The following is a 59,093-nucleotide window of genomic DNA, read 5'->3' on the forward strand; positions in this document are numbered from 1 at the left end:
GCATGGACATATATACACTACCAAATGTAAAATCGATAGCTAGTGGGAAGCAGCCGCATAGCACAGGGAGATCAGCTCAGTGGTTTGTGACCACCTAGAGGGGTGGGATAGGGAGGGTGGGAGGGAGGGAGACACAAGAGGGAAGAGATATGGGAACATATGTATATGTATAACTGATTCACTTTGTTATAAAGCAGAAACTAACACACCATTGTAAAGCAATTATACTCCAATAAAGATATTTAAAAAAAAAAAAAAAACACCCTTCCAAAGCTCAGTCTTTACCAACATAATCATATGTCATTCAAACAACCAAAATAATTCCTACACACCACACTGTATTAGCTATAGGCATCTTATAACATGAAAAATCACACAATAAAGTAAATTTTCTTGAAAATGATCACCTATTAATTTATTGCAACTAAAGTACACTACCATTAAAAGTATAATAATTGAGCAAATGCAGAAGCCAGCTTCTGGATCTTTAATATTCCCTTTAATATTAATGGTGGTGATTAATACTTATGTTACAGACTTACTAGTCTGAAAAATAATTCACGTCAGTATTTATTAGATAAAAATACCTGTACCAAAGGTTACTTCTAAATAACTTCAAAGAAGTTATTAACTTTTGTTGTTTAAACTTTCAGGTATCTTCCACATAAGTTCCACAATAAAATAATTTAAACATATGATTGACTCTGCAAGTTTTTAAAAATTACTTTAGAAGTTAAAAGAGGAATATTTTTCTTTGTCCTGTGCCACTTCTTTTTCCCTTCCTACTTCTGTCCTCCTCAATATATAATACTATGGATGCAAACTCAAGAATTCAAAGTGAAAGGGATAATTTTGCTTCAGACATCACGACCTACACTGTATCGCAAAAACAAGATAAAAATAGAATAGAACTGAAAAAAAATACAAATTAGGATATATAACAAGATTATCTTTGGAAAAATAGATATTTTCTCTCTACTAGAAATAGCAAAACATTCCACATTATTTTCTTTCCCAATTGCATGGTTAATTAGCATACATTCCAACAACGCACATGAAAAAATTTCTAAGCCAGAGGTACTTAAATGATTTCTTCATCAATGTTTTGGCTAATTCAGTGGCCAAGAAAACATGATGTTTAGTCTCTAATTAGATGGAATCAAGAAACAAAACAGAATTTCTGAGGTTTAAGCTGATATGACCCAGCAAAAAATCTGTCATTATATCAGCTACAAGTCTCCCTTCTCCCAAAAAGGAAAAAATTAAGAACTGCTTAAAAGTGTACAGGCTTCCAGGAAACTTCTAACAGCTCAGCTTCAGGTGACCTAGTAATGGAGTGAGTCATCTGTAAAGCCTGGAGTGGTCCAAATAACACAGATAACTTCAGTAACGGCTGGAAACAGATGCTGGCCCCAAATCAGGTAGAATACCCCATCTTCAGTCAAGGAAGGAAACAAAGTCCAAGCTTCTAAAACACGTAACGACAAGTCCAGGAACGTGGCCGGATATAATCCAGAAATGTGGGCTTCGAGGGGAAAAAAAAGAATGGAAGAGTAGTTTTATTTGTGTGCACTGTACGTATGAGAGATGGGGTAGATAGGGGGTGTTAATGTTACACATGGCACATCTCTAAAATGCCTCCCAGCATTTCAGTAACCTTTAAGCTATAAGCAGCTCACTAATTCAAAAGATGTTCATCATTTTTATCTATAGCACAGATTTACTTGATTTAGAAGCTTTACGTGAAGCTAAGTCCAGTAAACTCTACACAACTGCATGGACTCCTGACCAAATTCCAAATAGGCACTACCTTTTTTTCTGTATCTTGCATTTTGTTTTAGCACAGTCCTACTTTTAGTAGCCCAAAATCTAAATGGTGGTAGGTTAAGGATGATAATATACACAAATTACTATAATACAAAGCTTAAATTACTGAATTATCTAAATGAGGAACAGATGAAATACTATGAACGTTCAGAAATAGAAAAGAGACTAGAGCAGGAATTTTAAACAGCTTCATGGGGACTTCCCTCGTGGTGCAGTGGTTAAGACTCCATGCAGGGGGCCCAGGTTCGATCCCTGGTCAGGGAACTAGATCCCACATGCATGCCGCAACTAAGAGTTCGCATGCCTGAAGTAAGGAGCCCATGTGCCACAACTAAGGAGCCGGTGAGCCGCAACTAAGACCCAGCGCAACCAACCAACCAACCAACCAAATAAATAAATAAATAAATAAGCTTCATGGACGACATTGCATCCAAATCAGATCTTGATAAAATCTGACAGATGAAATCTGAGTGCAAAGAGCAGAGTGACCAGAGACACAGTCCAGAGTCCAGAGCAGTTAGTTCAAATGCACAAAGGGGACTCATAGGAAATAAGGAGGGGATGTGAGGGCAGCATAGCAAAATCAGGGTGGACAGTAGAAGCTTTGGGAGAGAAACTGATTAATTCGATTTTGAACATCTTCAGTTATAGGTATCTGTGAGAAATACCCAAGCAGATGTATCAAGAAGCCCCCCACCCCAAATATTTGGGAGTTTTCTATAAGCAGCCGAAAGCTAAAGCTCTAAGAATGAGACTCTTACAAAATTACAAACAAGAAAACAACAACAAAAAAAGGGAAATGGGCTCCTAGGCATATGAGTCTAGCTGGACATTTTTATAGAGTTTATTACTTCGGGAAGGAAGAGGTAAAAGATGTGTATTTGGGCGTGGGGGTGGATACACATGCCACCGGGAAAACCTTGGAGAAGACCTACATTTTCAGGGCACAGGAAGAAGATTAGAAGGAGCTAAAGAAAAATCAGATAAAGAGAAAAAAAAAGAGAGAGAGAACCAAGAACTAGGAGAGTTCAATGGGAAGAAAACCAAAGAAAAGAAAAAGTTCAAGGACAGTGCAGTAAGATAAGTTCCTGCTTTTACTCCACACTTCCCTCCCCTTAACATTCATTTATCACCATCTCCACTACTCCCTTCTCCTTAACACTGCCCACCAACCCTCACAATCAGGGGACAAATAGGTTACTTCACCACTCCAGCCTGATTGATGACTCACATTTTTCAAGGGGCAGTGTTGACGTGCATACCACTCTTGAGAATAAAAGCACAGGAGGACTCCATTGCCCGCGAAAAGGGAAGTCCACATCAGAACATTCCAAATTGGCCTTTTCCGACTATCATTGGCAATGAAGTTGAAAGCCACTAAAGTTAGGAAAACAACAAAAAATATATATAGTCATCAAAACAAAATCTACCAGGAGATGAGGGCCCTCAGATATCTGCTACAATCATTTAGTTATCATAAACAGCATCAACTGTGTATATACACGTTCTATTCTGCCCATTGGTCCCATAAGTAAAAATGAAGCTTCACTGTTGAAATTTATTAATCAGTGATTATTTGGAAATCAGTCAGTATTCAGAACAGGTGAAAACATATTTCATGGACGCATTCATATTCTAACTCGTCCCTCTCCACCCCACCCAAAAAAGGGTTAGTTTTTTTCAGAGGGTGAACACTGAACAGAGTTTAAGAATGGTGAGGTTGTTTATAGTTTTTATGAGCTACCAAGTCAGTGTTATCAATAGTCTTCAAGAGGTTATTTAGTTCATTTCTCTACATCAAAGTGTAAGCATCTTGCAACAGAGTTGTACATACTCAAAATTAATGTTCTTACCATCAGATAAACAACATTGCCTTGAAATGGTATTACTATTTACTATCTAGTTTTCTACATTGACTTTATATTTTATTTTCTAAATTTCTCTTTTAGCATGATACTCAGTACTCATGAGATGCCAAGATACTTACTTCCAAAGAACATGAAGAGCACAAAAAGCACTGGATAGAAAAAGTTCAAGCAAACAGCCAAGGCATATTCGTGCACTACAGCAGACACAGCAAAGACAGCTAACATGGCAGCTGACCTGAACTTCTTTGTGAAAAACTAGGGTAAAAGGAAAATATTAGAGGCAATTTTCAGAAAGTAAGTAATTAAAGATGAACTACATAAGACTTATAATTAACACATACTAAAGGCACCTATTTAATTATATTCATATTTGATTTTCTAAGTCTACTCGGAGTAATCCAATGTACTAAAATAATGACAAAAACATCTATGCTTAAAAATCCTTACTTTACTAAATGAGGCATTTTCAAAACCATTAATGTTGAAAGATCGAGCATATTTTCAAAAACATTAATAACTTATATTTGTAACTCACTATGGTTGACAAAACATAGTTTTCATTTATAAACGGACACATCAAATCTAGAGTAGCATTGTATGGTAGATTGGGCAGGTATCATTTTTACAGGTAACAAAACGAAGATTTAGAAACAAGGGACTTGCCTCATCCATAAGTCAAATTACATTTATAAATGAAAGAACATTAGAATACTGTGCTATTTGCAGCACAACACACTGTCATTTAGCCAAATAGTGCCCTTATTTAACAATTCAAACCTGCAATCCAGAGATACCAACGTTAATCAACCATGAGACTCAAGAGTACATTTCTTCTGTCTAAATAAGTTCTGCTCTAAAGAATGTCTCAAAGACATATATTAATAATCTATATCGGAGAGTTGTAAATCAGAACATAGGTGGTTTCTCCACTTCTAACAAAGGAAGAAAAACAAAAAAACAAATGGAAAAAGCTAGGGGAGATTATTTGTTGGCAATGAGACTCCAACAAAATGATCCATTACTGGTGTATCATTTCAACTTCTCCAAATGCCTGCACGCATTCTTACTTTGTAGTCATGTAAAATAAAAATCCAGAGCAAAAACATGGTCTTAGTCCTAGTAACTGTAGATACTGGTCTCAGTGCTATTCAAAGCAGAAGGTTTCTTAGACATTAATGGCTCACAAGAGAATTGAAGACAACTAAGTATAACTTCCTCCAGCTGCACAACAGTAATACTTTCTGGAAAAGAATCTCCATTTCTTAAACAACATTAACTAAATCTTGCTGCTTACCCAGAGAAAGTCCTTGTAAGCATAGTAATATAGCCAGTCATGGACCACCACATTCCAGGTCCTGTAATAGTTAGCGTATGATGTGGAGTTCCACCAATCCTAAGGAAAAAAAGCAAAGGTATACATATACACAGAACCAAAGCAAAACCTACTCCCAGAGAATATACACACATAATATAACACCTAGCGTGTGTTATGATAAATTGTTAGTCCATACGCTGATGTCAGAAAAATCTTCAAAGGCATTTTGAAGGCATTATTTGTGTTCAGTGTGACATTAATCCTAGTTCTATGGATGATTAAGTTCCCAGGTTCACTATCTCTTTATCACACAAGTTATGATGGAAGATACACAACATTATCATTAAATCTAATGTTCATCTAAATAACAATCAGTAAATCCCCCGTACCTTGCTAAAACACAATGAGAGATTCTAAGGTCACACAGACTTAGATAGTATGATAACCCTCAAGAGCAGTTTGCTGGTATCATAAACAGCAAAATTTAAGTTGTACCACGAGTGAGATGGTGGCTTCCTCCAAGTCCTGGTGCTCCTTTATAGATATCCTGTTTCTTACTCTAAGATCAGACCAATGGAATAAGACATATAAAATTTGCAACCCGCACTCGCTGCTTCTTTGAGAAAGGAGGGGTACGCTGGGAGTGTTGCCAAAACATGAACAGACAGACAAAATTCTAGAGGGCTTTAGGTGGGATTACAGAACACTGTGAACTACCCTGCCTCTACTCTACAACTTAATTCCAACTTTGGAAGTGTAAGAATACTATCTGAAGCAGAATTAATGCCTTTCAAAATAAAGGAGGGAGAAGTTATTTCCTTCATGAACTGTTCAACAATCTTAAATAGAATAATTTGCTGAGATCACTCCTACAGCACCAGACAGCCGATTTCAAATGAATAAAAAGTCAGCAAAAAAAAAAAAAAAAAAGTCAGCAAAGTCTCAGAATGCCCTCTGGACACCTGCTTTCCCACTGTAATCCCCAATACAGGATCCAGTAGGAACCAAATGCAGTACTAAGGGAGCAGATTTAGAGGTAGAAGAAAAGACAAGACTACGCCACTTAAATCAGTAATAAAATTTCAGACTTAATATTGGTAAAAACTGTGGAAGAAAATGATTTCACAACGTTTATGTTAAAAAGCTAGTAGCCAACAACGCTCAAATACTTAACAATGAGGACACAAATAAAATGTGAAAAGGAAGTCCAAGTACACATTACCTTATAAAACATCCTGTCACCAAAGCGTAACATCTCAGCAAAGGCATTGAGCCAGCAGTGCAAAAAGGCAAAAAAACTAAGGAACAGTATCAGCACAGCTAAAAATAAGATGAACAATATTAAGACTCTTTCCAAATAGCTCACATACCAATCAGTTAATTATATGTCATCATTTGCTTAGCTGGAATTATTTTGTAAAATTAAAGTTATTATTCCAGCTTACCCATTCTAGAAATGATACAGTGTATTTTGAAAGTTAATTATTTTAACCTAATAAAGAAATAACTTTCTTCCAAGTGGGTTTTATAGACAAAAATGACCCAGCCTGTTTTTAATGGAAATGCCTAGATGTACGGCTTAACTTGGTAGTAAAAGCCCTTTAAAATCTGGCCGTGTATTCCTCTAAACTAGCTGTTTAAAACTGGGGGAGATTTTGCCCCCAGGAGATGGCTGGCAATTCTGGAGACATTTTTGGTTATCACAATTCAAGAAGTGGGCCTTGTGCTATGATATCTAGTTGTTAGAGGCCAGGATGTGGCTAATATTCTACAATGCACATGACAGCCCCCCAAACAAAGAATTATCCAGCCCAAAATGTCAACAGTGACAAGGTTAACTTATCTCTGCCTCTACTCCCAATGTAGCAAACATCATCCGCAACTGGACTTCTGCCATTCCCAAATACTCCATACCTTTGAATCCATCCCACTACCTGGAAGCAACTTTCCACCACCTCTCTGCCCGGCAAACGACTATTTATTTTTCAATACCCAATGTTAAATGTCATCTCCACTATGAGACAAAGTTCAACAGCACCTTAGTATATTATATATTACACTATATTTTAAAATATCAATTTACATGCCCATCCTTTTCATTCACTTGTTTTTTCAAAAAATATTAGTCTACTATGTATAAGACAATGTAGGAGAGACTATGACTGGCTATAAGACACAATCCTTGAGCTTATGGAATTTGCAGCTTAGTGAGGAAGACACACATATGTAACACATATCCCATCAGAGGGACAGATAAAAGAATTTATTGGAGTAAATCTTGAGGGGCAATCATGGAGGATTACTAGCAGATGTCTGGGAGAGAGGGAGAGGAAGAAAGAACGTGATGGCAGAAAACAATACCAACATTTAATGGGTAGAGAAAAGAGAAAGAGTAAGTAAAGGAAACTAAATGTAATTAAACTGCAAGCTTCCAGAGGATAAAGAGTATGTATGTCTGGTTCACTGCTATGTATGGTATGGCCAGAAAGACAGGAGAATAAGAGAGTGGCAAGACAGACTTCAAAATGTGGTCAACTGCACCCAATGCTTCATGGAGATCAAACAGAATAAGGGCTAAGCCAACTACTGGAGGAGATTAGAGATCTTAATAAAGGCCATTTCAATGACCTGGTCTGATTAGGAGCAAGATTACAGTGACTGAAGAGTGAACGGGAAGATAAAGCATGAATACAGACTATCCACAGTCAGAGAAAGCAAAACTTGCGTGAAAGAAGACAAATGGAAAGACTGGCCAGGGACTGGAAGGATGCTTCATCTGGCAGATAGACGGAAAGAGGTTAAAGATGGGTACAGATGCAGTAGATGAGTTTATAGCAAAAAGCAGGTAAATCAAAGGTGCTCACACGCAATGGCTTTCTATTTTCCTTGCAACTTTATGAATAGCCAAATTAACCAGTACCCGTGTTACCTGGCAAGATGGAGTTAAATATACATAAGACCAGAACACGAGCGCTGAAGGGCTCCTGTTTGATATTCCGAAACAAGGGGGTGCAGAGCCTTTCAAAGACGTAGTACACATAAAAAAAGCAACCAAAAACCTGGAACATAACAAAGATAATTATAATAAAGAGAGCTTGATCAGGAAAGATGAAAAGTAATTTTTTTTTCCTTCAAAAGAACATATATATGTGACCTGTAAACTAACATTTACATATATATTCCATTTAACACTAGTATATAAGATTGCCGAACTGTAATCCTTCAGATTACAATCCTTCAGTACTCAAGCCTAATTTCTACCATACCTATTCCCAACCCTTTACCAAATGGCATTTTTGAAAGATCAGACTCTGGAATCTCTCTTTCCTGCTACATGAAACTCATAACAAAAGAACCTATTTCATAAATGGGTATTTGATTGACACAAGATTTTAAAATGGGATCTTCTGGGATTTATGATTCTGATAAGGGGTCGAGGGAGTGTCAGACCACCTCCACACAGATATACATCCAAAAATAAAATAAAAAACAGAAAGGGAGGGGGAAATTAATGTAGATGCATACTGAAGTAACCAAACGGAATTATTTTACTTAAATTTTTTTTTTTTTAATTGTAGAAAATTAGTTTTGATGTATTGGCAAAGCAAACACCATTTACTGAACTGGGAATAGTTTAAAGACTTCGGTAAGAGTTCTAGAGCTCCCAGGAGACATGAATTAAACAACACTTTAAATATATTAAATTATTATTATATTCAAATCCCCATCTCCCACCAGCCAACAAACCTTAGGCACTTAAAAAAAATTTACCTGTGCAAACTGCATAGCCACGTAACCCCATCTTACAATGGGAGTCCTAAAACGGAAGAAACAAAATTACTTTCTAAATAAAGTAAATAAATGAACTTTAAAAAAGGTCCTCACAGTATCTTCCCACACAGAACATCATTTTTGACATAGGAAAAACTTGTATAATTCTGTCAAGAATGACTGAAATCAAATCAGATTGCTAGAATCACGATCTGGGGTTTCCCATGCCAGCAAGAAAATTAAAACCCATTCTAACTGCTCTGTAGCACTACATGAACTGGTCTACCTACCCCACCTCCTTCCTGGCACACTCCTGGTGCTACCCCATTTCTGCTTCATAATGCCATTACCTGGGATAGTTGTCACGGTAGATGAGGGTAGGAGCAAATAAGAAGTACAAGTACTGGTTGACTGTGGGTACTGGAACAGTGCCTGGAAAAGGAAAACTATGCTTAGACTGGAGGCTCTTCAATTTCTTTCAGCAAAACTGAAAGAGGAAAATAAGCACAGAATAGGGAAGACAAAAAGCTACCTCTCCTTAGCTCATGTTGTTCCTTCCTGCTCTCCCAAAATGATGACTTCTTATTCCTAAATTAATTGAATATTACCAATCCCTCTAAACTAAGTTACTCCTGTGACTTAGACATAACTTCTAGAGTTTGAAGCAGCAATTCAAGGAAAGTAAGCACACGGGGTGTAATGACTCTATTAACATTCTATACAAATAACGCAAAAGTTGCAAGAGTCTAATGATCAATGTTTTAAATTTTGGGGACCAAAGGTAAAACAGAAACAATCAGGAAACAGTGAGAAGGTCTTCCAAATCAATACAGATCATATATATATATTTTTTTCCTCCTCTCCCAACAGTTTTTTTTTTTTTTTTTTGGATCCTTGTACTTAAAATGAAACATAATGTCTACAGAATGTAATATGCCATTCCAGTAAACACCAAAGGTTGAAATACCCTGTGAATAATCCTTTGACTTATGGAATTACATACTTGACTTCTCCTTGGCTGAATTGAGTACCCGAGGCACATTCTCTCTGACAAATGAGTGGGCCTTCATTATAAAACGAATCTACAAAGGAGGGAGGAAAAAAGATGAATTTTCTTTCATTGACTTGTCTCCTATAAGCAGCCACAGAACAGCACTAGATTATAAACACACAAAGAACTTAATTTTGTATATACCAACTCTAACTCACTTTTATGGATTAAAACAAATGAAAAACAAACTCTAAAGAGAGACATGTTATTACTCAAATTATTTTGCAACTAACAGCACCATCTGTTACAGGTATATTACAAATTAAGAAATTAAAAGCCTGTTCAAAGAAAGTCTCCTGAAAAGGTCCTTTCCATCAGTCAAACAGAGCATTACAGACAGCCAAACCGAACATTACAGATAGCCAATAAAAGTCAGAAAATTCTGAAGGGCGTACAAACAAAATAAATCTTTTAGATGGCTATATGACAAAACAATGAATCTGACACTTCAAAAGTAGAGTTTTTAATTACAAAAGTATTTTATACTTTAGATGGCTTCTACACAAAGTGTTCAAGAACAAAATTTGAATTCATCCAGAACAGTTCAATGTAATTTATTTCAATTATCAAGAATCAGAGAACACTGAAGCTAGAACGAATTTTAAAAGACAAGATGATGTAGTTTAACACTTTAATTTTATAGATAATAGCACAAAGAACCAGATATGAAAATTTATCCAACTAATACAACAAAAAATAACAATTATTATTGTTATTATTATTATTATTAACTAAGCATAGCATTGTATTGAGCAACACTCAAAACCTTACCTGTTCGAGTATAACAATGAATCGGGAAGCTGGTGGTAGTGTATACACTAATACAACATAAAGTGGTCCCAAACCTAGAACTCCAATCTGGAAGACCACAAAAAGGAAGCAATGCAAGACAGAATGGACTACTGGATGAGAACTCCTGTGATAGCCTCTGGCCCAGCGTTGAAACAGGAAATAGGGAACTGTAAGTGTACATAAGAACATGGTGCACCACGTCCACATAGCAACAGTAAGTTTGCCAAAAGCATAAGACATGAGATTGAACTCAAGCACTAGCCTGGGGAAAAAAAGCACAGAGAAAGAACTCAGAAGTGGATTTTTAATATGCACTGAGTTATAAAATTAAAAACTTTCAGACCCAAAACTTTCAACTTTAGGAGACACAACAACACTAATACACAGAAGTCATGGATGTAACACTTGTGCTCCTAAGCCTCAGCTTCATAACTTATTTATCTATTTTCTAAAAGCTCTAGGATAATATGGTCTTTGAACATAAGATACCTAAACTACTAACCTAAGATAACAAGACTCTGAACTTCTCAAAGATTAGATTCTGACATTAATACATTTTAAAGTCTAAAATATGCTATGGGAAATATTTAAATATTTAAAATATTTAAATGTTTAAATAGCAATCATTTATGTACAAAAGATGATTTTGCAGAATGAAATAGTACAATTCGAAAATCTAATATACTATTATGATTATCTCAAATTTTAATTTACTAATAAAGCACATAATTCAATGTATGATTATCACACTGTCATTTTTAGTTATAATTTGATTTTTATATTAAAAATATCATGTTTTTCAAATGTTAAATTCCAATAAACTACCTATTTTTAGAAACAACTTAAAATGCATACCCATAGCAGAAAAATTGGTAAGTCATATATACAATATTCTCTCATTTAGGAAAATTACCTAGAAACTACTAAGATGGTCTATTAAAATAGACCATTTTAAAAATAAAAGTCATAAAACTTCTAATATTCTTTTTAGTTGTACTTTTCAGGAGAGAGAACTCTCACCCTCAAATCAGCTGCTTTGGGATTTTCTGAAGCAATTTAACCAAATCATCTTTTTTCAAAATTTAAGTATAGTGAAAACTCCCAACACCCCATGCATCAACTAAGCAAACAGGTATACAATACTGTCTTACCTTCCTTCATCAATGTAATCTACTACAAGTGTGCTGAGAATGAAGAGAATGAGGAGGGCAATGAACATGTGATATATCGTTCTGATGTGGTCCACCTCAAACAGCTCACTGTAAATGTAGTTCAAAGAAAATTAATCGATATTTAACTTTAAAACACCATATATTAAAGACTTTACTTCAAAGCAGTTCAGAAGATGCTTAATCCACACTCCAAAAACATCTCAAACAGTAATCACAGAACATTACTCACGAATATCAGTATTCTAATGAAGAAATCAATGATAATCAACTCAGACAGCATTTCAAAAGAAATATTCATTACCTACTCAAAATGTACCTTTAATTTTCAGTTCACAAATGAAGTTGCCACAATTAATTTACATTGCCTATTTTTTTCCCATAAAATCTACACAATCGGGGTTCTAAAATAAGTAAATCTGAGAAAACCATCAAGTCTCAAAGTTGGCTAGCCAAAGAAGAGATGAAAAAAATTTATGTATCAAGAAGACAGCACCATCGAAACTCTCTTGAAGTGGTTTACCTAATTAGAAAATTTCTGTTCTAGCAGCACAACTTCAAGGAATTTATCAGAGGACCAATAACCATTCTTATCTCCAACTCCTCCTTTGAAACTAGATACAGAACCAAAAGATCAGAAAGGAGGAGCAAGAGATGGCAAATGTACAAAAACAAGTATCAAAACCAATGTATTACATGAATACAGAACAAACCTATTAAACATTCATAGAGTACTCAGTGATTCTAACCATCAGAATAGTTTGATTTTTAAAAATTCAAATAATTAACAAAAGCAACTAAAAATACTCACTCTAAGAGAGATCGCCTTATAACAAAAATCTTTCCATGTTCTGGAGGTGCTCTCAGATCTCTGGGAAGAGCAAAAAATTAAAATATGAGTACTTCAAGTATTACAAGAAATTTAAACCTATGGATAAGAAAAGCAATATTACCAACTACAGCTTATAATATTAACTGCCTTCTCACTATGATCCAGGTACTGTGTTAGGGTTTTATGCATGTTTTGTCATTTGCTCCTTCTGAACAATGCTGTGAGGTAGGTGCAGACATATCTGATTAGGAAGGAAGAGATGTTAGGTAAACCTAACTAGAGCAGCACTCAAAAAGACCCCACAGCCCAGCCCCTATGGAAATGCATTCCTGGAATCACAGGCTGACAACCACTCTTCCTTCTCCTAAACACCCCTAAGGACAAGCCTCCAGCCATACTTTACTCAGTTCGCATACTATTTTTGGTCTGTCCTCCAAAACTGCACTGATATGTATGATACCCTCCCCTAAGGTCTTCCAACAACCCCCAACAGCCTCCTGATCTAAAAGGTTACCTCCAGTTACTAAAACCTCACATTTTAACATCTAACATTATCACCTTCTTTAGGGCTTCTTGCAGTACCATTAGCACCTCTGCTATGGTTAGCTATTCTGGTCAAAACAGTTCTCCAGAACAGGAGACTGACAGAGACCAAAGAGGCATAAAACCAAGGAAAGCACAAAATGGCAAATTAGCACACACTGGCCTTGGATAGCCTTCCCTCTACTGCTCTGGATGACTGACCAATTAAAATAACGTATACTAATTGCACTGTACTTTATTACAAGTACTGTATAGAGTACAATAGAGAGGCAGTATAAGACACAGTGAAGAGCACGGACACTGGGTTCAAATCCCCACTGTGTAATCTTGGACAACATTTAACTGCTTCGTGCTTCAGTTTCCTAACCTGTAATATGCAGCTATATTATGTGCCTCACAGGGTCATTGTTTGGTTTAAATGTAAAGCATTCAACAAGTGTTGGCTATGTTATTTTATAAGTCAGCATGGTCTTAAATGAGGCATGCATGTTTGTTATAATCCACATATTAAGATGAAGAAACCCACCCTTCAAGTGTTTAAAATAGCAATACATGGCTAATAAAAGGTAGTGTGGTGTGAATCCAGGCTTTTTTAGTGCAATCCACATTGAGACCACTGAGCTGTGCTAGAGTAGACTTGTGCATTAAAAGAAACTATTACTCATACTTACTTAGCTCTGTGGCTGTTCTCTCCTTCAAGAACAGAAAAGGATGTGAGAGCACAACCACCATTGTCTAATGATGCAGATTTTTCTATGAGATTGGTCACAAAATCATCAAAGTGACTGCCAACTTCCTTCATAAAAAAGGGCTTCAATTCCTAGAATTTTAAGACAAATAAAGGAAAACATTAGGCGCTAACTAGCTTATGAGTTGTTGACATTTTTTAAAGGGTTCTCCTAAATAGAGCTGGATCAAAAGGAATCCATGATAAGTGAATTCACAGGAATAAAAACAGAAAAGTGATTTCTACAGCTGACCTGTAGTTTCAGAAACTGCTACTGAAAAAGCAACATGATGATTTGTCTTTTTAAGAATGTATACCCTTTGGACTTCCCTGGTGGCACAGTGGTTAAGAGTCCGCCTGCCAGGGCTTCCCTAGTGGCGCAGTGGTTGAGAATCTGCCTGCCGATGCAGGGGACACGGGTTCGAGCCCTGGTCTGGGAAGATCCCACATGCTGCGGAGCAACTAGGCCCGTGAGCCACAACTACTGAGCCTGCGCACCTGGAGCCTGTGCTCCGCAACAAGAGAGGCCACGATAGTGAGAGGCCCGTGCACTGCAATGAAGAGTGGCCCCCGCTTGCCTCAACTGGAGAAAACCCTCGCACAGAAACGAAGACCCAACACAACCAAAAATAATTAATTAATTAATGTAAAAAAGAAAAAAATGAATATCTGCTTAAAAAAAAAAAAAAAAGAATCCGCCTGCCAATACAGGGGACACGGGTTCAAGCCCTGGTCCGGGAAGATCCCACATGCTGCGGAGCAACTATGCCTGTGTGCCACAACTGCTGACCCTGCGCTCTAGAGCCCACGAGCCACAACTACTGAAGCCCATGCACCTGGAGCCCACACTCCGCAACAAGAGAAGCCACTGCAATGAGAAGCCCGCGCACCGCAACAAAGAGTAGCCCCGTTTGCCGCAAATAGAGAAAGCCCGCGCGCAGCAACGAAGACCCAACGCAGCCAAAAAAATTAAAATAAATAAAATAAAAATTTTAAAAAAGCATGTATACACTTTTAGGCATAAATCAAAGTAATCACCTATTAAATGAACTCCTACGAATGATATACAAAAACAGAATAACAGAAATGCTAAAAATGACATTATTTTTTTCTCTTCAAATTTTTATACGGAAAACAAAAATCAATATTATGTCACCATTATATAATTTTAAGTCCCCTTTCTTCTCAAGCAACCCCTTCAGCACCAAGTGTCCAGTGTTTATATTGAATATTTTAAGTCATGTCATTTCTCTGTGATACCAACATTTATACAATAATGTATATTCCTACCTCCACAGCTATATAGTTATCTAACTATAACACACACTTTTATAACACAGAATTGTTATACATTTTAACACTTTAAAACTTACAGTTTTTGAAAAGTATGAGGCAAAAAAAATTTTTTTCTTCAAATTATAATGGGCCACCTACTGTGGATGCTCAAATTGTAAATTGTGGTATTTTAAAATTGGCAGGACTCATCTACACAAAGGAAAACAAAGTGTTACTAATTTTTCAAGAAAAAAAAATGCTCTCTCCTCTAACTATATTATTTAGGTTGAACCTAAAATATCTGAAGTAGCCTTTTTTCTGGATTCTGTTTTTGTTTTTGTTTTTCTGGACTCTGTTTTAACAAGAGCTTGGCCAAGTCTTTTAAAAGTAAAGCCTGGGGCTTCCCTGGTGGCGCAGTGGTTAAGAATCTGCCTGCCAATGCAGGGGACACGGGTTCGAGCCCTGGTCTGGGAAGATCCCACATGCAGCGGAGCAACTAAGCCCGTGAGCCACAACTACTGAGCCTGTGCATCTGGAGCCTGTGCTCCGCAACGGGAGAGGCCGTGACAGTGAGAGACCCGCGCACCGCGATGAAGAGTGGCCCCAGCTCGCCACGGCTGGAGAAAGCCCTCGCACAGAAACGAAGACCCAACACAGCCAAAAATAAATAAATTAATTAATTAATTCAAAAAAAAAAAAAAGTAAAGCCTGAAAATATTAATGTATCTAATGGAACTGTATGAAGGTTTTTCAAACTACTTCCTTCTAGAGTTCCCAAATGTTTTTGGGGTCCCGGGCAGTGAGAACTGGGCACAAAAGCCTTTCTGTGTTCCCCATTTCTTGTTTGTAGGAAATAGGCTTCATTCAGCCTCCTTGACCTTCCCAGAGTTCCAAAGGGAAGGTTCAAACAGCTGTTTATCAGGGAAGGGAGGGGATGCAGAAACAAGGGCGGAGCAGTCAAGAAACAATAGTGCAAGCCTTGGGACAGGGTCCTGGCTCCTCCTCAAGGAATATACAATATCTTTGAGCTCTTCTGCACAACAAAGGCCCCCACCCAGATGGAGGATGGCAACTTTAGGCTGAGTGCAAGATTCCTGGAGCACTGCCCTGTTACCTCACCACCAACCAATCAGAAGGAAGCCATACACCCTACAGCCCTCACCCCAAATTTTGCCTATAAAAACTTCTACCCCCAAACTGTAACAAGGAAGAGCCAACTGTGACTCCAAGTTGGATCTGTTTCTTTTACTTTAACCTTTGCGTTTCGTTGCTTTTGTTATTATAATCACTGTCTATAGTTGTAAGCACACATAATGGCCTGCCACCGGGAACCCCCGTCCCTCTGTCTGTTAAACTAAAAGGCCTTTGTTCAGCTCACAGAGAAACATTCTGACCCTGCCCACCTGTGAATGGCTGCAGAAAAGACAAAATTAACACATCCCCTCCTCAAGATAAATGGCCTTTTCTTTACTTCCTCACCTCCTCCCCATCTCTTCTATAAAAGAAACTGGCATCCAGACCCTGAATAAGATGGTTTTGGTGGGGGGGGGGGGGGGGGCGGACCCTAGTCCGCCATCTTCTCGGTCTGCTGGCTTTCCGAATAAAGTCGCTATTCCTTGCCTCAACACCTCGTCTCCTTGATTTATTGCCCTGCTGTGCGGCGAGCAGAGTGAGCCTGGACTCGGTAACACAAACTCCGATGTTTCAGTTTATTTGGCCTCACTGTGTGTCAGGCACACAAACCTTGTTCAGTAACAATAGCTGATGGAGATGAAAAATACGAGATATACACATATGAACAATACACAGTAGACTACCTAAATGTCACCTGAGAAATAGAACCATTAATGAAAAGACTCAAAGAACATATAAAGGTTTAGCAAAGAAAGCAAACCGGAGATGACTGGAAATGCCTTTTTTGAGCTGGATGTCAAGCTGAAACCTTTAAGGATCTCAGTAAGTAGGACTTAAGATTAACTGAAAAGTGGGAGGAGGAGACAATATGATGAAAACCCAAGAGAGGAAAGTATTAGCCAAACAGAAAATGTGAATGATGCTGCCCGGTTTTAAGGACAAAAACATATAGAACCTATGTTCCCTGGAAGAAATAAAGAGTTTTATAAAATTATTTGTTCATATTAAGGTTATCAAATAGTATTTTATTTTAGTTCCTTTTGCTCGTTTCAATTATATGCCCATCTTCATTCTGAAATTTTTCAATAGGCATGATGCTGCTACCGAGTCCAAGCTCGCTCTGCTTACCGCACAACAGGCCAATAAATCGGGAGAGGAGGTGTTGAGGCAAAGAATACGACTTTATTCGGAAAGCTGGCAGACCAAGAAGATGGGAGGACTAGGGTTTCCAAAAAACCATCTTATCGGGGTCTGGATGCCAGTTTCTTTCATAGAAAAGTAAGGAGGAGGAGGTGAGGAAGTAAAGTAATAAGGCCATTTATCTTGCAAAAAAGGAGGGGATGTGTTAATTTCTTCTTTTCTGTAGCCATTTACAGGTGGGCAGGGTCAGATTGTCTCCCTAAGAGCTGAACAGAGGAACTTTAGTTTAACATTCAGGCAGAGGGGCAGGGTTCCCTGAGTCAGGCCATTATGTATAATAACAAAAGCAACGAAAAGCAAAGGTTAAAGTAAAAGAAACAGATCCAATGTGGAGTCAAAACTGGCTCTTCCCTGTTACAGTGCTTCCCTAACCAAAAACAAAACAAACACCCAAAAAAGTGACACTCAAACAAAAAAAGGAGCGGGGGGTGGGCTATTTTCTCATTAAGTTCTAGCATTGGACTGCTTAATAAATGAAGGTATTTTTCAGGTACAAAAACGCTGTCTCACGTAGAAATACACTAAAAGAGAAGAAGGGAAAGAATTCGTTCATTCCACTAAGTGCTAGGTGTAGTTCTGGGCACTGCTGCAGGCACTGGAGATCCAACAATGAACAAAACCTAGTGCCTGCCCTCATGGAACTTAAAACTCCAGTGGGGGTAAACAGGACATACAGTATGCCAGATGGTGTTAGGGAAAGAAAGGAAGAGAAGGGACTGGGGGAAAGAGGGTGCTATTTTTCATAGAGAGGTCAGAGAAAGCCTCAAAAATAAGATGACGTTTGATAAGATCTGAAGAATGTAAGAGGGCAAGTTAGTCAATACCTGTGGGAAAAGTACCAGAAGAAAGAAAGCGTTAAGGGTAAAAAGCCCTGAGGCAGGAACACCCTTGAAATGTTTGAGTAATAGCAAGGAAACAGGACATTATAGTTGAAGCAAGAGAGTGATAAGAGTTGAGGTCAGAAAAGAAGGGGAGGGTGGCAGGAGAGGGGTGAAACCATGTAAGGTCTTAACACTTTACCCACTATTCACATTAGTGCATTGAAATTTTATTCAACATTAAAAAAGAAGCCTGGAATCTTTTAACTAGGATTCCTCATACTCTGGAACTAGCACCCTTCCCAATTAAGTATCGGGTTAAGTAGACCAGAAGCATGGGAAAAAAACAAGCCATAATGAATGTTATAAAAATATCAGTAAAAGCTGATATTTATCTACCCAACTCAAATGAAAAATACTCAACTTCTCACGGCACAAGCTCGTGCCTTACTACTCGCCCACAGATGAGCCATTGCCGTACATGCCCCAAAACTTGCAATTTCCACAGCCTACAGCAACCTCCTTATCCTCACCCTCCTCATCAATCAAACCATTCTCTTTTCCCCTTCTTTTTCTCCCCATACTCCAAAACTCCTACTGTAAGCAAAGAATGTTGCCCACCATTCCAGTTCTACAAGGATCAAACCCCTGCCACTGCAGTCACCCACCCTTGAGGGGAATTCAGGATGGAGAAAACAAGGAAGCATTCCATGCTTTGGATATACTGACCCCTAGACAGTAAATTGCACATCTAAGGAAAATTTTCAAATGGCCCCAGATTCTTGTATCTTCCTGTACATAGAAAAGTACTAAAATCATTAATTTGAGATGTCTATTCTTTGTGATTAGCAGTAATCCTCCTATGCTTGACTACATGTTTTTCCCAGGCAAAAATCTCATATATATCCTGGCTCCTCTCCTGCCTCTTTTATTATTATTAATTAATTAATTAATTAATTTTTATTTATTTTTGGCTGTGTTGGGTCTTCGTTTCTGTGCGAGGGCTTTCTCTAGTTGCGGCGACCGGGGGCCACTCTTCATTGCGGTGCGCGGGCCTCTCACCATCGCGGCCTCTCTTGTTGCGGAGCACAGGCTCCAGACGCGCAGGCTCAGTAGTTGTGACGCACGGGCCTAGTTGCTCCGCGGCATGTGGGATCTTCCCAGACCAGGGCTCGAACCCGTGTCTCCTGCATCGGCAGGCAGACTTTCAACCACTGCGCCACCAGGGAAGCCCTCTCCTGCCTCTTTTGAACAGTCTCCTCAGAGCCACTAAGAGGCTATTTCTTGGGCTATGAGGTCCCTGAATAAGGTTCCTGAATAAAAACTTAACTCACAACTTTTACCTTTTGAGTTGTTCTTTCAGTGGACAGTGAAACTGAGCAGGAGCCTGCATGGCCCTTCCAGGTATAAAAGCCTTTCTGTGTTTCCTGTTTCTTGTTTGTAGGAAAAAAGCTTGAGCCTCCTAGACCTTCCCAGAGTTCTAAAGGGCAGATTCATGCAGTTACTAATTAGGGAATGCAGAAACAAAGGAAAAGCAGTCAAGAAAGATAGTTCAACAATAAAACAGAGTCCTAGTTCCTCCTCAAGGGATATACATAACAATCTGATACATATCTTCGAATTGTTCTACAGGAACAATTCCAGGTGGAAGATGGGAACTGCAGGCTCAGACCCCAGACTGGTCTCACCCAGAAGGTTGATTTGAGATTCCTGGAACAGCACACTGTTACCTCACCAGCAACCAATCAGAAGAAAGTCATACACCCTACAGCCGCCACCCCAAATGTTGCCTTTAAAAACTCTTCCCTGAAAACCACCCAGAGTTCATGTCTTCTGAGCATGAGCCACTCATTCTCCTTGTGTAAGCAAATAGGGTAGGGGGTCCCCAGAGAAAGAACACTAGGCATGGCTTTCTTGACATATGAGAAGCCATTTTTGGCCTAAGTAATACTGTGATCTAAGCCTGGTCACAATGCTTGCCCTTGAACAGATCTCATAATTAATGATCTTAAGGGAAGTAAGGGAATGCAGAACAAAGGAAAAGGAGTTAAGAAACAATAGTCCTAGTTCCTCCTCAAGGGATATACATAATACCTTTGAGTTCAGCAGGAACTAAGGCCCTCACACGGGTGGAGGAAAGCTTAGACTCTGTGGACTTTCGGCCCAATTCTATGTTTCTCAGCTCAAGCCCCTCCATGAATATGCATGTACCCTTGGCTTAAAACTTCCCCAATTTTGCTGTTGGGGAGACAATGCTTTGGGAAAGATCCCCAGTGTTCTCCAAGTAATAAATCCTTCTCCCACTCTTTGCCTTGGTTGTGTCTTTTGGCTTGACACCCACCAAGAAGTGAACCCAGTTTTTCGGGTAACACTTGCTTGGTCCTTGCAATAACTTTTCTCTGCTCCAAACTCTGATGTTTTGGTTGTTTGGTTTCACACTGCACCAGGCACACAAACTTGGGTTTGACAACAACAGCATGAAGGCATTTCTTAATGCTGATGATATAAAATTCACATTTTATGGCAAGACGAGAAAGATTTAAACATAATATTTTCCTTTGCCTGTTTGGACCTCCTCCCTCCCCCCTTTAGTGTGTATTGTGCATGTGCATTAACCAAACCTCCTTAGCAGATAACATTCTTTCTTAATCTCATCAAGGGTCACAACTCCTTAGGAGATAACCTTCCTTCTTAATCTTGTAAGGGGCCCCAAAGACCATGACCTACTACCTGCTTTGTACCTCTAGATCTGGATTGTGTCAACTGTCAATAATCTGTTATTTAATGTACAGCCCTCTATCTCAAAAACTTAATATAACTGTCTATGACCTCTCATAGGCAGAACAGTTCTTGGAAATTTCTGAGAGGCTGTTCCCAGGTTATAATCCTCAATTTGGCGTGAATAAGATTGTCCACTTCTTTCTTAGAAGGACTTACTAATTTTTTTCATCAACGATGCCTTTGTCCTCTTTCTCTGAGGAATTAAAGTTGATTGAAGCTGCTGCCACTGGGACACAAGGAAGAACTCTATTGTGGACACTATTAAGTTTCCTTAACCTCCTCCTTTCATGTATCCAAGTACTGATAGAAATAAAGAGTGACTGCTTATTACTGTCAATCCCTTTGTAAGAGGGAATATACGGAAGCACAGTACAAGAAGTGCTCCACTTCTGCCTTTTTCTGAGTTCTTCTATTTCATGAAACTTGTGTTAATTAGCACTTCAAAACGTGACCACAATAAATCTGTCTAAAAATGTCTATCAGTAACCTGAAAAGGAGACAAGCTTATAGGCTTTCTAATTTACTTATCTTCTCAATCTCATCTCTATTAACATTAACTTCACCCAGCCCATGGACTATATGATTGTCCCAGCACAACAGATGGACAGAAGGAAAACAGAAGGAAGGAGGCAGGCAGTTAACTAGAAACTAGAAAAGCAAGGTGCTTAGATAATCTATCAAAGAACCTCATTTTTAAAACAAGCAGTTAAAGGAGACAACCTCTAAGATTCTAAGAATGGGGAACAACCACCAAGAAGCAAAGATTCTACGGTTGGAACGCAGTGAAGGCACGCACGAGTGATCAGAGACGAGGCTGGAGAAACAAATAGGGTCTATAGTTCATGACAGATGTTTTAAGGTTTTTGTTTGTTTGTTTGTTTTTTGCCACGTCACTCGGCTTGTGGGATCTTAGTTCCCTAACCGGGGATTTATTTATTTATTTATTTATTTAGGCCGCGCTGTGTCTCAGTTGCGGCACACGGGATCTTCAGTTGCAGCATGCGGACTCCTTAGCTGTGGCATGCATGTGGGATCTAGTTCCCCGACCAGGGATTGAACCCGGGACCCCTGCATTGGGAGCATAGAGTCTTACCCACCTGACCACCAGGGAAGTTCCCCCAATCAGGGATTGAACCTGGGCCCTCAGCAGTGAAAGCAAGGAGGAGTCCTAACCACTGGACCACCAGGGAATTCCCCCATTTTAAGAATTTTTCATTTTATCCTAAGGGCAACTGAAAACCAATGTGTTTTAAGCGCAAGGTTTATAAACATATTCAGATTTGCACTTCAGAAAGAGAACGCTTCTAAAAAGCCTTCCAAACAGAGATTACTTTGGACTGAGTCTTAAAATGAGAAAAGAGCAGGGTCGTTTACGGATAAAGTAACCCTTACAGAGGCATGAAAAATTTTTAAAGTAGGTTGAGAGAAAGAAACACAAAATAAACATGTATACTCTGAGTAGAGAGTATAAAATATTATACTCTGGAACTTCCAGGTTGGTGAACCCATGGTGACGCAGGGAGAATGGCTCACTCAGAGAGCATGGAAGCTCCGCACCCTTTCCCCATACTTGCCCTGTGCACCTCTTCCACCTGGCTGTTCCTGAGCTATTATATCCTTTTATAATAAACTGGTGATCTAGTAAATAAAAAAAATTAAGAAATAAAAATTATACTCTGACTTCACAAGGTCATATCACTAGTTCATGAATTACTTGTTTCTCTGATTCACCACCTGGCTTTGCACAGAGAATCTTTTAACCTCACAGTGGCATGGAACCAGAAACCTGACCTTTTCGGGCAAAGCAAGTAACACAACAGAACAGGTAATACAGCGTTTAAATTGAATCCCCAAGAGAGGGCTCCCCTAACAATTCACTCTAACGTATATTGCATCTTATTCTTTTCCATCATTGCACTTAATCTAAAATGCTTAATATTTCTATTTTTTGGTGTCTTAATGTCCACCTCCCCCACCTGACTTTAAAACCATGTCTATTTGTTAACCACTCTACAGTCACCTCTCAGCAAAACAACTGCCAAGACTGTATGTGTTAAATATATTTCCAGACAGCTTTTGATATCAACTCCTGCCCCCGAAACCCCTACTCATACCACTGCTTGCTTTATTCGATATCTGTTATAAAGCAGAAAGTAGATATCTAAAACAAAACAAAACTACATAGCCCTGACTTCTTTGTGGAAACTATAAAGGGAAAGGAACTAAAAATCACTACTGTTGTTATTGTTGATAATGGCTGTTAATAACTGAATGACTGCTTTATGCTAGATACTCTCTTAGGGGCTTTTAAATATTATTTCTAGTCTTAAAACAGTCTTTGAAGTAGGCAATAGAATTCCTATTTTACATATGAGAGATCTAAGCGTGAACAAGTCAAGTGATGTGACTTACCCAAGGTCACCACTTGTAGGCTATAGAACTAGGATCAGAACTCCAGTCTATCTGACCTCAGAGTTCGCATTATATTATATTGCTTTCCACTGTACTTTATATAAAATAGCTTCTATATGATTAGCGCCATAAGCCAAAAGAGTAAAACCTAAAATGTCAATGATGTACATACATGTAGCCTGAAAATGGTAGGTAATCCAGTAAACAGGTGTTGTTTAGCTTAGTTCTGTTACAAACATTTCATCTGAAGGCATCCGTGTAGAAGAGGTTTAAAGTCCTAAATGGTGCATTGTAATAAATTCCTCCTACATAGTCAAAAAAAGTCTTGAGTGTAACTATTACATAATCCTTAATACAGGAAGCCAAAGGTTCAAGATAAACCAGAAACTAATCAAATTAGAGCTCTGAATTTTAATCCCTTTTTATTTAAAATAAAATTCATCCTGGGCTATTTCCCAATTTAAGTTAGACTACAATATTCTTGATATCATATTGTTATCAGTCTAAACTGAGCTGAAACACATTTATTTACCTTAATCTACTTAGGTAGCTCCTGCATCTTAACTATCCAAATGGTATATATTACAGTTTCTTATCATCACTGCCTACCTCCTTCACTTCATTAGCCATTATTAAATGCTAGAAAACAAGAAAGGAGTAAAAATATTACATTCCCAGTAGTTACCAAATGATGCATCCGTACAAATGACTATCATGAAATAATTTTTTAAAAATCACATTTTCAAAGAATATTTTAACACAAAAAAAGCCACAAAATGATGTTAAGAAAAATATACAACTGAATATATAAATGGATGCTGATTTTGCTAATGTATCTGACACAGATGCCTGCATGTGTCTACTTGGATCTGTGCATACAATATAAGAAGGAAAACAAATTACTGGAGAAAATAAACCAAAATATTATCTCCAAGTGGTGGGCATATGGGTGGTAAGTGTTTCCTTTTTATACTTTGTCTCATAAATTTTCTGCAATGAGCCTATATTACTTCTATAATCAGAAAAAAAAAAACTACACTAATTAAGAAAATATATTCCTCCTGTTCTTCAAACAATCCTCCTGTTGTGATATGGTATCAAAACATTAAAATAAAATCTTTTAAACCTTGCACTTTTTTTCTAAAAGAAGGTACCTTATCTAATCTGTCACTGATCTTTGGCACTATGGAAAAAAAAAGCTGCCAAGTGAATTACACTACACAGCACAGTGTTTTCTTGTTTCCAGAGACATTACAAAACAGAGAGTAACCATCACCTGTAAGATCTTCAATAGAGCTCTAAAATCATGTAGTTTCTTACCAAGAATACCAACGTACAGTGACATCACCTAAGAGCTTTCAATGAACAATTTAAAGGTATCTAACTCAATTGCTGTTCCTCTTGCTTATCCATTTTGTAGATAGTATTCTCGGCTAGCATGAGAACAGAAACGACGTCTTCAAAATCTCAGCACCTACTGTAGTGCCTGACAGACAAAGGAACCAAGTAAGTGTTGTTCATGGAACTAAATTACTGAACATTCCTAAGGGGGAATGCGGCAGGTACATTTCTTCATTTTGTAAATAAGTGATGAAATCATAAAGAACAATGAACTGACCTTCCCAAAGTTTATCAAAGCAGACTAGAGACTAATATATTTATTTATGTATTTAAGTAAAATGAGGAAAGGCAGAAAGGGAAACAGAAGAATGTAGTCACACTTACACAGCCAAAAGAAGGTAAGATTTGACCAGAAGATCAGGGGTAGTAAACTACAATGGATAATTGGATAGTTATTATAGTGACTGTTAATTGTCAACCTATCATTTCCCACCCCCTTCCTTAGTACTAGAACCCCTAATTTTTACCTGGGCACCTAAATGCCCAGAATAAATAAATTTCCCAGTCTCCCTTTGCACCTAGGTGTGGCCAGGTGACTAAGTTCTTGCCAATGAGATACAGGCAGAATCGGTTTGACAAAACCTCCAGAAAAACTTCCTTAACAGACAGCTGGCACCTGTTCCTTGCCGCCTTTCTTCCCCTACATCAATTCTGCTCTTTGAAACTCAGATGAAATGGCTGAAGCCACTTGGACAATGAGAAGACAAATCACAGCCTACAAATGGTGAGGCGGGGAGGCAGAAGGAGGAGTCGCTGAGGACCAGAGTCACCATACCAGCTGTGGACCTCTCACCTCTGGATCATTGACACAAGAGGAAAATGCACTTCTATCTTGTTTAAGCCACAATTATTTGTGTTCATCTTGCGTTGCTATTACGGCACAAGCTAATCTCAACTTATACAAATGATCAAAGAATTTCTGGGCAGAAAACACTTAGACTTGTCTTTCCAGCAGTCTGCCAACAAATCAAATAAGTTGGCACTATCCAAAAACTTCTTTAGTTTACTTGAACAAGTGATAAGCCATGAAGAGGAGGCCTCGTTTGCAGACATGCCATTTGAGTCGTACTCATTACACATCGCTCATTTAATGGTTAGGCAACTGCACTAGATACTGATATGAAAAACAACACTAGAAATGCTATATAAGAAGCAAGTGAAATATAAATATGTATTTTTAAGAAGCAGAAAGAGAAAGTAATTTTTCATCCCTTCAATTTTCACATTAGACCTAACATTTCCTCTATAAAATTGTGTACATTAATAAAAGTTCTACAAACATCGATAGTAAAGATATCCTCTTTTCTCTTCTCAACATACTCACTTTCCTCTGGAAACTGTCCTCAAAGGTGAGGACAGGCACCCCGTGTCCAGGTTAGGGCTGTACTATATGGCCCTGCCCTTCTGAACAAAATTCAATTCTCTCTCTCATAGACCTGAAACTCTGAGCTTAGAAAGCGTGACTGGAAACCTTATTAACTGAAAAATTCAGAAATAGCTGAACTCTTGCCATTAAAATAAATATCCTTTCCAAAGCCTGAGCGTGTTCAACTTCTCCTAGGATTCTATGAGATACATTAATCTTTCAAATACACTTCCTTTTATGCTTAAATAAGGCAAAGTAGGTTTCTGGTATCTGCAACCAATAGAAAAAATATAAAACAATGTTAAAGCTAATTTCTCTACTAATGTAGAGAATGTAGCTCTGATGTAGCTGGTTGGAACCTAATCATTTGAATCTCCCTTGGACTGTTCCAAGATCTTTAAAGGCTTGTTACAACACAATTCTAAGGATTTCAAAAGGTCATACATAGTGCTGTATGACCCCACTAGCACCATATTTTTTTTTTTAATTAAGTACTTCAAAGTTTTTTTATGACAGCATTTAGACCTAGAAGTGACCTTAAAAAATTCAATCAGTTCAACCCACTAATGTCATCACCTCTCTCATTTCTCTTCCCTTAGGACTAAAGAGCTTGCTCAGTACTTGACAACCTTCTTCACACCTTTCTCCTTAATAGGAGCTCCTCTATCTGTATATATAAATTTTCACTGAATTCTTTGTAAGTTGCCATATTTAGCAAATAAAAATATAGGAGACCCCCCCCCACTATATATATTTAGGACAGTTGGTTAAATTTGAATTTGATAAACAACTAACTTTTTTAGTCTAGGTATGTCCCGAATATTGCATGATGACCAACAAACTATCTGTGGTTTGCCTGAAATTCAAATTTATCTAGGCATACTGTATTTTATCTGACAACTCTAGTGCCATGGAGCCGAAAGAGTTGCCCAGTAAGAGCTATAGTCTATCTATTCCCTTTACAACAGGAAGTAGAGAATTAGGAGCAAAAGTTTAAGTTAGCTACACAATGATGACACAGACTGTTAGAGCTGAAGGGTACCCCGGAGATAACTAGTCCAGTGTTCTTACTTTAAACATTAGGGTAAGAGTGTCCAACTGGGTTGGAACATGACACCAAATTACCAATGATTAGAAAGATTGTTTATTTTCATTTGTCTCTAAAATTATTTCTAAAATCCCACAAGGGAAAAGAACAAGTAAATTTCATGGCTCTGAACAATATTCACATACCTGCCACCTCAATGGTCATTTCGTATTAGTAAATGTTATTAACAAAGCAAACAAAAACACATAACCAGTTAGACATCACTGTTATGAATGGGATAATTTAAGTAAATAAGATTGCATACATAAAGCACCTACCTAGTATAAGGCCTAGCCCATAACAGGACTTCTAAATGTAGTTCCCTTCTCCTCCCTGCCTCTATTTACTCAGTCTAGAACACTAAAATATTATAGTAGCTTCCAGTCTGGTCTCATTGTCTCCAAACTCTATATCATCAACTTTGATATCAGTACAGCATTCCTAATGTATCTCCCTCAAAAACACTGCAATTAATTAATAATGGCAAGATGTTCAATCTCTTCAGATACCAAATTGCCAATTAAAACACTCCTAAGTCAAATCGTCCATAAATTCACCAAAGGAATTTTGGTGATTCATTCAGAACAAGCAGTGTATAACAAAGAGAGTATATGCTAAGACCTTAGAAGTATAAAAGGGAGGACATCATTTCAAGCTGCGGTATTTAGAAAACTTTAGAAGCAGCAGCATTTGAGTGAGAATTTGAAGGATATACAATATTTTAATTGGTGAAGGTAGGAAGTTAAAGGAAATTTCAAGTAGAAAGAGCTTCATGAACAAGGGCATGAAGGTAGGAAAAAAATGCCTTACAATCTAGCCCAAATTTTATTTTTCTTTCTATCATGCTCCACCAGGGGCACAGATGCTAATCAAGTGTAATTTCCAAGACACAGTTTAAGTTTCTTTCCTCCATACCTCTGTTCAAGCCATGCCCTCCTTCAATAACCGGGAACAAGTCTTGCACAACACAGAGTAATAAATAATACTAGCTAAACCAACCTCCACCTTTCCCTCAGCTTCTATTCCCTTACTTCATCCATTTCTTTCTCTCTCCTTCAAATCTTTCCAACTGACCAAACTACAGAATATAATATTATTCACTGATTAATATATAAAGTAGAGAAGTAGAATACTCCCTTTAAAAACAAAGTTTCAACTTAAATCCTTGAAACATTCCCTCCATTCCCCCCCTCCCCTCCCCTTTTACTTCTCATTCCACATTCCCTTTCCTCTTTGGGTTACTGATGCTATATTTTTTTTAAATTCCCCTCCCACCTCAGATTTTTAAAATAAATAGCAATGACAGCAGGGATGGACTGCGCTTTCACAAATGTGAAACTTTCCCTCACAAGCAGAGCACAGTAAGGGCTTTGTGTTCTTTCTGGGAAGGGGACAAGGAGCAAAACAGGAACAGAAGGGGAATCTGAAAAGGAATGGAAGGTGTCCAGCCCGTCTAGAGGAATAAAGGTCAGGAATATTCTGGTAAGCCATAAAAACAAAATTTCTTTATTGTAATGACTAAATTTGCAAGAATGGGCCCTTAAAAGTAGCACATATGCCTACATACTAAATAGTTTTCTTTTGTTAGCCAAAATTATATATTATCTGTCAGAGAAGTCCAAGTTACCAAATAATCAAGTCTTCAATCTCTTATAATGGGATAACAAATTAGTAACTGGAAAAGACATTCACCAGAAATGGCCTGGATCATTGTAGTTTTAAAGGCTTACACAGGTAACCTAATGGAATCAGGAAAAATAAAATGTAACACACTATTAACTAGGAGTCTAGACTCTCAGTTTCAAGTATAGTCAATATACCTTTTGAATACCACTTTATAAAGCAATGTAAAGTGCTTATATTGTAGAAAATACATATATGCCTCCAGAATTGGGGGGGGGGGGGAAGGGGGGGAGATATCGCAATGTTAAGCAAATAGGTACTTGTAGTAAAATGTCTAGTGAGAGCACCATCCCTGGACTCAAAAAGTGCTGGATCTCCAACAAACGAAATGACAGTGAAAATACCCCAGGACTGGAAATAACTTAACAACTAGCTCTCATGTTTAAAAAAAAATAAAAAAACAACAAAAAACAAACAAACAAACAAACAAAAAACTAGCTCTCACAATTACAAAGACACTAATATCAAAGTGAATGCAAACAATCTTGCATATACTGTTTTATGAAACAGGATAAAAATATCTAAATTTAAAGTATTCCATATAAATGCATATATGCATGCATGCATACGTAACTAAATTAATAAAAACAGGGCTATTTCATCCACATCATTGGATGTTTATATATTCAAGTTGGCCAATAATTTTTTTTCTTTTGCTGAGCACTTATGTATTTTTGACCATATAAGTCATTTGCTTCTCAGGTTTATTATTTACTGACTAATCTCCTGTGTTAGAATGTGAGCTTCCTGAAGAAAAGGCCTTTTATTTTGATTAGTTATGTATCCCAGGGCTAGTAACAGAGCCTGACATGTAGAAGGTGTTCAAAACAGTATCAGTGAATGAATAAACTGATAAGCAAATAGCCTAAGTTCACAAGGTAGGTTATAGAGGTGGGTCTGTCTGACTCCAAAACCCAAGCATTTCCACTAAGCCTATGTTAATACAAGTTATTCATATGCTTGGAGGAAACCATTTACCGAAATAAATTTTTAAAACGAATAATAGACATGGTGTATTTCAAAGACTCTTAGAAACCTTAGAAATTTTGAAAGTGATCTTATTGGGAAAAAGAGAGGCTGGCTTGGATTTGAAGTCAACTTATATTCGGCACACAGAGTATTAGATTTTTTTTTTAATATAAAATTATTTATTTTCTTTATTTATTTTTGGCTGCGTTGGGTCCTCGTCACTGCGTGCGGGCTCTCTCTAGTTGCGGCACGTGGGGGTCACTCCTCACTGCAGTGTGCGGGCCTCTCACTGTGGTGGCCTCTCCCATTGCGGAGCACGGGCTCTAGGCGTGCAGGCTTCAGTAGTTGTGGCTCGTGGGCTGTAGAGCGCAGGCTCAGTAGCTGTGGCACACGGGGCTTAGTTGCTCCGCGACATGTGGGATCTTCCAGATCAGGGCAGGAACCTGTGTCCCCTGCATTGGCAGGAGAACTCCTAACCACTGTGCCACCAGGGAAGTCCCAGGTTTTTTTTGTTTTTTTTAAGTGTTCTTTGTCCTCCAGAATTTCCTGAGGGCACTGCTGAATTCTAACTTGTAGAACTGTTTGCCCTGCTTGAAATGTCTGCTATTTATTTATTTTTTGGCTGCGCCACACAGCTTGCAGGATCTTAGTTTCCCGACCAGGGACTGGACTCGGGCCACCGCAGTGAAAGCGTCGAGTCCTAACTGCTGGACCGCCAGGAATTCCCTGAAATGTCTTGATGTTGTTTGTGAGTTGATATTTCTATTTCTTCTACATCCGTAACAGGGAATCTACTTCTAAATTCAGATTCAATGTTTATTGAACGCCTATTATTTACTATGAAACATGACAGATACTTTCATAAAGCACCTACACAAGCACTTACACAAGCATTCAACTGTATCATGTTTGCTAAAATTGAGTTTTACCGGTAAAAGCCAGAAAATGAGAGTGATGGATGATAGTACAGAAAAAAAACAAAAAACAATCTGGTTCTTATGTAGGATGACGAGATGGCAGACCTTATTTTCCTGTTTCATTTCGACTGATAAGAAAGGTAAATAACTCTTTAAACAGTTTAGCATTAAAAATTGTACTGAATAAAACTCTTTACCCTAAAACTCTACATTTTTGTTTCTGGAAGAGGGAGTTACTTACCTCTGCCTCTGCTGTCAACTGTATCTTCTTTGCTATCAGCTGTTTTAAATCAATCCGACCTAAGGAAAGAAAAAAGTATAACTTTTAAGTTGATGGAGATAGTTACCTATCAGCATTATTTAAATCGTGAAGTTGAAAAACAAGCAAAAAATGACAACTATGTAAACTATGGTACAACCACAAAACATGACACAACTCTTAAAAATGAAGCACGGACAATATAAATAGAAGGAAATTTATACATAAAAATGCTAAGTTGAAAAAAAACAAAACTACTATATGTACACACAGTACTTACAACTATATTAATCATAGGATGCTGACAGTATAGGAAATTCTGACAGTACAGGAAATTAGTTTCTGTGAATGGATCCTGCAACTATGAGTAGTAAAATGTACAAGCAACAATAGAAAAATTAAATAAATCGGACTTCGTCAAAAATTGAAAAAAAAAAAAAAAAAAAAGTTTCTGCTCCAAAGAAGTAAAAAGACACAAAACGGGGAAAAAAACTTGCAAATCTGATCTGGAACCTGCATCCAGAATATGTAAAGAACTCTTACAACTCAATGGTAAAGATGAATAGTCCAACTTAAGCATCTGAAAAGACATGTCTCCAAAAAAGATATACAAATGGTCAATACCATCTGAAAAGATGCTCAATATCACTGGCCATCAGGGAAATGCAAATCAAAACCACAAAGAAATATCACTTCATACCCACGAGGATGGCTATAATCAAAAACACATAAGTGTTGGCCATTGTACACCTTAAGCTAATACAATGTTATGTGTCAATTATCTCAATAAAGCTAGAAAAAGAGTTGTACAAGCAGGAAATTTTGAGAAGAGCATTATTTCAGGGATTGGATGTGATAGCTTTTCTGTAATACAATTAGAGAGTGTTAATAAACACTTGTAACAATGATGTTTATAAGCTTGGTACAAATAAAACAGTTTATTATTTACTATTTTTTTAATTTTTAATTTTTTTGTTTGCGCTGGGTCTTTGTTGCTGCGTGTGGGCTTTCTCTAGTTGTGGTGAGCAGGAGCTACCCTTCGTTGTGGTGCACGGGGCTTCTCATTGCGGTGGCTTCTCTTGCTGCGGAGCACAGGCTCTAGGCGCACAGGCTTCAGTAGTTGCAGTGCCTGGGCTCAGTAGTTGTGACTCATGGGCTCTAGAGCACAGTCTCAGTAGTTGTGGCCCACGGGCTCAGTTGCTCCGGAGATCTGGGAGCAACTGAGAAGTTGTGGGATCTTCCCGCAGCAGGGATCGAACCCACATCCCCTGCATTGGCAGGGGGATTCTTAACCACTGCGCCACCAGGGAAGTCCCAAAACAGAGTTTTTTAAGTGAGGAGAAAAAAGCTTTGACCAGAACATGGAGAAATTAAAACCCTCCTACATTGCTGGTGAGAATGTAAAATGACACAATGCTTTTGAAAAAGTCTGGAAGTTCCTCAAAAGGTAAACACAGAGGTACCATATAACCCAGAAATTCCACCCTTAGGTAAATACACAAGAGAAATGAAAACAGACCCCCCCCTCCCATTTATAGAAAATTAAAGGGGCTTCCTTGGTGGCACAGTGGTTAAGAATCCGCCTGCCAATGCAGGGGACATGGGTTCGAGCCCTGGGCCGGGAAGATCCCACATGCCGTGGAGCAAATAAGACCGTGAGCCACAACTACTGAAGCCCGCGTGCCACAACTACTGAAGCCTGCGCACCAAGAGCCTGTGCTCCGCAACAAGAGAAGCCACTGCAATGAGAAGCCCGTGCACTGCAACGAACCCCCACTTGCCGCAACTAGAGAAAGCCTGTGCGCAGCAATGAAGACCCAATGCAGCCAAAAATAAAAATAAATAAATAAATTTACTTAAAAAAAAAAAAAGAAAATTAAAAATCCAAGCCCCCCAAAAAAGATCTAACAAGATCGCTCATTATCCTATGATGTTCAAGTAACTAATATTAACATTTTGGTAAATATTATTTGTCCTTTTACTTTGGCAAATATTAAATAATAATATTAAATATAATATTATAAATATACATACTATAAAAACAGAGTCATTATGAATACTGTTTGGTAACCTGTTTTCATTTAACATATTGTTAATATCTTTGCATATCATTACATATTCTTCCACATCATTTTTATGGGTCTACTATTCTATTTTTACGGCTGAAATAGAATTTATTTAATCCTCTATTGGACATTTTGATTCTTTATATCGTTTCACAATATTCCACTTGGAAAAAAGGCATGGAGAACGTGAAGGTCCAAAATGCACCTAATAAAAGCTCTATAAGGAGAGGAAAAATTTGAAGTAATAATGGCTGAGAACTTTCTGGGAGTGTTAAAAAAAAGCCAATCCTCAAAGGAAGATCAAAGAATCCCAAGCAGGGTAAAGATATATCATAGTGAAACTGTGTAACACAGAGGTTTATTTAAAAACGAAACACAAAACAAAAAGACTCTTAAAAGCACCCAGAAAGAAAACATCACCTTCAAGAGAACTGCCATTATGCTGTGTGACTCATCAACACCAACAACAGAAGCCAGCAAACAGTGAAATAATATCTTAAACTGTTGATAACAGTGAAGTTTATGACTGGGAAGGAGGCTAGAGGTCATATCATGGAGAGCCTGTGTATATCACAACAAGGGCTTTGAGGAAACTAAGAATTTTAAGCAGAAGAGTAACTGATCTGATATTGGAAAATCCCACTCTCTGGCAGGAGAGGAAGAAATGACCACATAAGAGAAATGCAATAAATCCTGACAAGAAATGATGTTGCCATAAGCCAAAACAATAGCGCTGAGAATGGATAGGAGAGGATAAATTTTGAGAATATTCCCAAATTGGTAACTTTATTAGGTAAGAAATATGAAGGTAAAACAAATATCCATTTGATTTTTCTATCAACTGTAAAAATACTTTTGTTTAGTTCTCTACTATCTATGATCAGACCATGGATTCATAAATAAGCTATTTACTTCATAAATAAATGAATACAGAAACTTCTTCCCTTCAACTAATTACCATAGGGGGATGGGGAAGAAGACGCCAAAGATTAATTCTCACTACTTGTGCATCATTTCCAAAAGGAATCTGTCTATCCATAAACAACCTAACCACCATTCAAACTGGCTTTGAGGAGGCAGGGACTGGAAAGCAGGGAAAGAGTTTTTTCTCACTTAGACTAGAATCTCTAAAGGCCCCGCTCCAAGTGACAGTAAAGTTATATAAAGTCGAAGAAAAATATATTAAAAATCCAATTCAATTCATTTTCTTTCACCTTAAAACTAACCTCACACAATATTCAAAATTACTTTCTTGCTACCCACCAAAACTTAAATGTCATAAAAATCAAAAGAATAATGCCCTAAAAGCTAACATCCAGTGATTTAAAGAACTATATACAGGGACTTCCCTGGTGGCACAATGGTTAAGAATCTGCCTGCCAATGCAGGGGACATGGGTTCCATCCCTGGTCTGGGAAGATCCCACAAGCCGCAGAGCAACTAAGCCCCTGCGCCACAACTACTGAGCCTGCATGCCACAAATACTGAAGCCCATGCACCTAGTGCCCATGCTCCACGACAAGAGAAGCCACTGCAATGAGAAGCCCACGCACAGCAACGAAGACCCAACACAGCCAAAAATAAATTAAAAAAATTTTTAAATATATAAAAATAAAATTAAAATTAAAAAATAAAGAACTATGTACAGACACCCAACCACATAAGTCAACTCAAGGCTTCTAAATTTCTAAAACATTGACCCTGAAATAGTGATAAGCCAGGACTGAGAGTCATGCAATTTCTGAAATACCTGCCTAGATCTATTAATATCACTAACTGATAACTGATCACTAACTGATAATACCTATTAGTAGACCCAAAGATAAATCCTTAAAGAAAACTACTCTAGATTTTGTTTTTTCCTAACCCTCTTATCTCTAAGAAGTCAGGCTTGCGACATTTATCTTCATGAACACTACCTCACACTTGTAAAGTCTACAACATTGAATTGAGTATTTAAAAATTTACTCCTGGGGCTTCCCTGGTGGCGCAGTGGTTGAGAATCTGCCTGCCTACGCAGGGGTCACGGGTTCGAGCCCTGGTCCGGGAAGATCCCACATGCCGCGGAGCAACTGGGCCCGTGAGCCACAATTACTGAGCCTGCGCGTCTGGAGCCTGTGCTCCGCAACAAGAGAGGCCGCGATAGTGAGAGGCCCGCGCACCGCGATGAAGAGTGGCCCCCACTTGCCGCAACTCGAGAAAGCCCTCGCACAGAAACGAAGACCCACCCAACACAGCCATAAATAAATAAATTTAAAAAAATAAAAAATAAAAAAATAAAAATAAAAATTTACTCCTTGAAGTATCAAAAATCTAATTTGAACCAGTTTTGATAAAGACCTTCCTAAAATTATTACATGCTTTACCACCTTAAAAAAAAAAAAAAGAGAGAGAGAGAGACTGTACATAATCTTTATGTCGAATAAAAGATCATTTATTGCACTGTGCTATTATAGTGACACCTTTAGTAGAACTGAAATGAGAGCAATGGAGCCCACATTAAACAGCTCCAGAAAGTTGTGCCTTTCTACTAGGGTTGCTTCTTCACGGCTCTTCACCAAATCTGATTCCTGTAACAATCCTATACTTACACTACTATGCCAAATTTACTGCCAATGTTACCCAGAAGGAAAAGATAAATGACCAAGCTTATTAAATTAGTAACGCACTTATTCATTCAATTATATACTCACTCACTAAATAAAAACCCTCTGAGAACCCAATTTATACGGGGTACTAGGCATGTATTCCAAACCCCTCCTTTAGGATCTCAATAGAAGTATGCAAACACTGATAACTACAATACACAAAAGGGCTGTGGGATCATCAGGGTGGAGAGAGCTTTTGCAGAGGAAGTCAATATTTGAGCTGTCTCAACTGATAAAATGCCTCTAGGTGCCAAGCTCTCTTTGCTTTACAATACTGTACTTAATATAGGCTTTTGCCTAAGGGCAGCTTTTAACTCCTTACTTTCTAGGTTACCAGTTACTTTCTAGATCAGTGCTGCCCAACAGAAACATAATGTCAACCACGTTATGTAATTTAAAATTTCCTGGGAGCCACATGAAAAAGTAAAAACAGGTGCAAAGTGAGTCTTAAAAACAGGTGCAAAGTGGTATGTATTTTACAACTTTGGTGTTATCTCAATTCAGACTAGCCACAGTTCAAGTGCTCAACCGGACCAGACTGAACAGTGTAGTTCTAAATCAGGGGTCAGCAATTTTTTTCTGCAATGGGCCAGAGAGTATGTATTTCAGGCTTTGGGGGCCATATGGTCCAAAAGCACTACAGCCATAACTGAATGGAAGTGGCTGTGTATGACAACTCCTGTTCTAGATGGCTGAATTTACTGTGAGTCTGGCTGACAAAACTGACAGGTATGCACAATTATTTTTTATAATCTCACGTGACTGTGGTGAACAACGCTGGTTGCTTCCGCCACAAGGGCATGTGTTTCATTCCCTTTGCCAGAGACTGATTTAAGAATGGGCATGAGCACCAGTCAGAGATGGCCCGCTCAGGTTTACTGAGAAGAAGAGTGTAAAGGGACTATTTTATAAATGTGTGGGCAAATTTAAGAAAAGCAACAAAGGATGGTGTAGCATTCTAGGGCTAGTAACAAGCAACAGGAAAGCTGTTACTATCCTGAAAGGGCAAAGGAGGGAAATGGTTTAGGAAACCCGAAGAGAACTCCCTGGAGAGAACTATTAGAAGAGATGGTTACCCAGCCCAGAGGGAACCTATGTTATAAACACACACCTTACTCTCTGCCCTTGGACCTCCTATCAATGCCACCCACCCCAACCATGACCGAACCCTACCAGAAACCAGAGGGTATGGAAGCCATTTGATTGTGCCCGGGGAGGCTGATGCTCTGGACTCTAAGTAGGGTAGAAAAGAGTAAAGAGGTAAAAGGAAGACAGCATAACTTGTAATCTAGCTCTGGCCAATGAGACATGAGAAGTCTGTTGGGCAATTTCTAGGAAAGATTTCACTGCTCTAAAGGGAGGCACAGGGAAACGGTGTTCCTTCTGATGGAAATTATTCTTTTGCTTTCCCAGTTTTCTTACCCAGCCTAGAGTCACTAACCCTTTGTCATTATTTCTATCCTTCCCTCATCAACGCCACCAATTTCCTGGACCCACCTAGCCACATCCCAATCCCAGATATTGCCTGCTATCTGCTTTCTCTGATTTCAAACTGCCATGCACTGCAGAAATATAATACAGAAAATGGGCCCACTATAAACTGGCTGTCTAGCGTTAACCAGGCCTGCAGTAAAAATGAAATCTTTGTCTCTGCCTCTTGATGAATTTCTATAACATTCCTCCCAAGTGTAGTTCCAAACATTTTCCACCTTCAAGTCCCAGCCTTACAAAGCAACCTTCAGTTGATCATTTTGGGGACCAACTCCTGAAATGTCTTCTATCTTAATTTTCGCTATCTTTAATCCTCTTCTCCACTGTTCCTTTGTCAGAGGAAGGGGTAGCCCATCTCTTTTTCAAGACTACCCCTTTAAACTATATTGCCTTGATCCTTTATATATCCTTTGAGAAACTGCTCAAATCATTCAACACACTGAGCCATTTATATTGTCCACATTACATTTAGCACCAACGTAGTCTTTAAAAATTTTCTGAAATTATGATATGGATGTCATAAGTGGTACTCAAAATTTGTCTGCGAAGTATTACATATTTACTTAACGTTTTGGAAACAAATATGTAACTGAAACAAACTATCATTTCATAGAATTTATTGCTTAGGATGAAGATTCTTCTTTTTAGTGAAATTTTCTTTAAATTACATAATAAAAAATATGGTACAGAGATAATGGCAAAATTATAAATAACTGAAATTTTGGAAACAATGTCCTTTGGAAACAAACAACAGCCCTTTCCAATGAACCTCTTATCTTTCAAGACCCAACTCATGCTGTTCTTTTCCTTTTAATATAAAATGTCCTAGAAAAGTGGTTTGTACTTCCTATCTTCACTTTCTCACTAGCAATTCATCCCCAACATGTTTCTGCAACTCTTCCTTTTCTGGAGTCACTATGGCCTCCAAATTTCTAAATCCTCATCCTCATTAAACTTGCTGCAAGGAGTTCCCTGGTGGCCTAGTGGTAAGGATTCCAGGCTTTCAATGACAGGCCCTGGGTTCAATCCCCGGTCAGTGAACTGAGATCCTGCAAGCTGTGCGGGATGATATCATATATCACTTATACGTAGAATCTAAAATGTGATACAAATGAACTTATTTACAAAACAGAAACAGACTCACAGACATAGAGAACAAACTTCTGGTTACCAAAGGGGAAAGGGGGTTAGGGAGGGATAAATCAGGAGTTTGGGATTAGCAGACACAAACAATTATATATAAAAAAGATAGGGAATTCCCTGGAGGTCCAGTGGTTAGGACTTGGGGCTTTCACTGGTGGAGGCCCAGGTTCAATCACTGGTTGGGGAACTAAGATCCTGCAAGCTGTGCAGTGCGGCCAAGAATTTTTTAAAAATAAGAAAAAAAAAAAAAAAGATAAACAAGGTCCTACTGTATACCAAAGGGAACTATATTCAATATCCTGTAATAAATCATAATAGAAAAGAATATGAAAAAGAATATACATATATATAATTGAACCACTTTGCTGTACACCAGAAACACACCATTGTAAATCAACTGTACTTCAATACAAAATTTAAAAATTAATTAATTAAAATTTTAAAAATCAAGGCCTACTTATAGTGACTAAATTCCTAAAGATGACTAAGAAGTACTAGGCAGTGATGAGTCACCATTTTTCAAGTTTCACTTCTTTTAACTAGCATTTTCTTTGTCTCCTTGTGGTAAGTACAGAATTAGCTAATGCGTAGGCACTGACTAGCAGGTTTTTACTGCCTAGAGAAGTTCAAACTCATTTTAAAATCCTGATTATTTTCTAAAAAACTCTCATTGACCATGTCTTAGAAGATCTTCATCCCAGCTTCACCTTGCTCTCCGTAGAGATATAAGTAATCCAAAAGAGTCATGTGAAAGCCACCTTTATGTCTAAGGATGGTTGGGTTTAGGAGTAGTCCTTGAAAGAATCAATCATTTATCAACCTTAGAAGCAAAAGGGGAGATAAAAAAAAAAAGTATAATCCATCTATAGGGACTTCCCTAGGGGTGCAGTAGTTAAGAATCCGCCTGCCAATGCAGGGGACACAGGTTCGATCCCTGGTCCAGGAAGACACCACGTGCCACGGAGCAACTAAGCCTGTGTGCCACAACTACTGAAGCCTGCGCGCCTAGAGCTCAGGCTCCGCAACAAGAGAAGCCACTGCGATGAGAAGCCTGTGCACAGCAACGAGGAGTAGCCCCCACTCGCCGCAACTAGAGAAAGCCCGTGCACAGCAACGGAGACCCAACACAGCCAAAAATAAATTTTTTAAAAAAAGGTATAATACATCTAAACCCTCTATTGCTCCATCGATCTCAAAAACCTTTCGAAATTGTCTACTAATCACATGTCTACACTGCTACAGAGAAAGGAATCTGAACTAGAAATGAGCGTCAGTATATAAATATCATACAGAAAAGGAGATTTAATAGATAATGTTGAAACAACTGGCTGGCCATTTTGAAAAACTGTCAAATTAGAGCCCTAGCTCACTTATTATTCAAAATAAATTTCAGATGGATCAAATATTTGAATCTTAAAAAACCCAGGGCTTCCCTGGTGGAGCAGTGGTTAAGAATCCACCTGCCAATGCAGGCGACATGGGTTCAATCCCTGGTCCAGGAAGATCCCACATGCCGCGGAGCAACTAAGCCCGTGTGCCACAACTACGCCCGTGCGCCACAACTACTGAGCCTGCGCTCTAGAGCCCGTGAGGCACAACTACTGAAGCCCGCACACCTAGTTCCCGTGCCCCACAACAAGAGAAGCCACTGCAATGAGAAGCACATGCACTGCAAGGAAGAGTAGCTCCCGCTCGCCACAACTAGAGGAAGCCCGCGTGCAGCAACAAAGACCCAACACAGCCAAAAATAAAATAAATAAATTAAAAAAAAATTTTTTTAAGTTATCAAAGAAAATTATCAGCTAGTAACTCCCATTTCTTTTAACTAATCTTCCTAAAATGAACCAAGATATCCAAACTCATTCTTTTGACCTTAAAAACTACAAAAGGGGGCTTCCCTGGTGGCGCAGTGGCTGGGAATCTGCCTGCCAATGCAGGGGACACGGGTTCGAGCCCTGGTCTGGGAAGATCCCACATGCCGCAGAGCGACTAAGCCCGTGAGCCACAAATACTGAGCCTGCGCGTCTGGAGCCTGTGCTCCGCAACGGGAGAGGTCGCGACCGTGAGAGGCCCGTGCACCGCGATGAAGAGTGGCCCCCGCTCACCGCAACTGGAGAAAGCCCTCGCACAGAAACGAAGACCCAACACAGCCAAAAATTAAAAATATATATAAATAAATTAATTTAAACAAAAAAAAAGTTAAAAAAAAAAACTACAAAAGGTACTAATTAATATTCAATAACTTTATTGCTGCTTTTAATTATGTCTCATTTTACAAAATCTTTTTCAAGTAAAGTGGAATCTGTCATCTCTCAAAATGCCATAGAGTTTATTCAAAAGGTCACATCATCCATGACTGAAGAAAGGTTGAAGAAACAGGCACTCTCATATGGCTACTGGGAGTGCAGTATTTCCAGAGGGCAATTTGGGAATACCTACCCAAAAAATCTTATGACCTAAAAACAATTTCTAGGAATGTAGCCAAGGAAAAATCATAAACACTTGAACTTTTGCTCACCTGCACTTTCTAAAACAAACATGTTTTGCTTTTATTCTAAGGGAAAAAAAAATGTGTTCTCAACCTACTCAGTGGATCAACGCTCTATGTGGACTGGCCAGTTTTATGATTAGATGCATAAATTGGATGAAGGGGCTAAATTACAGAATAACAATGATATTAACTTTTTTTCATATATTTTTGCCAAGGGACTCTCAATTTTTACAAAAGGCAAGTTGTTCTCTCTGTTCAAATACTTATGTACATATCTCAAAGAACACTGAAATTGAATAGAATTAGAAGTATATTAATCAAGTTAATATTTGTTAAACACTTAAAACAGTGCCTGGCACATGATAAACTGTTAGCGGTTATTATCATATTTACTCATTAATTAGCTATCAAATGAACAATGCAGCAAAATAAACGGTAGTCAAGAATAGGCACTACCTGTAAATTAAGAGAAAGGTAGAGAATGTCCCCAACCTGATAAAGGGCACCTACAAAAATCCACAGCTAACATAATTAACAGAGAAACTGAAAGTTTTCTCCCTAAGATCAGAAACAACACAAGAATGCCCAATGTCCACTCTTGCCAATTCTGTTCAACATTTTACTGGAAATTCTAGCAAGGGTAATTAGGCAAGAAAATGAAATAAAAGGCATGTTGATTGAAAATGAAGAAATAAAACGTTCTTATGTGCAGATGGCATGATCCTGTATATAGAAAAAACTACAAAACACACACACACAAAACTCTTAGAGCTAATAAAAGAGCTCAGCAAGGTTTCAGGATACAATATCAATATACAAAAACCAGCTGCATTTCTACACATTAGCCACAAATGATTGGAAAATGAAATTAAGAAAATTCCACTTACAACAGCAGCAAAAGGAACAAAATTATTTAGAAATAAATTTAACAAAAAAAGTGTAAAACTTATCAACTTAAAACTATAAAACATTGTTGAAAGAAATCAAAGAAGACCTAAATACAGGCATACCTCGTTTTATTGCACTTTGAAGATATTGCAGGATTTTTTTGTTTTTTGTTTTTACAAATTGAAGGTTTGTAGCAACAGTGCACTGAGCAAAGCTACCGACACCATTTTTCAAACAGCATCTGCTCACTTCATGTCTCTGTCATAGTTTGGTAATTCTCACAGTATTTCAAACTTTTCATTATTATATTTGTTATGGTGATCTGTGATCAGTGATCTCTGATGTTACTATTGCAAAAAGATTACAACTTGAGGAAGACTCAGGTGATGGTCAGCATTCTTTTAACAATAAAGTATTTTTTAATTAAGGTATGTACACTGTCTTTTTTTTAGACATAATGCACACTTAATAGTTTATAGTATAGCATAAACATAACTTTTATATGCACTGGGAAACCAAAAAATTCATGTGGACTCACTTTATCGTGATATTCATTTTATTGCGGTGGTCTCGAACCGAACCCGCAATATCTCCGAGGTATGTCTGTAAATAGAAAGACATCCCATGTTCATGGGCTGAAAGACTTAATATTGTTAAGATAGTGTATTAGTTTCTTGCACCTGCTGTAACAAATTACCACAAACTTGGTGGATTAAAACAACCGAAATTCTCTCTCAGTTCTGGAGGCCAAGCTGAAATCAAGGTGTCACAGCAGGGCTCCACTCCCTTTGGAGGCTCGAGATAGAATCCAGTCCTGGCTCTGCAGCTTCTGGTAGCTAGCAGCATTCCTTGGCTTTTAGCCATTGCACTCCAATCTTCAAAGCCAGTATCTACAAATCTCTCTCTGCTCCATCTTCAAATCACCTTCTCCTCTGTGTGTCATCAAATCTCCCTCTGCCTCCCACTTATAATATACAGGACTGCATTCAGGGCCCAGGTGGATATTCAAGATAATCTCATCTCAAGATTCCCAACTTAGGACTTCCCTGGTGGCACAGCGGTTAAGAATCCGCCTGCCAATGCAGGGGACACGGGTTCGAGCCCTGGTCCGGGAAGATCCCACATGCCACGGAGCAACTGGGCCCGTGCACTGCAACTACTGAGCCTGCGCTCTAGAGTCCGCGAGACACACTACTGAGCCCACGTGCCACAACTACTGAAGCCCGCGTGCCTAGAGTCTGTGCTCCGCAACAAGAGAAGCCACCACAATGAGAAGCCCATGCACCGCAACGAAGAGTAGCCCCCGCTCACCGCAACTAGAGAAAGCCCGCACGCAGCAAAGAAGACCCAATGCAGCCAAAAATAAATAAATAAAATAGATACATTTATTTAAAAAAAAAAAAAAAAAAGATTCCCAACTTAATTATATCAAAGACCCCTCTGCCCCCTTTTCCTGTCATGTAAAGCAGCATTCACAGGTTCCAGGTTTTAGGACGTTTTGGGGGAGGGGGCATTTTCCAGCCTACCACATATGGCAATACTCCCAAAACTGATGTGGATATCCACATGCCCAAGAAAGAAGTTGAACCCTTAACTTATACAATATAAAAAATAACTCGAAATGGATTATTGACCTAAATGTAAGACCCAAAACTCTAAAACTAGAAGAAAACGTAGGACAAAACCTTCATGACATTGGGCTTAGCAAAGATTCCAGGCAATAAACACAAAAATAGACAAATGGAATCATATCAAACTTAAAAACTTCTGTGCAAAGAACACTGTCAACAAAGTGAAAAAGCAACCTATGGAATGGCAGAAAACATCTGCAAGTCATATCTGATGAAGGGTTAATATCCAGAATATTATAAAATTCCTACAACTCAACAACAAAAAAGCATATAACCCAACAAAACAAAATGGCCAAAGGATATGAATAGATATTTCTCCAAGGAAGATATACAAATGGCCAACAGGTATGTGAAAAAGTGCTCAACACCACTAATCATTAGGGAAACGCAAATCAAAACCACAGTGAGGTATCACCCTACACCCATTAGGATGGCTACTATTAAAAAGACAAACCAACCACCAACAACAAAAACAGAAAATAACAAGCACTGGTGAGGATGTGGTTAAATTGGAACCCTTGTGTGCCACTGGTGAAACTGTAAAATGGTGCAGCTGCAAGCAAAAACAGTATGTCAGTTCCTCAAAAAATTAAAAATAGAACTACCACAGAATCCAGCAATCCTACTTCTGGGTATAGATCCAGAAGAATGGAAAGCAGAGCCTTGAAGAGCTATTTGAATACCTGTGTTCATAGCAGCAGCAGTATTCATAGTAGCCAAGAGGTGAAAGCCAAGGTACTCAGAAGTACGTGGGCCTCCAGCACATAAACAGTAAACTGTGGGACTTCTCGGTCTCCATCTGAGCCAACCCTTCATAATAAATCTTTTTCTATATCTATATATATCCTATTGGTTCTGCTTCTCTGGAGAATTCTGACTAATACACATCCCAATTGAGAACTGCCACTCTCAGAGCTGTGTCTCAAACTTTAACCTGCATATGAATCCCCTGAGAACTTATTAAAATGAAATTTTTATTCAATTAAGTGTGAGGTGGGGCATTTCTAACAGGCCCCCAGGTGGTGCAGATGCCCCTGGGCCTGGCTGGTAGGCCACGATGACTGGCATGGCGTGGTGTCCTTTAAGCCCTCACTACTCAAAGGTCACATTTTACCCATCTGCTTACTCCCCCAAAGTGAACCAATGTTAAAGTAAGTGGAGAAACACATGCAATTTTCAGATCAGCGTTACTTACATCAAACCAAGGAGGAGGTCAGACTTCTTGTTTTAGGCTAAACAATTCAATTTTTATTATCTGCATTAAAACCTGGAATGATTAAAACTTAACGAACTGAGGCCATAAGGAGTACTGAAAACATGTAGAAATCAGAATAGTCTAAAAGCTTTTCTTTAAAAAATGGGACAGAGTGAGAAAATCATATCTGGTAACAGAAAGTTTCAATAAAAAGACAATGTGAATTAGCACCCAGTCCCTAAATCATGGAAGGGGAAAGTTTCTACCCAATGCTGGCTTACCCTTTTGCACAAATTTCACATTTTATATCACACTAAAACTAGTCCATATGCCAATATAAATATTTCATAAATAGCTACGAGTCCAACAATCAATAAACTACATTATGCAAACTTAACCAGCAACATTTATATTCCTGGATCCAGCTGCTGTATTTAATTTACAATTAAATTTAAGTAGGAAAAGCAAAAGCTTTTCTTTATGAAAGAAGTCTCAAAAAGTTCCACACCTATTTGTTAACCAAACAAGCCTCAAATTTCAAATCCTCATTGAAATCAAACCTATACAAATGTCACTGCAAAAATAAATAGCCTGATGCAATAGATGACATCAGTTGGAGTTGTGTTTACAGGTCTATCAATCTTAAGCACAAACCTTGACCTTAACAAGTACTGTGTCATAGTCTTCTTTGTATTCATGTTAAGCAAACTTGGACATGAGAACTAACAAAACTCCCCCAAGATTTATAACCTAGTACTGAACTAACTAGGTTAGGTACCCTGCTAATTACTCTCCTTATGCTCATTACACCTATTAAAAGAGTAATTAGTAGCACTTATTTACAATAATCTAATTATGCTAATGGCGGGAGAGGGGTTCTCATTCACTTAACTTGGAGCTCCATGAGGGCAAACACATCTGTATCGATCACTGCCGTAGCCCCAACACCTAGCAGGACACCAATAATTACTGACAGGTTAGGTAGTTGAAGGAATGAATAAATGAACGAATGATGTCTAAAACATAGTAGATACCCCAAAAATGTTCAATGAATTAATTTAAAAGGGCTTACTTTCTAGTTTCTTCGTTACCAGATATATAAAACTAAATTAAAACATACATTGCAAACTCCACTTACATCAATAAAGCTCACCTCTATGAGAGGTGCAGCAATTTACACACCAGTGCCACCAGCAGTATCTAAAGCAGCTGTGACTGGCAACTAAACCAAATTGTTCCTTTCTATTCTCTTAATCAATTTATTTTTCTCCCCTGCACTTTACAGTGCCTACCAGCATATCCATTTATAAGAGAGCTAAAGAGATGGCAATCCTTGTTCTAGAACACTGAATTTGTTGCCTGTTTCATTAATTCACCTCAGAAACAGTAAAAGCCTCACCGTTACTAGGTGTCTCTTGGGACTCCTCTGTACAGTCTCTCTGGCCTTCTTCCTTTTCCTCAGCATGTTTACTGGACTTCGACAGCCGTTTTTTTACAGACGTCTTCTCTTCGCCCACCATCGTGTTGTCTAGAAAAGAAGATATAAAAAGCTTTAAGTATCTGGCTTAGGCAAATTTCACAATATCACCATATTTTTAGGGGAGGCAACAAATGATATATATATTCTCTTCCTTTTGTTTTACTTTAATCACATTTAAGCATTTTCCGAGTACAAGATACTATAACAAATAGGAAGAAATTGGTCTTTATAAAGTAATTGGCTGGTTTCAAAACACAGCCCCCATTCTTAAAGAATAATTTAGTTAAACAAACAAGGCATAAGTACATGAAAAATTAAGAATTAAATAAAAGTTAAGTACAAAGATGCCACAAGGTAGAGCACAATCAATAGTCAAGTCAATGGTAAAAACAATACATACCTGAAGTGCAGAGACAGAAGAGATCATTAAGAGGTGCAAAGGTTTCACAGAACAGAAGGTATGTGACCTGAGTCTTGAAGGACGAGAATGGAGCACTTCATGGGTGAGAAAGGATGAAAACAAGGTCCTTGTAAGCCCTGTTCAGGGGACCATGACTGATCAGACTACTTCACTAGAGGACAAGAAACAAGCTTTTGTTGAGTAATTACTAACTACCAGGACTCTGCTAGGTGCTTTAAGTTTTCTCATCTAATCTTCAGAACTCCGCAAAAAACCTGTTATTACTCCTGGCTCATATATGAGAAAAAATAAGGCTCCAGGTAGTTACTGCCAATGCCTTCCACCCACACACCAGGAACATACCAATGGCTGAACAAGTTGAGTTTATCAGGAACGCACATCATGGGAAACTGTGGGGCATCTTGGTGAGAGAATATTAGAGAGGACTTATTTAGGATTTGGATTTGACTAAGTGATTTTGGGGGAGAGCCCAAAGAAGCGGGGGTTCACTCTGGCTTGAGTGCTGGCAGAAAGCGAGGACAATTTGATGATTGGGTATACCAACAAATCTCTGTGGGGAGGCAGACTAGAGGGAGGCTAAAGCTGTAATTGGTAAAGCATCAACAATCGTTCCCAGTAGCCTGGAGAGGGGAATGTTGGATATTTTGTGACTTGGGCAACATTCGTGCCTTTACCTGTGTTAAGACATGATTATAACATGGCCTTATTCTTGTCTTGACCCATCATACTCAAAGAATGGCTTTGTGTGATGCTGATGTTCAGTGAAACCGTTTGTGCTGAACAGAATACCCAGAAGACCTAGCTCTTAAGTTCCAGGCTAGGTCACAGCAACACCAAGGCCTAGCTGGCTGCACCAGGGCAGCTCCAGGACACCAAGGGCTGTTTGCTTCTTCTCATTACAGTAACTTGCCCAAGTCCACAAAGCTAATGGCAGGGTCAGATTTGAACCTGGGTCAGATCCAAACTACAAACACCACCCACTATTTGGATTTTTTTTTTTTTTAAGTTGGTAACAGAAAAGTGGTGAGGGAGAAAGACATGAAAAAAAGAACTGGGGTCAAACCGTAAAGGCCTAACAAATTAGGACTTTTTTCAGTTAGGCAGTAGTGAGTGAGACATTTTACACCCTGAAAAATATGATCAAAATCAAATTTTCGGCAGATCAGTATCAGGACAGTACAAGGTTTACTCCAAAGCAGTGTTTTACTTTGTAGAAGTTTTCAGTAGTCGGAAGCAAAACATAATGAAGTACTCACTACATTATTTTTAAAATTCTAAGATTATGGTCTTTTTAAATGGTTATGTTTAAATTCCTTTTCTGTATGAAATGGAGTACACGGTGAGCTTGATTGTTTTCTTAAATATCACTGCTTGGCAAAGTAAAAATCTGACAAATCTAGATCAGTTTCCTTCTATCTTTTTCCGAAATCAAATGAAACAGAATTATGGAATAGTAGATGACTATATCATGTAGAAACTTTAGGAGACCAATAAGATCCAATTAAAAAGAGGAACCTAGGAAAGAGGTCAGGGCAACCGGTAAATTTTTAAATCATTTATGTAACAGTGAGAGAGGAAGCCAGAAGAACATCTAATTCTCCAAAAGAAAAGATTAGACAAGTGAGAACTGACAACTAAACTGAGGGATGCCCTCAAGTAAGACAACAAGAAGTAGAAAAGAAATCAGGGACAAAAAAAGAAAAAGAAAAGATGCAAAAAGAACCAAGATGTTTCAAAAAGGAATTATACAGGAGTTAATAGTGTGGAATTAAAAATAGGGACTCTACTTCTGAGTGCTTATGTGTTTTACGTGTATGATTATTTTAATCTCTATATAATCTTTAAAGTAGGTACTACTACTTTATTCCCCCCAATATTGTCTTTGGTCACCATGTCTTCCCATATACTCTTTCCTGTCTCTAGAAAGCTGTTTCTCCTCTGCCCTTTCTAGCTAATCTTACTCACCATTCAAAGAAACAGTCCCAGCAGCAGCAGTAATAACAACAGTTTTGACTTAATGAGCAGCTGTTTTGTCCCTACCAGGCACTGTGCTGCTAAATCCTTTAAATTTTCTTATTCAACCTTTACAATTTCAGAGGTAGGCATTAGCTCATTTTACAAGTGAGAAAAATATAGGTTAGGGAGGTGATTTAATTTGCTCCAAATCATATAATTCTCCAACTGCAGAACAGGGATTCAAAACCAGAACTACTGGATTCCACAGCCTACACTGTAATCACCAGATGGCCTTGACTCACCTCCTCTGCTAAGGTTTCTTTGACCACCATCTCTCACCTCACCCTCCTCTGTGGTCCAACTGCACCCTGTACATCCTGTCACACTAAGATACTCAGTGAGCAATACTATCTGCCTCTTACACTCAGCTTAAGCTTCTTAAAGACAGGGACTAAATGGTATCTTCTCTTTGAATTCCCAAAATCTAGTGGGGCATATCTGGAATATGATAGGTACATATTAGTACAGAAAGTGATGTACCAGTTAATACCACAACCAATTATTCTGAGTTATAAGTTCTCTAAACTCAGAGAATCAAGAGGAAAATATATGCTGGGAGAACGCCAATGAGCATCATCTTCACTGTTAACAGCTTTATACCTCCTACTCAACAATAAGATCTACAACAATCCTTCTTAATTGGGGGTGCGGGGGCCCCCTAGACTAAGGGTATGCAAAAGCTACTTTGAATATTTCAGTAACTGAAATAAACAATTATACATTTATCACATTAAGCAAGCAATACCGGCTAACTAAAACAATGTTACTTTGCTTTTGGCTGAGACTGTATCAACTCAGTGAGAAATCAGTTCTCTCTTGCTGATTAAAAGGTGAAAAAAAGAGGTTAAAAAAAAATTTAAACCAAGTTTGACAAACAAATGCTGTTAAACAGGCAAAAAGGAAAAAAACAAAAAATCTAAGCCTGGGTACCCTGTGGAATAATGAAAAAATTAAAAGGAGTCCTTGGTGATGAGATTGGGAACCATCAACCTAGTTTACAGAATAAAACCTGACTTCAAAAGCTAAAGCACAGGTACTGAGTTTGCACAATTACACTGCCATAGATCCATCGACATTTTAGAAGTGAGCCAAAGAAGAAAACACTAACTCTGCATAAAAAGCTTTATGTCATAGTCTATGCTATTTGGCCTCAATTTCCTCCATTAGCAGGAAGAGAGAACCATAACACAGCGGGGAAAGCACAAGATTTGGTATCACACCACCAAGAGGTAAGTTAACGTCTCTGCTCCATCATATTGCATCCTCAGGTAAATCCTCCAACCTCTCAACCTGTGTCTTCATCTAGAAAGTTTAAAATACTACTGCACACACACACACCAAGATAATACACACTAGAGTGCCAATATTCTATTAACAACCTAGCTTAAAAAATTAAGTGAATCTGATCCCTACATATCTATGCCCTGTACGCTGAATGACACAAAGTCATATCATCCCTCAAATTCTACTTGTGTTTGCTCTTAATATGTGCTAGATGAGGGTAAATAAAGTTCCATAATTATACACTTTCTCGAATGCAGCTCAAACACCACGTGGCTTCCAAGAAAGCATTAACAAATTTTGTTATTGTCACACATACAGATGTTAGGAAGGATAACTATTACTTATGCCTCACCTCAATTTTGACCAAATCCTCATAGCATGTAAATCGTAAGATTATGAGATGATGCCTGAATTGAGCTCCTCCTGCCATGCGTGTCAGTAACAGCACACGGCTGTTGCGGCAGAAAATGGAGGGAAATTACAGTAATGCTCAGTTCAACTGTTCCTTCTCTACACAGACGGGTCACTTTGGCCTCTGTGTGGAGAGCAGACCACAAGGAGGGCAAGAGCGAAAGAAAGGGACACCCTGGCAGTCATCCTCCCAGCAGACTCCTGCAATCATCCAGGTGAGATGAAGGAGAGCTGAACTTTCTGACCACTCATTCAGGACTGTGAATCCACCCCCTTACCAATCTAGACACTAGCTAGGCAGACTACTTTAACTGTTGCAAAGTCAAAAATTCAAACTGTAATTAATTCTAAGTGGTTTCTAGGTGCTGACATGGATCACTGCCCTTATATGTGAGGTGTACCATAGTTTTTTCTTGCCCTCCTATTAACACAGGAGGGGAAGTTATCCTCCTCGTTTCCTCTTACTTCCAGGTCACCATTCCTTGTTCCCTTCCTTAAATACCTCAGCCAGATTATTACACCTGATACTTCTCTTTGTTGTATGTTCTGTCTTCCTGATCACTCCCCTCCTTTACTGAGGATGTGAACACCTCACTCAACTCCCCCTTTCTCCCTTCCACCAATTCTTCCACACTTCTTTCACTTCAACACCTATGTACATAGATCCAACCTCCTGGCCTCCAAGCTCCTTGACTTCTTCCTTTCTCCAAAAAGCTGTTCTTATGTCCCAGTCACATCTTCCCCTAGAACTTACTGTTACCAACAACTGCACCATGTCCATAATTTTAATTTCTAGCGTCTAACCCTCTGATCACCACCAGTTCACTTACTGTGATACCCTCCTTTCCTCAGCAGGTCCAGACTTCCCTGAGCTCCAGACTCCTATCCAAAGGCCCACCGGACACCTTTATGTAGGTAGATGTCTTACAGGCATCTCAAACTTTAACATGACCAAACTGAATTACTGATGTTCGCTCCAATTCCATTCTTCTGTCTTTCCTAATTCAGTTAGTGGAACTAGCAGTCAGTCTTTGCCCAGATTAAAAACAAAAAACCCGAAGTTATCCTTGATTCTTTACTTTCCCTTAATCAATCCAACAGCAAGTCCATTTTACTCTGCCTTCAAAATATATATCCCATTCTAAACTTTTCACATCCATCACCTTCACCACAGTCTAAGCCACCATCACCTCTCACTGTAGTAGCCTAACTGGTCTCTCCTCATCTTCTCCCTTCTGGTCACACAGGGCCCAGAGTACCCTTTTAAAAGGTAAATCTGAGCAGGTCATTCCCCTGGCTCAAAATCCTTCAGGCACTGAATTCTGTTCCAAGCCCTCACCACTGTCTAGTAACTCCTCCATGATCTGCCATTCACCTCCCGACCCTCCACTTCCGACTACAATTCTCATTGCTCATTCTCATTACTTTGGCCTTCTACTGTTTCTTGGTCAAGCCAAGTTCACTCCCACTTAAAGGTGCCCGCTATTTCCTCTATCTGGATTATCTCCCCCAGACACCCTCCCTCAAGGATTTCCCCCTCACTTCATTCAAGTTCTCAAATGTCCCCTCCCCAGGGACTCCCCTATCTATCCCAACTAAAATAAACACTCTCACACCCTGTTAGTCTTATCCCTTACCCTGCTTTATTTTCCTTCAGTGCACTTATTTCCCAATACATTATAGTTCTAATTGTCTACCCCACAAGACTAATCCCCATGAAAAGTAGAATTTTGTCTTGTTCACCATTTTATCCAACTATCTAGAACTTTGCCTGAAACAGTCTGTACTTAATACATGAATGAACGAATAGTTATCAAGCATTTTCACACACAGTAAGGAAATAAAACAACTTCCCTTCACATGTTCATGAAACAATCACCAAGAGGATAGTATGAGAGTTGGAACTCATGTTCATTTCTAACTTTACCTGTTAACACTAAAAGATAAATATAGACCCCAGTTTGGGGTTTAAGTTGTATGGATGTACATAAAAATGATCCGTTCTAGAGCTTAAGGCTTTTCATCAGCATCTGCCATTCTGGACCCAATTATAAACTCACGCTGTCTAACAGACTTTGAAAAACAGTTTGCTAACAAATGCCATGACTTTTACTTCCCTGGAAAATCTCTCAAACTTGAGAGATTTTTCTCCTGAAACAATTCAAATAATTAGAACAAACATTATTAGAATTGCTGGTAAGTTCCTTTTAATGGGTACTTACCACTGGCTACACTTCCTGATAAGATCTTTGTGTACATTACCTCCTTTAAACAATAACCCTGTGAGGTAGGTAATCCTGTCCCCAGTTCACACAGAAAAAAGTAGTGACAACCAGAAGCATAATTATAGACAACAGTAAAGAAAGAAAACTTTAAAAGTAGGAATCAACTTTGAAAAAGAGAAAGCAAGCATAGGTCTTTTCATGTAGGGTTAAAGGGCTTATGTTTCTTATGAGTCTCCCAACACATCATTGTATCAAAGCAGACCTGCAGGGACTTCCCTGGTGGTCCAATGGTTAAGAATCTGCCCCCCAATGCAGGGGACATGGGTTCGATCCATGGTTGGGGAACTAAGATCCCACATGCTGCAGGGCAACTAAGCCCACGCCGCCACAACTACAGAGCCCATGCGCTCTGGAGCCCGTGGGCCACTAGAGAGAAGCCCAAGTGCGGCAATGAAAGAGCCCCCGTGCTGCAACTAAGACCCGACGCAGCTAAAAAAGAAAAAGAAAAGGAAAAAAAAAGAAAAGCAGACCTGCTGACCTTCGCTGAATTCACGCTGTCTTTTTTGTTTTTCGGTTTTTGGTTTTTTGGGCCGTGCCACGCGGCTTGCAGGATCTTAGTTCCCCGACCAGGGATTGAACCTGGGCCAAGCAGTGAAAGCCTGGAATCCTAACCACTAGACTACCAGGGAACTCCCCTGAAGTTCATGCTTTAATGACCCTGGCACATCTTGTAAAAGGCTATGGTACTTTAAAAATAGAAGGCAAGGAAAAAAAATTTCATTTGCCTTGAAAAACAATTTTTTCAAGTTTTGACACTTAAAAGGTACATGTCAATTATCTGAAAATCCATGTATTTTAAGCACCTCTTTCTACAATGATGTTAGATGTATTGTAAATAATACAGAGGTCTACCCCATTAACTGTTCTCACACACTTACGCACACACGGTGTCAAGAGAAGGCATAACCAACCATTTAGAGAAGTTGAATAAGTCCTCATGGAGGTGACATTAGAGCCATAGTTCAAAGAAGACACAGGAGTTTGCCAGGCATCGAAACAGAACCAGATGAAGAGCACTCTGAAAATATGAACATGTACAGACCTTGGTGACAGATCCATTATTTCAAACATTTTATTGAAGTCTACTACGTGCCAGGCCCTGGGATACAAAGATGATTAAACAGTCTGAGCCCTCAAGGAATGAAAAACTAGTGAGAGAAAGATATAAAAACATAATTATAGGAGTATTACAGAACAGTAATTGAGATGTATGTACATTATGAAGGGAATACAGGCCTGATGCCCAATAGAGTTTAGGGGCAATTAGGAAAGGTTTCCTGAAGTAGGTAAAATCCAGGTTAAATCTTAAAGGAAGAGAAGGAAAAGCCTGGAGCACAGGGTAAATGGAAGGGCAAGGACAAAAGGTCAAGGGCCCTTAGGGGCAATTCTAAGGAGTTTGGAACTTAACACACAAACAAGGAGTTGATAGAGGCTTTTAAACAGAGGGTGACTTGGTATCTGTCTGACTTGATATTTGTCTTTTAGTAAGAACTCAGGCAGCAGTGTGGAGGATGTGCTATTGACAGTGCTGGGGCCCAGGGCGGGCTGCCCCACAATATGCCTCAGTGGCATACTGACTATTTTGAAGAAACAGCGGTTGCAAGGGGGAGACTTTGACCCTCCTCTGTGTCTCCCTGAAGGCAGGAAATAAATCTCCCATGTAAAAGGTGCCCTTCCTGCAATGGGAGGTAGAAAGACATCCTTATCACCAGAGATAGGGAGCTCAAGGCCCAGAGGCCTGTATAAGGTAACACCTGCCACTTCTTTGCTAATTTACTACCCAAGCCCAAACTTTGCTTAAGTTCCTTACTAATTAAGCACCCAAACCTAAGCTTCTTTGTCCTGTCAATACCTCTCTAATTTATTGTTGGTCTAAAACATATAAAAGCTGCCTACTTTGGCCACTTATTAGGTCTTGTTTCTATGAGACCTCCATGCACATGAATCAAAGATTCTTTTTTCTCCTGTTAATCTACCTTGTATCAAGAATTCAAGAGGGGTTCAATCAACTATACTCCAGTATAAAATAAAATTGTTTTTAAAAAGGTTAATTTTATGATATATATATTTTATCAGAATAAAAAAGCAAATACTGGGAGAAAAAAAAAAAAGAGAACTCAAGAGGGGTAAAGGGGGAAATTGTGCCCTCCTGGATCACAGGGAGAACAATGAGATCTCACAAATGATAAAGGCCTAAAGTAAGGCTCAAATGACATGTATTTCTTAAATGGACAAATGATTTCATGAAGAAGAGATAAGAGAGATCAGATAAATTTACAAACATTAAGCTGAGGCATCTATGAGATATCCAGGTGCCTACATCCAGAAGGCAGTTGGAAATACAGATCCCAAGCAAGTTTCCTAACTAAGCCTACAGGTGTGCCATTAAGCTAAGTAACTACAGGAGAAGAGAAATGAGTAGATAGGTTCAATATGATACACCTGTGAGTCAGCCAAGTGATGACGGCCAACAGGCAAATGAATATACAAATCTGGACTAAAGAGAGAGATGTGGGATTCATCGGTGTATAGGCAGCAGCTAAGGCCAAGCACAGGAAGGAAGTCTCAGGGAGAGACCATAAGTCAAGAGAAGAGATTACTTAGGAAATAAAGCTAACATTTGCCTAGTACTTACTTTGGCTCATTTAATCCTCACAACAATCTATGTGGCAGATACCATTATCCCTTTTTTTCTTTTGGCCACGCCACATGGCTTGCGGGATCTTAGTTCCCTGACCAGGGATTGAACCCAGGCCACAGCAGTGAGAGTCCTAACCACTGGACCGCCAGGGAATTCCCACTATTATCCTATTTTAGAAGTGGTTAACATTTTCCCAATATTACAAGGCAATTAAAGAACCGTAAAAAAGCAAGGCCTAGGAAAGATTAGAGGAGAACCAGGACCAAGCAATGTTCCAAATCAAGTTAGAAGATACAAGAGGTAACCTATGGTCAACATCATGGAAAATTCAGGTAGGACCAAAAAAAATACAGGAGGAAAAAAAAAAAAAATAGCGTGGGGCACTGAATATTTCACAATTTGGGGACATTAATAGCTACAATTTACATGCATAGTTAGTTTCAGGAAGAAGGATAAAGAAACATATTGAATTGGGTTGCAAAATGAGTTGAGGAAGTGAAAATCATGATCATAAGACTAGTCTCACAAGAGGTCCAGCAATAAAGGAAATAGGCACTCATGTTTATCATGCCAGTAACATTTACAATGCTGGGCGCCAGGGTCAGTGCATCACATTCCTCATTTAAAATTTCCATTTTAAAAGATGCAAAAGATTCGGAAACATTACTAAACTCAAAGTCACATGACAGTAAGTGGCAGTAGAAACATTTACACCCAAAGTGGCATAAAGCTGACTAGCTATTTTAAAAATACAACACACTGAACAATTATTTCTTAAGAATCCAACCAGTTCACTGGTTTTGGAATGTTCAGTGTGGTAGTATCTAACTTGCCTTAAGAAAGTGAAACAAAAAGAATTGGATTGAACTACTGAAATGAATCACGTTGGAAAGAAGTGTTCACTTTAGCCTGCCTGCAGTGTTCCTTATTATTAAAGCTTTCAAAAGCACCTTTAAATCTATAAAACAAAGAAACACTGAACACCTACTCTAGGTGAAGACTTTGCTACATCGCTCCCAGGTTCAGTAGGGGTAAAGAGAAACACTTTACAGATACAATTCAAAACATAAACGTTCCCTTTCTTCCTTCCAGATAAAGGTTTGCCCTAGTACAACCCTATATTTACATATCAAAGAACTGGGTCATTAATCAATTAGCAAAACTAAAGAACACAAATTCTCATTTACATCTGTATGGTCACTATAATCATTTATCCTATGTGATAAATTCCAAAAATAAATTTTGTTAAATGGCTTTTGTTAAAAAATTTTCCCTTTTCCTTCCCAAAGGAAACAGGTAATCTCTAGCTAATATTTTTCATTCAAAAGTTCCCTCCTTGGGACTTCCCTGGTGGTGTAGTGGTTAAGAATCCGCCTGCCAATGCAGGGGACACTGGTTCGATCCCTGGTTCGGGAAGATCCCACATGCCGAGGAGCAACTAAGCCCGTGCGCCACAACTACTGAGCCCGCGTGCCTAGAGCCCGTGCTCCGCAACAAGAGAAGCCACCGCAATGAGAAGCCCGTGCACCGCAACTAAGAGTAGCCCCTGCTCGACCCAACTAGGGAAAGCCCACGCACAGCAACGAAGACCCAATGAAGCAAAAAATTAAATAAATAAATAAAAGCAATCATTAAAAAAAAAAAAGTTCCCTTCTCTGTCCTCCAACTATTTCATTCTTTCATTGTGCCAGGTGCTGGGCCAGACTTTGAGAACTAAGACCTAAATAAGATGGTCTAGCCCAGCCTTCATGAAATTTACATGCTAGTAGAAGAAACAAAGCATCTAAGTAACTAAGGCAGCTCATTACAACCGATGATTAACTGCAGCAGCTCATTACAATCGATGATTAACTGCAGCTAAGAAAAATAGAGTGCTAGGAGAGTTTAACCCCCCACAGGATGGGTTTCCTGAAGAAGTGATATTTGGGCTGATATTAGAGGAAATGAGCGAATTAGAGCTGAAGGAAACCCCTAAAGACCAGGAGATAGTAAAGAGAAAGAGGCTTTCTTAGAAGAACAAAAATAAAACCGGTGTGGCTTGAGCCCAGAGAGCTCAAACTGAACTGGAGATAAGAGTGGCAGCAGTGTTTTGACCTTTATCCTAAAAATGTGAAATCTTGAGAGTTCTCAGCACATGATGCAATGAGACACGTGCATTTTTAAAGGATTACTCTTGCAAGCATCAGAGCTCCTTCCAAAATCCATCCTCAAGCCTAGACAACACACAACTTCCCTAACATCAATACCGCCCACCTTAAAGGGGAAAAAAAGAAGAATGCTTCCAGTAGAATTCTACTCAAATTCAAGGGACTCTGGAAAAAAATTAGTTTAAACAGATAGCACCCACCTAAATACTAAGTGACCAGTAAACTTCATATATAAACATGGAAAAGAGAGCTTATAGTTGTTTCTCGCTTACAAATAACTTCTAAATATACATATCATTTAAACTGCATGGCTATTAACATTTAAGAATGACAGAAACTTAATCACATCCTAATACTTCAAAATAAAATATGAATTGATTAAAGGTTTTGGTACCCAGATTTCGATGTCTTGAAGTACCGCCTATCCCTTCACGCTTTTTCCCCCTAAAATCAGTCAGAAGCTGACACCCTGAGGGCGCTTTTGGTTTCGCTTTTTAAGGAATAAAATGTATTCTAATTCATAACTTTCTTTACTACTGGCTTGAGAGATGTCACAGGATTTGGGGGGACACCAAACAAACCTCCAAGGTTTAAAAGGCTGCCAGCCATACCGGCGCCCGAAGGTAACTTTCCCGCCCGCCCCATCCCCCAAACTGCCCAGGACTCGCAGAGCCTCCCCCTCCCCTCAGCCCAGGACAAGGCCAGGCCCCCGCGCCGCCGGAGTTGCAGCCGCCACTTCTCTCCCCTTCTCCGGCAGAGGCGGGTGGACCCTGGCAGGAAGTGAGGAGGGGACTGGGGAGCATGGGCATTACCTGGGGCCGGAGCCTGGCAGCGGGGACCTCAGCAAGGAGGGCAAAGCCGAAAAGCCGTCACAGCGCGGCTAGCAGGAAGGTCGGCTCCTGACCGCTCGCTCCCCGGCTGCCCCAGGCCGGCAACGCCGCCAGCCCAACAGCAAACGAATATAACGCGCCCGACTCCCCAGCCCCTCCGCCCCCAGCCTCGCAGCCCGCTACGCAGCGTCATGCGCACGGCCAGCGCCAGCTGAGGCTTTCATTGGTGGTCCCGCCCACCGTCAGGCTCCGCCCACCGCCCACGGCCGCCCCCGCCCCTTCCCGAGTGCGCGGGGTTCCCAGGGCGAGAGCCCCTAGCTGGCCTTGGCCCAGTAAGTGGGAAACTTTGCGCAAGCAGACCTTGATTCCCGCGACAGTACCTTGCTTTCCATTTCTACCCCAGCGATCCAATGTTCTGCAGAAATGGGACCGAGGCAACTTGCTGCCTGTCCGAAAAGGAGCCCTGCATGGTAGCGCAGGACTGACGAGTCTGGTGCCTCTTCCAGAGACTCGCAGAATCCGCCTATAAAACTGTGGATTATTGCAGTTTGAACTGACCCCCTAGGACAACTAGAAGCACTAGCCAGAAGCGTTTGTCATGGGATGCTTTAATGCTTTGAAAATTGTTCTTAACTGTGTCCTTCAGCGAACTAGATAAGGAGACAGTAAGGTAAGTGAAATACCGGGGCAATGAAGTAATTTAAAAGGGGGCTTCACAATTAAAGAGAAAATAATGATGCAGAGAGATTAGGACACAGATTAGATACAATTAGATTGTATCTGTTTAGATCGCTTAGATTTTATGAAGGCCAATATGTAGGTAAACTT

The 59,093-nt window shown here is 39.0% G+C and overlaps 1 protein-coding gene and 1 long non-coding RNA gene across 9 annotated transcripts; both read right to left on the reverse strand.

Annotated features, from left to right (window-relative positions):
* Positions 1 to 384: 384 nt before the first annotated feature.
* On the reverse strand, positions 385 to 58,482 carry SOAT1 (sterol O-acyltransferase 1). Of its 8 annotated transcripts, XM_082389278.1 has the most exons (18): positions 58,248 to 58,477; positions 53,559 to 53,665; positions 46,150 to 46,278; positions 45,643 to 45,698; positions 31,180 to 31,239; positions 13,840 to 13,988; positions 12,605 to 12,664; positions 11,776 to 11,883; positions 10,604 to 10,886; positions 9,785 to 9,863; positions 9,132 to 9,213; positions 8,782 to 8,827; positions 7,940 to 8,069; positions 6,233 to 6,330; positions 4,990 to 5,088; positions 3,815 to 3,950; positions 3,059 to 3,204; positions 385 to 1,525 (listed from the first exon to the last, which is right to left on the reverse strand). In XM_082389278.1, exons 2-18 carry the CDS (start codon positions 53,584 to 53,586, stop codon positions 1,469 to 1,471), a joined length of 1,746 nt encoding a protein of 581 aa, XP_082245404.1. In that variant the 5' UTR covers positions 53,587 to 53,665; positions 58,248 to 58,477; the 3' UTR covers positions 385 to 1,468. The 8 variants fall into 8 exon arrangements, with proteins under 8 accessions (XP_082245404.1, XP_082245398.1, XP_082245397.1 ...); XM_082389272.1 differs by lacking the exons at positions 45,643 to 45,698; positions 53,559 to 53,665 and adding an exon at positions 46,631 to 46,802 and having other exon boundaries at positions 31,180 to 31,238; positions 58,248 to 58,482; XM_082389271.1 differs by lacking the exon at positions 45,643 to 45,698 and having other exon boundaries at positions 31,180 to 31,238; positions 58,248 to 58,475.
* On the reverse strand, positions 23,568 to 31,173 carry LOC309605735. The gene is made up of 2 exons (XR_014231522.1): positions 29,469 to 31,173; positions 23,568 to 29,403 (listed from the first exon to the last, which is right to left on the reverse strand). It is a non-coding gene; the product is annotated as an uncharacterized lncRNA (long non-coding RNA).
* Positions 58,483 to 59,093: the final 611 nt, after the last annotated feature.

Source organism: Balaenoptera borealis, assembly GCF_965194805.1.
Source record: "Balaenoptera borealis genome assembly, chromosome: 1".
NCBI lineage: Eukaryota > Metazoa > Chordata > Mammalia > Artiodactyla > Balaenopteridae > Balaenoptera > Balaenoptera borealis.

Excerpts from the sequence above, each read along its gene's own strand:
- SOAT1 (XM_082389278.1), bottom strand. The coding sequence starts at position 53,586 with ATGAGGACTTATTCAACTTCTCTAAATG. Across the intron at positions 13,989-31,179 it reads AGTTGACAGCAGAGGCAGAG|GAATTGAAGCCCTTTTTTAT; the intron begins GTAAGTAACTCC and ends TTAAAATTCTAG. Across the intron at positions 9,864-10,603 it reads TCATTGTTATACTCGAACAG|ATTCGTTTTATAATGAAGGC; the intron begins GTAAGGTTTTGA and ends CCTCCTTTGTAG.